Raw genomic sequence first — 72089 nt, forward strand, 5'->3', positions numbered from 1 at the left:
ATTAGTAACCTAAGCTCTTCAAATCAAATGGAGTAAGCCAAGTCTATCACCACTCTTAGGAGTGGAAAGAAAATTGACAAATCTATTCCGGTGAGGGCTGAAAAGTCTAAGGATCTGGAAGAAGATAAGAATTATAGGCCTAACATTACTCCACATGGATTAGAACCAAAATCTCAAAGTAAGCCGATTGCGCCATTCCCCCAACAGTTGATTGCACCAAAACCTCTATCTAACCCTCAGGATATTCTAGAGGTGTTTAAGCAAGTGAAGATTAATATCCCTCTACTGGATGTCGTTAAACAAATCCCTTTATATGCCAAATTTCTGAAAGATTTATGCACTACTAAAAGACGGCAAAGCATATAAAAGAAAATCTTTTTGGCAGAAAGAGTGTCATCCTCAAGCAAGATGTGCCACAAAAATACAAGGATCCTAGTACTCCAACCATCACTTGTGTAATAGGGAACTACCGGACTGAGCATGCACTTCTTAACTTGGGAGCTAATGTTAATCTGATTCCTTTCTCGATTTACGAAAAATTAGGTCTAGGTGAATTATAACCCACCCGGACCACATTATAACTTATTGATCGATTGGTTCGTGTACCAAGAGGGATGATTGAGGATGTATTAGTCCAAGTTGATAAATTCTACTATCCAGTAGATTTTATTGTCCTGGATACTCAGCCAATCATAAATGTGAGCATTCAAATTCCTGTCATTCTTGGTCGCCCATTCCTTGCTACATCAAATGCCATCATTAATTGTAGGAATGAAATTATAAATTTATCTTTCAAAAATATAACATTGGAGCTTAACTTTTTTTCAATATGAGCAAACAACGAGAGGATGATGACGATACCCATGACATTAACTTGATCGATTCTCTCATGGAAGATAGAGCACTTCTGACTCTATACTCTGACCCTCTAAAGACGTGCTTGGCCCACTCCCCTGATTTAAATGATGACATGATTAGGGAGATTGATGCCTCGTTTGATACTGTACTGGTACTTGAAGTTAACCTGTGGAGATCACAATTCAAAACTTTGCCCCAAACTGATGTAGTGCCTCTACTGTCTAGTAGCAAGGCACTGAAGCTTGACCTAAAACCTTTGCCTACTGATCTTAAATATGTCTACTTAGGTCAAGATAAGACATAGCCGGTGGTGATTTCTTCCCACCTTGAGAAAGAACAAGATAGTGATCTTATTTCTACTCTCATCGAGCATAAATGAGCCCTTGGATGGTCGATTACAGACTTCAAGGGAATTGATCCTTTAATTTGTACTCACTACATTCATCTTGAGGATAATGCGAAGACCTCCTAACAACCACAATGTCGGTTAAATCCAAATATGAATGAAGTGGTTAAAGGAGAGGTCCTTAAGTTATTGGATATGGGTATGATCTACCCTATATTCGACAATCAATGGGTGAGTCCCACTCAAATGGCTCCCAAGAAGTCCGAAATCACCATCGTAGCCAATGCCGACAGTGAACTTATGCCAGCTAGAGTCACTACTGGATGAAGAATGTGTATTGACTACAGGAAGTTGAATACCATCACAAGGAAGGACCACTTTCCTTTACCCTTCATTGATCAAATTTTAGAAAGGCTAGTTGGTCACTCTTACTACTGTTTCCTTGATGGGTATTCGGGCTACAATCAAATAGAGATAGCCCTTGAAGATCAAGAAAAGACAACATTCACATGTCCCTTTGGCACCTTTGCTTACTGAAAGATGTCATTCGGACCGTCCACTTTTCAGTGATGGATGTTGAGTATATTTTCTAGCATGGTAGGGCAATATTTAGAGGTCTTCATGGACGACTTCTCTGTTTTTGGTCCATCCTTCAGCAAGTGTTTGGAAAATCTTAAAAATGTGTTGAAGCAATATGAGGAAAATAATATGCTTTTGAATTGGAAGAAGTGCTATTTTACTGTTCCCAAGGGAATAGTGCTTGGATATATAATTTCATCCAAGGGAATTGAGGTAGACAAAGCTAAAATTGACCTTATCTCTAACCTACCTCCACTCAAGATCATACGTGACATGCAATCCTTCCCGAGACACACCAAATTTTATAGACGATTCATAAAGGAATTTAGTCATATCTCTTATCCTTTATGTAATTTCCTTCAAAAGGATGTACCATATGAGTGGACTAAACAATGCTAAGAAGCTTTTACTAAGCTCAAGGCTATGTTGACTACCACACATATCATGTAGCCACCCGACTGGAGCATACCTTTTGAGATTATCTACGATGCATCTAACTATGCTATTGGGGCGATATTAGGCCAGAGAAAAGAGAAGAAGCCCTATGTGATTCATTTGTGAGTAGAACTCTAAATTCTACCCAAGTGAACTACTCTACTATGAAGAAAGAATTCTTAGCTGTAGTGTTCGCTTTGGATAAATTTAGGTCCTACTTAATTGGATCTAAGATCATTGTTCACAACCCCAAGTGTAGGGTCGCGATGTAATAATAATCTTGGTGATACCAAGGTCGAATTCACGGAGACTAAACTTATACATATTCTGAAAATAATTAGAACTAGAACTAGAAGAAGATCTAAACTTAAATCTGGAATAAAGGAGAGTAATTGTGATTGGTGTTGATTAAAACTATCAATTGAAAGGTGGAAAATAGGGTGTCAATGATCCACTTGTAGCTATCAAGATGCTACCTTACTTGATTCAAGAAACACAATTAGAATTGGAATCTTATCCAATCCAATTTGAAGATAAAATAATTAAACGAAATCTCTAAACTTTTCATTGACCTAGCCACACATGAAGAAGTATTATAATGATTGGAATGGATTCCATCACCCTACCATGCCCAGGAGACGATGGTGAACAATAGGATTTACCAATTTTACAATCTTAAAATAGAAAAAGAAGATATTCAAAGCTATCATAACATCTATTGTAATTTGAGTCACAACAAATCATAAAAGACTGAAAATATTCCTTAAAATCAAACTAAAAATCAATGAGGTTTAAGAAAAACAAGAATCAAAGCAAGAAGATCATCCTAGCACACTACAAGCTTCACCTCTTAGCCCTAACTAAAAGGTTTAGCTAACCATAGACATGATTGGATCTAAAACCCTAACAGAAAGCATTAAAAATAAATAAAGAAGGAAGAAAAACTCTTGGGTGGCCGCTTCACCCCTTGGCTCTGCTTCTCAAAACCTAATTCATGTTTAAAACTCCTCAAAGAACCCATATTTATAGCCTTTGTCCAACCGTCTTTGAAAATTATCTCAAATTTACGCACTCTGCGCAACGCTTTCGATGTAATCGAACAGCCTTTGATGTCATCGAACGTAACTGGAATTCGGAAGTCGCGCCTTTTCGCATTGCATAACGCCTTTCGCACTTTGTAACTCTTCATGTCATCGAACTACATTCGATGTCATCGAAGGTTGTTCGATCAATCGAGAATGTGTCCAGAGTGTTCCAACGAGTTGCTCCAAAAATTCACAAAAATCATGATGTCATTGAGTAGGTCTTCGATGTCATCAAGAACTGCATCCAATTTTTCCAGCAACCAACATGATTTCCTGTAATTCTTCGATGTCATTAACCCGTGTTCGATGTCATCGATCGGCGGTTGATGACATAGATAGTGAAGTTCAGATTATGTGAATTTTTACACTTTGCACTTTTGACTTCCATCCTTCTCCACTTGGTTTCCTTGAATCTTATGGTCTTAAAATCTTTAATCTTGGTCTTCCAAGATCCATCCTTTGCCTTGGTGATTCTTGAGCATCAAATCCATGCTTTTAATATTCTTTTCAATCCAAACTCTCGGATTCACCTTGCAATACAACATACATAAAATATACCCATTAAGCGTTATTATGTTCATAAAACCAAAAAATAAACATGGGAAAATATGTAATATTTGATGCTCAAACCCCCCCCCCCAAAAAAAAAAATAATAATAAGCATTTTACTAGTCCTAAGCAAAACATGTGTGATATAATCTTTAATTCTCAATGTTCAAACCTCTATCAGAAAACAATATTTTGTGCAAACAAGTATGAATGAGTTTAATCCAAAGAAGCAAAAGTGAAAAGAGATTATAATAGGAAAAGAGAAAGAAAGAAGCAGAAAGGCAGCGATAAACATGATTTATGGCCAAGAGATTATATATGAGAAGAAGGACAGATTAAAAATGAAAGAAAACTGCAGTACAAGTACTGATGGCTCTTTAGAACGAACAAGTAAAGCTGTAGTGATTACATTACGTATAGGAAAAGGAGTGACAAGTCCTCTCCAAAAACAAAAACCTGAAATGATGCGAGAAAGAGCATCCGTGATACATATCAATAATGACAAGATGGAAGAAAAGAACAAAGCTAAAAAAGTAACTTATGATATAGTGAGTCATCTAAAAGGTATACCGGCTTGATTAAGCGTATATGACGCACTACGGCTGTCAGAAGAGTGTCGATACACTCTAATTCAAGCTCTATTTGATAACGATGTTAGAAAAGCATTGCTTGTAGAGATGGAAAACACAAAGCAATGAATACAGAATAGTTGCATGCCTATAATTTCCTTCTCTGATGATGATCTGACTTGCGATAGGGAGCATAATAGGCCATTGATGATTGTAGGTCATATTCGCGGTAAACAGGTTAAGCGAATAATGTTGGATAACATATCTGTGGTGAACCTATTGCCATTAACAGTTTTAAATGAACTTGGATATTGTCGCTCCCATCTATGCCCTAGTGGAATGATGATACAAGGCTTTAACCAAGACAACAACATGTACTGGGCAAGATTACATTAACCTTGGAAATAAAAGAGTTAACGACAAATGTTACTTGTCATGTTATTAATGCGGTGATGACATATAACCTCCTTTTGGGTAGGCCATGGATGCATCAATATGGCATTACACCATCCACCCTATAACAATGTTTCAAATATTACAAAGATAGAATTCAATACAAGGAAATGGCCGATGCAAGACTATATACAGAAGTAGGGTCTTTCTTCGCCAATGCCAGTTATTATGACGGATTTGCAGTAGAAGACAGGAAGAAGAATGATGAGAATAAAATTTCAGGAAATAGTCACTCGGAAACAATAGAGAATGAAATCGTAAAGATAGAGTTGTCTGGGAAAGTGAACACGAAAAGGAAGTTTTATTTCGTGCCAAAACACTTGAGATAACTAGGACAACCTCCATTAACGTTGTTATCGCCTGAGTAGCTAGAAATTCTGCAGTCAAATTATACGGTACCATTGCCATATGCTGAAAGGAATAAGCCGTTCCCGGCTATCCCAAAAAGATTTCATGTCAAATCTAACTTAAAGCATCCCAAGCCCATCGAATTTTATACACCTTCGGAAGTAAAAATGGAAGAAAGAGCCGATAATAAGATAAACTATGAAAGACTAAAATCTGAAGATTTGAAAAGATATAGTCCTGCCAGCAGAAAAATCATGAAGAACATGGGTTTTGACTAGGAAGAACTGACTAGCTTGAACTATGGAAAGGTAATCCAGATTCCAATCAGATTAAATGAGAAGAAACGAAAAAAATTCTGTGGATTCGGGGCAGAATCTTCAGTAAATATGGTCACAGTAGATCCGACAATCAAAGAAGAAACAGATTCTGAGATAATCAAGTATCCTGAAACAGTTTCAAAATAGATAGAAGACGGGGGGTAGCCGACAATCGACAGTTTGCGAAAAATAAATCTGGCACAGAAGAAGAGCCACAGAATATATTCATAAATGCCAATCTTCCCAAACAAGAAGCCGATTAATATATCAAGCTCTTAAGAGGAAAGAAAGATGTGTTTGCTTAGACATATGCAGAAATGTCAGGCCTAGAGCCGTTAGTAGCATTGCATTGACTGAATATTTCCAAAGACAAGAGACCAATCAAGAAAACACAGATGCGATTCCATCCAAACTTAATTCCTCTAATAGAAGAAGAAGTAAATAAGCTGATCAAGGTCAGTTTCATTAGAGAAGTCAAATATCCCAGATGGATATCAAATATAATCCCAATGAAAAAGAAAACTGGACAAATTAGAGTATGTGTCAATTTCAAAGACTTAAATGAGGCCTACCCAAAAGATGACTTTCCATTGCCAATAACAGAGCTACTAATTGACAACATGATGAAATACGCTGTTATGCCCTTCATGGATAGTTATACTGGACATAACCAGATAAGGATGGATCTAGAAGATGAAGAAGCCAGAGCATTCAGGACTTCTTTGAGAATTTATTATTACAAAGTTATGTCGTTCGGCCTCAAGAACGCCGGTGCAACATACTAGAGAGCAATGCAGAACATCTTCCAAGACATGATATATAAGCATGTAGAATATTATGCCGATAATTTGGTAGTCAGATCAAATGATCACGAAGAACATCGTGAATATCTGACTTCAGTCTTCCGTCGGTTTAGAAAGAAACAGTTGAAGAATCCGGCTAAATGTCCTTTTGGCGTCTTGTCAAGAAAATTTCTCAGTTTTGTTATCAGACACAAAGGAATTGAAATCGACCCAGGGAAAGTCAAAGGTATCTAGGATATGCTGCGGTGGACCTTAACTTGTCCCTGCCATGCATACGGTGGCTTCTCTGTTTCCTGACAAAATAGTCATTGGAGGGGGATAGGAGTTCATCGGTACGATAGAGCTTATTGAGAAAGGAGTTTTATTTGACTCTTCTGTACTTCCACAGAATTTAGCTGATTCCAATACAACCTGTAGAGGTGTATTTTGGGGTGATACGGAGACTGATGGACTTTTATAAGTGATTTTCCTTTCTCCTTCCTTGTCCATCAAGTGTTTGCCATAAGCAGAGCCGAAAAATCCTGCGATGTCAGAGAATGAAGGGGATTTTCCCAGGTATAACGCTGGAGGAGCAAGTTCAGGGTTCTTTCTAGCTGCATTCCGTGTTACCGGTCCTCTGATTTTCTGTGGCAATGGACTCATCCTGGCAGTCACGGTGTTTCGGACTCTTGGTCTTCGGCCTGACATGACAATCTAGTCATTACTGTTTTCTTGCGCCAGTGGCGAAGTAGTTATGACTTCGGCCATGGCTTGAGACTTGTCATTTCTAGTTAATGCAGGCTGCTTCCGATGAGTCGGAGATTGACCACGAGCATATTCTACCACAAATCCCGTTGGCATAAAATAAAAGATCATCTTGCTTGCAATGGTTGCCATTAATTGTAGCTTGAACGTATGTATCGTATTGTAATTTTGTTAGAGAACACAAAACGATATCAATTAGTATTTACTTGAAAGTACACTTTATCTTGGGGATGAAAGGGAGGATGTTCCCGTTGAGAGTCATCATTTTGGCGTCTACATGATGCCAAACTATGATGAAATTCTCTAAACTGTTTCTAAGTTAATATTGAGTAAGAGTCGCATTTTTGTTTCAACAAGAAACGAAAAGTATAACAAAGAAAGAATAAAGAGAATAATCATCACATTTTTATATATTCTGAATTCATTTACATCCCTCTTATCCTTTGATTTCAAGATAAAATATTTATGATTAAAGAATACAAGTATTAAATAAGCTCAATATTGATTTCGGTAGCATTTTGGCTTATATCATTCGGGTCTTCATGAGAGAAGAGTTGTGCGGATCTTCTTTCATACATATGCCTTCATTAATATTATAAAGGAATGTTGAAATGTCCTGGAAAAACTCCAAAAGAATAATATATATATGCTGCCCCTTAGGTCATCCGTGCAACTCCTTGCTGAGTTGCGTGGGCTTGTGCAAGTCGACATGAGCTGTGTGGTTCTACCTTGCTCTGTCCCTCTCTTCTTTCTTCAATATCTGTCAGGGGTATCGGTCTTCTGCCAAATCCAATCCCTCAAATGAAGGGAGAGGGAAGTATTTATATGCCTTTCACACATGTCAATCCTCGAATCTTATGCTGTGGGACCCACTTCGCATTCACTGCGCACTACTCTACGTATTCCTCATCTATTAGTTGCGCGGACCCGCGCAACTGTGATGAGTTGCACGGACCCGTGCTACTCCATGTTTCGGCGCAACTTATTATTCCCGTATAACTTGATTGTTCTTATTTCTTTCTTCACTTCTTTTGTTTCTTAATTCATCATTTTTATTTTCTCAATGCTCCAACCGTCTGGTCTGACCAAATCGAACCAGTCGAGTCCACCGAGTTAAGTCATCCCGGGCCTAGCTCTATCGAGCTGGGAGTCACATTACGTATGGTTGCGTGGCATGTAAACATCATGGTAGGTCCAAAGATGGGGTCGATGGTGGCAGTTTCCATCACCACTCTTACCTATGGTGCGGTCCAAATGAGAGGGTGAAATGGATGGATGGAGTCGATGGCCCCACAGATATTGGGGTTAAAGGCAACTCACGTCCTGTCAAACCCGTCCGATGTCCAAAATCCAAAGTGTACAAGGGACTCGGACTGCCTAGTGTAGAACACAGCACGGAGGTTGGTACTGTGTTGACTCAACAAAGTTATGTAGCTTGCCATGATGTATTTGTTATATCTAAACCGTCCATCAATTTTTCCAAATTATTTTAGCGAATTAACTCAAAAATGAGAAAATCTAAAGCTCAGGTGAACCACACCACAGATGTTAGTGAGGATAATGACAGTTACCGTTGAAACCCTCTTAATGACTACTGTAGATGTTTATCCAACCTGTTCCCAAGGTCTCAAAGTCCCAGATGAAGGGAAACCACGGATATCAACTTATCCAAAACTAAAACTTCTGTCATCTGTTGTGGTTCACCTGAGCTTTGAATCAACCTCGGCCAGAACCTAAAATGGTCCGTAAAAATTGATGGACAATATGGATATACCACATGCATCATTTTGGGCCACATAACTTGGCCACGTCAACTCAGCACCGATCTCGTCGGTGCTGTGTTCTACACCACGAAGTCGAGTCCTTGGGTTTATATACATACGGTACGAAGCTTCACCAAACCGTTGGTTGCCTCCAAAACGCCGTAGAAACGCCTCCTCAGCTCTCCATCTGCGTTTCCACCGTCATCGTAGAGCTCCTTCTCTTACATCTCCCCAAACGGGAACGGTAACGGAGATTACGTCAAATCCAACGGACTCCTTACTCGCTCCCGTTTCCCATCAGCTGCTAAAAAAAGGTTTCGATCATTTCATTTTTTCTCGAATTCTTCCGATTTCTTCATAACTGCCGGGCTTAGATTCGGACGCCGATTGCGTAATGAGTAACTCAGCATGCTGTGGTTCCCACCATGATGATGTATGTGTCTTATCCACACCGTCCATCGGTTTTTCCAGCTCATTTTAGGGCATGAGCCCAAAATTGAAGAATATACAAAGCTCAAGTGGATCACACCACGTGAAACAGTGGGAATTGAGGGCCTACCGTTGAAAACTTATCGAGGGCGACAGAAGTTTTGTATCAAGCTGATATTTGTGGTTTCCCTTCATCCAGGTCTGTGTGACCTTATTAACAGCTTCAATGACATAAACATCAATGTGGCCCTAGGAAGGTTATAACGGCGGACGTCATTATTCCTACTATTTTCCTGTGGTGTGGTCCACTTGAGCTTTGGATATGCTTCAATTTTCGGCTCATGCCTTAAAATGAGCTGGAAAAACAGATGGATGTCATCGATAAGATGCACAGAGTTTACTCAGAGTTAGTTACCCAGTGGCCAGTATGCAATCCCTTAGATACAAGTGCATACTCATGCATCCATCTACATGTAGAATTGACTGGCATTCACGAAATCTAGACCGTCCAAACTATGAATTGGTTGTAGTGCAAGGATCTCTCGGATTGTATGATCCTTAAGGTTTGTTCAGTAGTCATCAAATGGGTGGCTGTATAGAAAGTGTCGGCTGGAAAATGCCCATTGATACGGTGTGCATTGCCCAGATGGTGTAGTTGATGAGCTCTGCCCTCTCTACAATGGGACCCACAATTTGGTGGTCTGGATTGAGTGTGTACACATCATCAGTGCGGAAGGCGTGTGATGAGCGTAATCTACCACACTCTGCCAGCATACCATATGGTTCCTCTTAATTTAGTTCTATACTTTCCTTGAAGCAGTAAATGCTGCTCGGATGATTGATGCTGATTTTTGTTAATTTAGCAGTGAATGGCACACTTCAACACGTGGCATATTTTTTTTTCGGGATTTTTAGTGGTAGATTTCAAGTTTCTTCATTGATTGCTGTATTCGGGACATCGGCCGTCCCTTTTTCATAGATGCATGCATTTGTTAATGCATTCAAGGTTGTCCGTAGATACATGCATTTGTTAATGCATTCAACGTTGTCTATAGATACATGCATTTGTTAATGCATTCAAAGATACATATATTTTAGTAGAAATGCATGTCAGTCCAATTGCAATTTGTCAGATGAATGGTAGTCCGCCCCATTGTCGTTTAGAATCTCGGTTTGGGAGCATGGATCGGACAGCTTCTGAAATGGTACATTTTAACAGTGTTAGAGTTTTTATTTCTTTGATTATGTGGGCCCTTGTTCCAAGCTGATCATCTTGAGGGGGAGTGTTGAAAGATAGCAGTGCAATAAGTCGTTGTAACCCCCCCCCCCCCCCCAGAAAAAAAAGATGAAGAAGAAAGAAAGAAAGAAAAGAAAAGAAAAATGAGAGTTTTCTATAGTTTGGGCTAGGGGATGGTTCCATTTTTGCTTTGTTTGGAGATATGGAAGGAGAGGAATGACACTTCTTTATTTTTATTTGTTGGGGTAATGATAATTTTGTTAGAACAATGAAAGATATAAGATGAACGAGAAGACGAATAATCACAATTCTAATGACGATTATTCTCCGAAGCTGAAGTGAGTGGATAGAAAGTAACATTATCAAATGAACATGGAATTTTATGGTGTTTCCCTAATGGGCATCCTTAGGGAGTGGGCTGTGGTGATCAATAGGGATGAGAAATAAGAGAAGTTTGTTTGGAATTTGTTTGCACCCTCCAAAGCTGTGTGTAAGCTTCTTCTTCTTCTTTTTTGGAAGGTAGGCATGTGTAAGCTTAACTTTGATGGCTCGTCTAGCAGCAATAGGGGAAAATGTGGCATGCGTGGATATGATTCTGGCATCATTCACATGTGCATTTCAGCCCTGTGGTTGAGGCGGAGTTTGGGAAACCGAAGGTAAGGCCCTTAGATAACTTGCTCCAGGCCATGTTTGGTAAAGTCCAACTAAAATGAGATGAACTCATTGTGTATCAGAGATCAAGATCTCTGATACATAATTACTGTTAACTAAAATGAGCTTTTTTGGAGAGGTGATGGTGGAAGGACACTCATTGATGGTCATTCCCTTAATTAAAAGACTTAAAATTGGTTTTTGTAGTCAATGAAATCCGGTCCCTTTTTTCCTGGATAAACTTTCCCTTTAAGTGTAATCTGTGAGAATATTTGTATTGGGAATTTTTTCCTCTTTTATCCTTTAATGAAAGTTTGTTATCTTGAAAAATATAAAATATAAAGGATAATATGAAACTGTTCAATTGAAAGGCAGGTTTGAAAATGAAGGTCTAACTAGAATGGGCAGATTTGGTTGTGATTTGAAAGGGTCACATGGGAAAAGCGATTCCTCTATGGGTGATAGGCAGTTAGCCAAATCAGCTTCCTCCGAAATCCATATAACTTAGAAACCAAGCCACGTGTTTCTCACGTGTCAGAGATCCAAGGTGTCAGATAGGATTGTAACTTGATCCAAACACTGACTGACCCAACCCAACGCCGGGTAGGGTTGTCAGAGTCCTTGGGTTGGAAAATTCCAACCTGATTTGAAATCGGGTTGGGTTTGGTTTGAGGAAATTCATGTCAGGTTAGGTTGTGTTGGGAAAATCAGATGTATTTGGGCCAGGTTGGGTCAAGTTGGGTTCGTATTGGGTTGAGTATAGATGAATTCAGGTTGGGAACCTCGGGTTGACCCAACCCAACTTGCCCGAGTCACACCATAGTGTCAGATACGATGTCCTTGCAAAACCAGAACCCACTCAGTCAGATGGTAATGTGGAAAGATATGTTAGCATACAAATATAGTTACTAAAGGTGTAAGATAAAGTAGTATGTGTCTTGATAAATGAAAGCGCGCGAAGTGGTTTTCACATGTTTAATGTGTCTGTATATTACAAATCCATAACAATATCCTCTTCAGTTTTGTATTATTGGATCTCGATAGTGAACTGATACAGGAGGAATCATACACCAGTAGTTATTGGAAGGTGAATACCTTGGTGGAAGTACTACCTAGATAAGTTGCTTGTTGGTACATCTAATTGTTCTTGATGTCCATTTTGTCTTCCACACCTGATGTTTTAAAAACTATTAGTATGCTTTTGGTTCGATAGTATGCAATCCTTCGAGGTTTTTTATTTATTTATTTATAATTTTCTTTTTTCAATGCGTCTACTTTTTCCATTTATCACAAAATTTCTTTTGGTACCTCTAGGTGAAGGTGATCAGCCAGCTATCACAGATGGGCTGTTTTGGTGGGCCCTGCACACTGTAATCGACGGCTTCTTTCTAAGATCTATGGCCTGGATCTAATTGTTAATATAAAATTGAATAAAGAATTCCAATGCTCCAGCAATTTTGATGGAAATGTGCCGGTTTAAGTGATATGCATGTAACAGCTGGAGTTTCTGCAAATCATCTGCTTATTCAACAAGTAGACAAGAAGTAGATTCCAACATGCATGATAGAGGGAAGAGCACAGTTGGATCTTGCATCCGTCAACGACATCATGGACTGTTTCCGTTACTCGATCACGAAGTTTGTCATCTCACCAAGTCTAGATCTGCACCCAGTGAAATGATCCGTAAAGTAACCCCCTCTAAGCACAACAACATGCCTATTTCTACGGTGAAAATGTTGTCAGCAAGAGAAGCTAATTTTTCTGGAAAGGGAAGGTTCTCTTTAGCAGATCGCTGTCATGTTCTCAGCAGATACCTGCCTGTCAATGCTAGATGCCGCATAGACAGGATGGACACCAGAGCATATGTCTCCCAGTTTTCAGCTGATGGGACCCTCTTCTTTGCTGGGTTTCAGGTGGTGCCTTATCTGCTTCATACCAAACTTAAGAAAAGAGACCAAATATCCATTTAAAAGTATTTGTTCATACCTGATGCACCGTAACAGAAATAGTGTCCTGATCCACCAGTCGGAACAGGTTCACCCCATGGTTTATTGATCTAATGGACCCCACCATGGATGGCAGATGCCAACAAAATGCTGCAGACTGGAAGATTCTAGTCTTTAGACCAATTATCCACACTAAGAGAATTACATTACCAGTCCTGAGAAAAGGCTAGGATCTTCTAAACTCAAATTATTATTTTTTGGGTTGCCCTCACTTTGGGCCCATCTGATAAAAGGTCTGCACTATCTAATCATGGGACCCACTTGTACAGAGTCACTGCATCAGGACACTATTCAAGTGATGCTGCGTCCGAAACTGATAATTCCTATTTACATGGAGAGGCTAAATGACTATTCAACACTTTTCTCTCTGTTTTAAATAGGGTAGCCACATCAGAATATACAATGTTGACAATGTGTGGAAAGTTCAGAAGGACATTCTTGCCAAGAGCTTGCGATGGACAATTACCGATACTTCTCTTTCCCCAGACCAGCGCTATCTTGTAAGTTTCTTCCACTTTTTAGATGAATGCCTGTCCTATATGTACCCTTTTTATGGAAAAATGTGAAGTAAATCCAATCATTTGTTAACTTTCTCTGGTGAATTTTGTGCATTTGATTTTCTGTAGTATACAATATAAAGATAGGCACTGTGGTGTCCAGGTGAATACACATGGCATGACCTACACCCGTCAGTTCTGTCTGCTTTCTTCTCTAGCTCTCTTTCCTGCATATTTTCCATGAGCCAATAATGACGGACCCAACTTTTAAGGACCAGATTCTATAAGAGGTATATCACTATCCCTCAGAAACCAAAAACAAAATATAGGATTCAACCATAATTTCTAAGGTAGCTCTATATAAATTGGGGGAGAATGATTAGTGTGTGTGTGTGTGTGTGTGTGTGTGTGTGTGTAAGATGTAATCTAAGTATACTTTCCTCAGTAATACGATTGTTTACTTCCTAATTCCCAAGGCATGAGAGCAAACAAAAAATTCAGAGTGGATGGCACTTTAATTCATCGATAACCCCTCTAATGTAGGGGTGCAGCTTGGGCAGGCTGGGTCAGATTGAGGCTCAACCCAAGCCCGACCCAACCTGAAGAGGATGCAACCCACAAACTGACCTGACCAGAATTCCTATCCAAGGTTCCTAACCTGGTCCCAAACCGACCCATCCTGATGCGACCTAGCCCAAATACATGTGATGATTCCCAACCCAACCTAAATCAACCTGAATTTACTCAACTTGAACCCAACCCGGGTTGATGTTTTCCAACACGAGCCCGGCCTGAGGACCTTGACAACCCATCCCAATTTGACCCAAACTCGGGTTGACCTGAACCCAAGTTGCAGACCCACTCTAACCTCCACCGATCTAGATTCTTTTTAGACTTATTGATTGAGAATGACACTACTTTTCTTTCTTGAAGGAAAAATATGAGTAAATAGATTTTAAACATAATAGAGAGATCCATTCGAGGAAGTTCAAAACTCGAAAAAAAAAATCCGAAAAAGATGTACTTTAAAATCAATTATGTAGTAAAGTAAAACATCTATATATTATAACGCGAGCAAACAGGGGACAATTGTCCCCACAAGTAGTTTCCAACGGAGGATAACTTCTTCTTCTTCTTTTTTGGTTTTTTTTTTTTTTTTGGGGGGGGGAGAAGCAAGCGAGGAATACTCTCTTATTACTTACCCAAGGAAAATACTGAAAAGATACAACAAGCGGGGTGAACTCCTAAGAGAAAAAAGAAAAAAGAAGCAACCCACACCCCAGGCGCAAGGGAGAGAAGGGAAAAAGAAAAGAAAGAAAGAAAAAAGGAAAGCTACATGGGACAAGAGAACTCACAGTTTGGGCCAGGCATCAGAGTAAACTGGCAATCTCGATCTCAGTGATAATGCAGAGAGACGAGCTCATGGGGGGCAGCGACAAGCTTGTAAATAAACGTACGAAAGTGCCCCGAAGTAATACCGACGCGGCTAGTGGATGCAATGATAAAGGAGTGCACTCCTCTAGCGAAAAGACGCATCTCCCATGAGGATGAGTGAGGATCCATGATGGCGGTAAGGCTCTGACTATTATGCACGAGGACGCTATCACCTACAATATTAGGAAAGTTAAATTTAGATATGCCTTGAAATAGAGTTTGGAGGCATTTAAATTGGGTCCCTTGCATGCCCATATCTTGATAATCCCCCAAATTGGGCGAGCAGAGGGGGGACAACAAAGGAAACAACTTTAGTGCTAGAGATCTCAGCGCAGGCAAGAGTCCAACACAGGTTTACTCTAACTCGGACATTAGATTGACAAATAGGCAGCTGAACCATGGAGTAAGCTGCAGGGAGATCCCAAGCTATCGAAACTGCACTAGGAGCCTTGGTAGCAACATAAGGCCCAAAGAGGAAGACAATGTTTCTAAAAGTGGTTTCCTTTGGCGTATATTTGTTATTAAAGATACGATTGTTTCTCTCTCTCTAAATATGCCATGCAAGGGCAAGGAAAGAAAGCCTACAAAGAGAAACAGAGATTTGATCATTAGCATTTTCCACAACACAAATAATGGATTGGAGAATAGTTAGCTGAGGAACAATAGAGATAGCAAGCTTAGAGTGCAGATTATTCCAAATCCAACAGATGAACCTGCAAGAGAAAAATAGGTGATTAATGGACTCTGCACTTTGCTGACGCAAAACACATGCAATATAATCAATAATATTTCGTTTTTAGCCTCCCAAGAAATACCATCCAAGCCGTAATGGAGTGTCTGGGGATAAAGCCACTGAACCACAAGAATTCACTCCAAGGCTAGGTTGATTGGGTCATTCTACAGGCCCTTATAACAGAGGTAAAAGTAAGAGCACCGTTCTGGGAAAGAGTCCAGATGATCTCATCATCAACAGGAACAATGTGGCACAATATAACTTCTAGGAAGAGCTGGGTAAGAGTAGGAGACGAATGATAAGGGAATTGTCATTTAGTGTCCTGGATTAAGATACTAACGAAAACGTTAGTTCCTAATCCAAACTCTTGAATGGGCTGAGAACCAAGGCAATCAAAGAGAGAAGCTTCTCCTAGCTAGGGATCATACCAAAGATCAGTAGATTGCCCATTGCTCACAAGGAATCTGGTGTGGCATTTAGCAATATCTCAGACGCTAAGGATAGTACGCCAGGTCCATGATGCATTAGAGGCTATTTGAATGGTCCAAATTGATTTAGAGCCAATATGTTTTTCATGGACCCATTTCACCCAAAGGTTGTCATCTTTGCAAATAATTTTCTAGAATTGCTTGAGGAGACCGGCTTTGGTAGTAATGTCAAGTGGGACAATGCCTAAACCTCCCTCATCTTGAGTCTTGCAGATCTTATCCTAGTTGATGGAATGAAAAGCGGAGTATCCCTAAAGGAAGTTCTTGATGTGCCTTTCAATGATGGTGAAACAAGTTTTAGGGAGCATGAAGGCATGGGACCAAAATATATGCATATTTGAAAGGGTAGATTTATTTAACTCCAACCTTCATGGAAAAGAAAGGAGAGAGGCTTTCCATCCACCAAACTTCCTATTAAGACTGTCAATCAGCGGTTAATAATCCGAGATAAGGAGCTTGGAGGAGAAAAGAGGAACTCCCGGGTATCTAAAAGGGAGGTTTTTTTCACTCATGGCAAGGATACTTATAATTTCATCTTTGTAAGGATATGAGGCAGATATAATTAAAGCACTCTTATGATGGTTAACTTGAAGACTCGAGTTATCTACGAAGTTTTGGAGGAAGTTTCTTAGATTATAGGCAGAATGCAGGTCAACACTAGAGGAAATCATTAAGTCATCAACAAAGAGGAGATGGGAAACAAATAAACACCCAGCTCTGAAGGGGGTTACAATTAACCCATTTTCATAGCATTTTCCAAGAAGGGTTGAGAACATCTCCAAAACAATCGTGAAAAGGAAGGGAGAAAGAGGATTCCCTTGCCTGAGGCCTCTATTATTTTGAAAAAAAAGCTACAAGCTTCCCCATTAATAATAATCGAGAAAGAGGGGGTGGAGATAAAATCCAATTAATTCAAGTATCAGGAAAATTAAGGACATGGAGGGCCTCAATAAGGAAATCCCATCTGATGAAGTCAAAAGCCTTCTTAAGATCAATTTTAGCATGCATCCTGGGCGGATCTCTATTAAGATGAATTCCACAAATGAGATCATGGCAAAGAAAAATATTGTTAGAGATATTGCGCTCAGGGATGAAAGTCGATTAAGTGTGGTTGATAATGGAAGGCATAATCACTTTCATTCTATTAGCGATGATTTTAGATATGATTTTGTACATTTCATTTGTCAAAGAGATTGACCGAAAGTCATTAGGAGTTTTAGTGCTATCCGATTTAAGGATCAAAGTAATAAGAGTGTTGTTGAGCTGCTTAAGCATTCTAGTAGAATTAAAGAAACTGATCACCGCATTCCAAATATCTTTCCTAATAATTGACCAGCAGACCTTAAAAAATAGGCATTAAAACCATCAGGTGTAGGAGCCTTGTTTGGGCATGCCATCTTGATGGCAACCTCAATCTCAGGAATAGTAATAGGCTTAACGAGCTGGTTCCCCTAATCTTGGGACAACTTGGAGATATTGTTGATACATCCCAAGTCGACTTGTGGCTAATCCCTTTTATTGGAATTAAGAGAACATTTGAAATGGTCGATGATTATAGCCTTTATGTCATCTTGATTTTCTGTGTAAGCCCCATCCTTGTCTTTAATTTTCTATATCCTTGAGGAGGTTTGCTTGCTCTTTATGGAAGCATAGAAAAATTTAGAATTGGTATGATTGAGATTCATCTTAATTTCCCTAGCCTTTTGCCTAAGCACAGAGAGCTCCATAGATTGAAGATGATTAAGTCTCTCTCTTGCAATATGCTCCGCTTCCACATTGGTGGTAGAGGGGTCAGCTCGAATGAGACTTTGGATGGCTAGAAGATCATCCTTAGCTTTAATGAGGTGCTTGCTTAATTTAGGCTTGCTAGCAATCCTACTTCTCAAGGCTATTTTGAGCTTCTTGAGTTTAGTTGCAACCACGAACATCGGAGTACCCACAACATGGGCGTCCCATGTTTTTGCAACTGCATTGAAAAAACCCTCCATCTTACACCAATGGTTGAAGAAGTGGAGAGGGGAATTGCAATTGGCAGTGGGGAGTTTAAGATCTAAGAGCTAAAGGCATGGTCAGAGAGGCCAGGAGAAATAAGAAGCCTTATAGGACCCAAAGGACGTAATGAAGGTCGGATTAGCAAAAAGCTTGTCCAATTTGCATTCCATCCTTTAAGGAGTTGCACTTCTATTAGATCAAGAAAAGATATTACCCGATAGCGTAAGGTCCTCAAGACCAGTAGTAGCGATGCAATTATTAAAGTCTTCAATGTGCTTGAGATTAGGGTCCGTGCCCCCCTTCTCTTTTCATGAATGAATTTGATGCAATTGAAATATCCTGCGAGGATCCAAGGCCCAATCACCCCAGGGGCAAGCTGGGAAATGTCGTTCCATAGGTGTTCTCTTTGACCTTGGTAATTGGCAGAGTAGATCCTATAAAGCAAAGCATGATAGGCATGGTTTTGGATGTTATCTGACAATGGATAAGCTGATCCATCTTATGGGAAATAGTTGCTTGAACAGTGTTACTCCAAGCAAGGAGGATTCTATAGTTAGAGCTGAAATCAACATTAGATTCATAAGACCAATTGTGAGGGAGAAAAGATTGACAAGCAACATAGAGATTGTTTTTCCTAATACGAGTTTCCATGATACATATCATAGAGAGATTGAGGTTGTGAATCATATCTCTAATTTCGTTTTGCTTTGCAGGCTGATTGAGGCCTCTAACATTCCAAGTAAGTATCCTCATTTAAGATCATTGCTTCTTTTTTCTTTCTTTTGTTTGTTAGCATGTTAGTACACACACCCCACTTGGGAATCGATACCATTTAAGGGCATTGTTAGGTTGCAAGGACATGGAGGTTCCCCTAGCGGCCATAGCCACGTGGTTTGTAATGTTGGCTAAGTGTGCCTCATCAAAGTCCCATGTTCCCATCAAGGTCAGATAGAACACTAAAATTGTTAGTATGATTGAGGAGGGAAAATGGGCTAAAGGATCGTGTTCGTGGTCGGCCATGGGAAGAACTCATGCCTCTACATATTTCAACCGAGTTTAAGGCAGTAGGCAATGGGGGGTCCTCACTCGGATAACTATGGGTTTCCACATTGTCTTTGTTTTGGTTTTTCAAGGCAGTTAATGGGTTTAAGGGATACAGAATTCCCAAAGGATGAGGAGGCCCGTAGAGAGGATAAGGAATTCCCCAAAGATGAGGAGGCCCCAAGGGCGTATGGGGCTCCCAACAATGATGGGTTCCCAAGGTAAGACGATGTTCCCAAAGATGTAGAGATTCCAATAGAGGAGGTAGCTCCCAAGTTGGAGAAGGTTTAGTAGGGGGAGCTACCACCTTAGCATTATGAGTTTTTGGGCAAGCCTTTTTCTAAATGGTAAAAAGTTTCACATTCCTTGCATGCCAACAACTTCCACATGTATTCAACTGGCTGCTCAATAATTTTTCCTTTACATTTGATTTTGATAGAATCTGGAAGAATGGAGAGGACCCCAATCTCTACACATACCTGAGCAAATGAACGTGTACCCGAGGCCGTGGGCTTTTCCATGAATAAGGGGGTACCTATGGTGCTAGCAATTTTGCTTAGAATTCTTTATGTTCTATAAATGAAGTTGAGATTAGGAAGTTTTATCCACAACGGGATTGTATCTAGGGCTTCCTTTGGAGAGAGATTGTGGAAGGCCACCTTCCTAGCATCAAAGGGTGTCCACTAACAAACCAAGGGCCCCTTTCAAGGATTAATTGGCTGTCATCGAAATCTTAGAATTTGAACATATAAAGACCATTTTCTAGAGTTGTGATTTCAAGCCCATTTTTTATTTTCGAAGTGTGTTCAAGGGCTGATTTCACAACGGGAAAATAAGGCCTCTTACCAATAAAATAGCCTAGAAATGTGTTTTTCCACGATTTCTATTCGTCTGGGGCTTCTTCATCCTTCACTGGAATACTAAAATGCTCAATAGGGTCCGGGGTGATGAATTCGAGGTTTAACGATGGGTTTGGATCAGATTTGAAAAGATTGGGCCATCCCCTTATAGTTCCTCTTGTTTGAGGTTGAGTGGTGGGAGTGCTTTGCTGGGCAGGATTCGTCCTTCTTGGCTGGGATGGGTCCATAAGATTGGTCGGAGCAGCTGCCCGGTTACGAATCCCAGTTGGAATGGTAGGCAAGAGCAGACCAAGGTGTCTACGAAGCCCATCTAAAGCAGCGGATTGTAGATTTTGCATTTCCTGCTGGACAAATTGGGGTCTAGAGACACCAAGTTCAGGCACCCTTTGAAGCAAACCATCATGACCCATAGGTGAAATAGGTCGTGATCCAAGCTAGGATGGTCCAGTTGCTGGGCTAAGAAGCCTGTCAAGGTCTTACTGAGAGTGACTGTGACCACCAATCACAGCTCCACCTTGAGCCAATGATCCAACAACCATCAGTTTAGATCTAGATTTTAAGGTGGGGTCTGTGATCAGTGGCCTAGAGCTGTAGACAGATGGACGAGCAGCGATCAGCGGCCCAAGATTTTGGCCGAATGGGTGGGGATCATTGATCAACGGCCCAGGATGTCCGATTAGATTAGGGGCAGTTAACGGCCCAAGGGGATAAATAGCCCCCTGATCAGACGACCCAACACCGGCATGCCCAACTGATGCAAGACATGAAAATTAGATATGATGTGCAAGATTTCAGGCTTTAGATCATAATAATTTAGAAACAATCACAATAATTCCACATCCTACATAAAGTCAAGCATTCAACAAGGGGAATCTACAAGGGTCCAAGCCTACACATGTTAGGGCTGAATCAATTAAAATTTATAGACCAAACAATGCTCAAAGGATAGTAGATTTATCTACACATGCAGAGGATTATTTCTCAATCCAAGGGATTCTCACGTTTTAATTCGGGAAAACCTAGTGTTTCAAAAGTGGAATAAAACTTGGAGATTTGAAATGATCTAGGGTTAGGGTTATGGAAACAAGGCAAAAGAAGATTGAAATAGAGATGAGAGGGAACCTGTGATCAGCCCGCACGTGTGGACAACAAACTGGCCTGACGCAAGTGCCTGGATTGCGGCCCGCATGTGTGTGGGGCCCACGAATCTGGAATCGGCCAGCTAGGGCCTGGTCGGCCAGGGATGGGCCACCTTCCCTCCAAATTTCAGGCCAAACGGATGATCGGTTTGAACACGGTGCTCTGTCGAAGTTTCAACCCTCCTGCAGGGCCAGATTCTGAAAATCTGCTATAGGAGAAAGGTTAGCTACGAACATGGTGGATTTGATGAGGGGATGGCTGTAAGAGATGAGGAATATGGAGGGTAGGAGATGGGGGCGATTTGGGATGGGTGTGGCTTCGCACCACGGTAGTTAGCCCTTCGAAAAAGGGAGGGTTTCACACCCAATTAGGTTTCGACAACTCAAAAAATTAGAGAAGCAAAAAAATGCAGAATTTTATTAATCATCTTCAATGAAAAAAAATCCTACAAAGGGTTGCCTATTTATAAGAAAAACCTATACCCCAAAAGTCGCGCCATGTGCGTATCCTATGACTTAGAGACGAAGTAATCACAAATAACAACTAATCAAAGCAATCTAAACTATCCATGACGTTCCTAACAACAATAATAACTAAAACTCAAAGTACTAGATCATCTCAAATAGTGGGCCACGATAATGAGATCCAATGGTGGGATTCGCATGACGATCGGGTCCACTCCAAGGAACCAAAACACAGTCCTTTAGCTAGTAAACCCTCCCTGGACGTCGTCATCGATCCAGATCGATGGTGGGGCCCTCCTTGTGCTCATGCGTAAGGGGGGCGTGCGTGTGCGCGAGATGTCCCCATCACCAGCAGTTGGAGACCGTTCCAAATCTAGCCCAGCAACTGCCCAGAAATTGAAAGTAAATGACTCGTGGGAGAGACCTTGTTTCCAGCAACAGTCAAAAATTCAACCGTTGCTGCAACAGGGGTACGTGTTCAGGGAGCTGACAGGACTCCATCTGCTACAATAGCTAGTTTCTGGACAGGGCCTTTCCGATCGATCTCGCGCCAGCGAGGGAGACTCTTCCAATGGACATTGCTCTGGAGCGATTGAATTTGCGCCGCAAGGAAGCGCCAGAAAAGCTTTTGCGTCTACAGCTGAGGGCAGAGAAGGACATGCCTCTGATTGTGCGTTCGGTGGCCTTCCCCTGGCAGAGTGCCTGGTGGTTGGAGGAGCTGTCAGAAAATTTACCAGTATCCAGCGAGTTTGCCTACTGTTGTTTACATCAGTGGCAACAATTGAGGAGGGTGTGGCAGCCGAAGCAGGTTGGTGGCTGCCATTTTTCTCTGGCAGCTATGGAAACAACAGTTTCTTCCTCAGACGATCGGGAGTGCTGCTGGGAGTTGTCATTTGCAGACAGGGACTCAAACTCATCTTCTTCATAGATCGCATATATGCCCGCATTTAGTTTAGCTCTAGCCGCTCGCATCAAATCCGCAGGGACATCTCAAGGGAGGTAGTTCGCTTTCTGCTTGACAATAGCATCACAAAGAAGGCGAAGCTTTCCCTGCTGGTTCGAGCTGTTGAACAGCTCAGTGTTGAAGACAAAATCATCATCAATACATCCATCTATCGGTTGTTGTTGCTGATCATCCAACCACATAGAAGCTCTAGCTGCACCCATGATCGATTTTGGAATGAAAGATGCATCAGAGCTGTTCTGCAGTGCCAAGACGGCATAGTGGACCTTCTTGTCATCATTTGTGCAGTAGCAATACGAGCTATCTTCTGGCGAACGAACAGCCATGGAAGGGGTTGCCATGGAGTCATTTGGTATAGGGAGGTGAAAGCAGGGGGAAGAAAGAAATGGAGAGAGTAAGAAAGAAATGGAGGATAATTTTGCCCCAACATGAGAGTTGAATCAGCCTTATTTTTCGAATCAAGGCCAAACAAGGTGTGGTTCACCTAATGGATGGCATGGATTTACACATGTTGTCTACCCCACATTAGTGAAAGAAACCCCGGTAGGTACCTAAGGGACCCAAGTGTTTTCCGGCTTTCCTTCTTCCCGATCTCTCTCTTCCTTACTCTCTCCACATGCGTTGCATGTGCCATTCATCCTCATACATGTAATCAGACAAGAAATACATCAGAATAACATCACAAAAGAACATAACATCTAAATACCATATCACGTTAAAAGATGAGAAGAATAAAAAAGAATTCTTAAAGTGGAAAAGAAAGAAGATAGGACATATAATCTAGATTAGATGTTGGATTTGGATTGTGGGCTGGAGATCTCCTTAGCCATATATTTATTTCATTAAGCAAACTAGATAGACGCTTGTGCAAAATATCGCAATAAGTGTGTCTGAGCATTTAGTTGTCTGCGCATTTGACAGTTTTTAAAATATTGTCATGTGGAAACTGTAGGAAGTACTGCAGTATTGGCAGTAAGCAAACACACCTTTCCTCTAAAACTACTTATTCTAGCATCCTCAAATGCAATCTCTTTATATAACCAAGTGTCACAGAAATGGTTTGAGGTACCTTTGAAAACCTATCTACCATAATCATGGAGAAGGGAAGTATGAGCTACATGGTATTCGGTAATGGATGCTGTAATGGACGGCCATATGACCATTATGATACATGTCGTAACTGCCCCTATAATGGGCTTCACATCCCTGTAATGGTAAATATATATATATATATGTGTGTGTGTGTGTGTGTGTGTGTGTGTGTGTGTGTGTAATAATAAATAAATAAATAAAATTAAGGGAAAAAAAATATCGGCTCTATAGCAGCCTGCTATGGCTTCATATCGGCCCATTACGGGCCAATAATGGCCATTACAACCATTATAGGCCTATCACGGGCAATTTTTTCAGATAAGGCATTCCAACCCCATATGACTTCCACAGTTATCGTTACGTAATGACCATTACAGTTTTTACATAACCATTTTTTAATACCTTCATGAGCTTGGCTTTTGTGCGTCACCAACACCACCGTCATAGCATTGTCCCAGCTATTTGAAACAGGATTCTCATGTTTGATTGACCAAATTTGGTGAGCAACTTCCCATCCAACATCAAACCTCCTTTACCCAGAGCTGGGACCAGCAGGCACACTGTGCTTGCGCATCCACGCAATGACAGCCAACAAAAGTTCAATGATCTTCATGATAAGTTCTTCTCTCTGGTTGGCTATCCTGCCTGCGTAGCTTATCTTGTGGGACATTCCACATTCCATTGTACTTGGAATACTTACTTTCAATTCTTTATCTTATTCTTCAAAGCCGTTGTGTGCTAGCACGTGCATTTGTCAGCTGGCTGAAAAGCCGTTGCTTGCTGGGTCCTAGTCTTTATCCATAGTAAGTTGTGCTCGTGTTTTTTGGTTGTCTTACTTTGTGTCCTGAGTTAGGTACTTTCTCTTTTACTATTTGAATAATCTTTCCACTATTTTTATTGTTTCTGCTGTATTTGCTTGCTATTGGTCTAGACAAATGGGCTTTCAGTCGACTGCTATTAATGAAACCGTTCTTCTTCTTCTTCTTCTTCTTCTCTCTCTCTCTCTCTCTCTCTCTCTCTCTCTCTTTGTTAATTGCAGGTTTATGCCAGCATGTCACCTGTTGTCCATATTGTTAATGTGGGAAGTGCTGTAGCAGAGTCACATGCAAATATCACTGTATGGATGCTGCTCATCTTATTCAAATTTCAAACTTAATAGTCACTATGCATATATTCACATTCCTCCACCTTTCTTCAGGTCTCTAAATCAGAAGAATCTAGTGCTATACGATGTTAGTGTCTCACTACATTTCAAACATATGTTAAAATGATAGAGTTTTCTACAAATTTGCTTGTTGGTTGTCTCTGTTGTGGAGAGAGAGGATCCTTTGGACCTTTTTTCCCCCCTGCTGCTCTTTTACAAGGTTTTAGCTGTTGACATCCTTGTCTATAGTATGTGCAACCCCTGCCTTTGATCTCAATAAGACATCTTCACATTTTGAATGCGTAATATTTGCTGATTTTGATACCTTGGGATAGAAATACACTCTCGTGCTAAAAAATATGCCTTAGCTTGGAAAAGAAGAAGAAGACAGAATTAAGTTGCAAAGTGTATTAGCTTTGCATTTTTCACGTCGAGATGAGTAGTTTTGTGTTCTAACATGTGGATATGGGTCCAACGGATGCAAATGATGATGATGGAAATTGATGCAGGACATGAAATTTTAAACATGATATGCGACATTCCAGGCTTTAGATCATACTAGTTCAAAACAATCACACAAAATTCCACATCCCACATAAAGTCAAGCACTCAATCAAGGGGAATCTATGCGGGTCCAGGCCTACACATGCTAGGGCTGGATCAATTAAAGTTATAGACCAAACAATACTCAAAGGAGTGTAAATTCATCCACACATGCACAGAAATATTTTCCCAATCCAAGGAATTCACAGGTTTCAATTCGGGGAACCCTAGAGTTGAAGAAAAGGCATAAAAATTGGGGATTTAGGACAATCTAAGGTTAGGGTTAGGGAAATCAGGGAAGAGGGGTGAAAGAGAGGAGAGAGTGAACCTGAAGCCTGCCCGTGCGTGTGGACAGCAGGCCACACCTGATGCACGTGCGCTGAGGGTTGCCCGCACATGCATGGGGCCCACGAACTCAAAGTATGTGGTGCTCCGCAGAAGTTTCAACCCCCCTGCATGGCTAGATTCCAGAAATCTGCTGTAGAGAAGGAATGACTGCAAAATATCGATGGATTTGCCGGTGGAATGATTGCAGGATAAGAGGAATATGGATGGTAGAAGGTGGGGGCAAATCAGGATGGGTATGGCTTCGCACCACGGTAGTAGCCCTTCGGAGAAGGGAGGGTTTCGCTCCCAATTAGGTTTTCATAACTCAGAGAGGAGCAGAAAAACGCAGAAATTTTATTCAATCTCAATGAGAAAAAAGACTACAAGGGGTGCCTATTTATAATAAAAATCCTATACCCTAAAACTCGCGCCATGTGCACAACCTATTACTTAGAAACGAAATAACCACAAATAACAACTAATCAAAGTAGTCTAAACCATCCATGATGTTCCTAATAACAAAAATAACCAAAACTCAAAGTACTAGCTCGTTTCGAATAGTGGGTCATGATCATGAGAACCTATGGTGGGATTCACATAACGATTGGGTCCACTTCAAGTAACCAAAACGCAGTCCACTAGCTAGTAAGCCCTCCCTGGACGTCGTCATCAATCCAGATCGATGGTGGGGCCCTCTTCCTCCTTGCATACATGCATAGGAGGCGTACGTGTGCGCGTGATGTCTCCATCAACTCTCCTCGGCTGCAAAGATTTCGCCACTAGCAAAACAAACTCCTAAACCGCTCCAAGATGTCAGGATCAAGTCTCTAAAGCTCTTCCTCAGTGAACCACGTACTATCTGAAGCTGGGCGTGACTTCCATTTAACTAGGTACTTCTGAAACCCGCCATCCGACATGGATATTATTTGATGGTCCAAAATATCCCTTATCTCCTCTCTGGGTATGGGAAGGTTAGGTATGACCGGTAGAGGCTAGGAAGATTGCTCAGAACGGGTAGGTATGGGAGGTAGAGGCTGGAAAAATATGTCGGGATGGGTAGGTATGGGAGGTAGAGGCTGGGAAGATGGGTCAGAAAGGGTAGTTATGGGAGGTAGAGGCTGGGAAGATGGGTCGGGAAAGGGCCATAGATCAAGGGAAAAGTCTGGGGAATCAGGATGATTTGGTGCAAGGCTGGACAATGTATCAGTGGTCCCCTGAAATGCAACTAGATCCTCCACATTGAATGTAGAACTAATTCCCATGGAAGGTAGAAGATCTACACATACACATTGAGCCCGTTTCGTTTTATAATTTTGAATGGTCCAGCGCTACTCATGTGTAATTTACGAACGGCTTCCTAAGGGTACCGCTCGAACCTAATGCGGACCATCGCAGAGTCCCTTACATTGAATTCCTTGAAACGTTTATGTTGGTCTGCAGAAAGTGTGTAATGTTCATTATTAGTCGTGATTTTCTGCATGATTTCTTGATACAATGAATGAATGTGATGCGCAAATGACTCTGCAGACTCTGATGGCCTATGAGATAGTGACATAGGGACAAGATCGATAAGATTCCTATGAACAACATCACACCAAAGTGTCGCTTTATATGACCCAAACTAAATAGGAACAAAACAACGGTGCTAATCATCGGTATTATTTGCTTGTGTAAAGGCGTGACGCACAACTGCAAGGATCGCAGACTCTTGCGCTCCCTCTTCCTCATCACTAGGGGCTTCTACTGGTTCAAATTCGTCCTCCTCATCGTCACTTTCTGGGTGCACTACTTCTACTTGCCCATCAATAAGGAGCACCTTAGTGCCCTCTCTCGTACCGCACTGATGGGCAAAGTGACCAAACCCTTGACACTTTAAACACCTAATTGCTCCACTCTTATGCGAGCTAGACCCGATAACCTCTTTACCCTCATCCTCCTTGGGTCCAGATTGAACACTACTAGAAGGCTTATATTGATATCCAATGCTAGGCTTAGCCCCAGAAGGGTTGGCCTTAGTGCCAAAATCGCGAAGCTCAAACCGCCTTTCCACAGGTGTTTTGAGGGATTGCTCGACCTCCAACACTAATTGATACATCTGTTCAAGAATGTCTGTCCCTGGCGATCAACTCTCTCCTAATGACAGAACGGAGGCCCGTCTTAAATCGAGTAAAGGTGAGTACGGGGTCCTCATCAACTTCATAACAGGTCAAGTACTCTTTGAATTTCTCAATGTATTCAGCAACAATCATGGAACCCTATCGAAGAGACTGCCATTCCTCCACCAACGTGGAGGTAATTCTAAAGAGAGAAGCCGACGTTGAAGCTCTCCTCTCCGAACTTTAGCATATAGTTTGGATTCTGAAGCTATCCCAATGTCTAAAGAGGTCATGATCAGGTGCATTACAATCATTCAGGAACTTTCAGAGTTGAATGGATCGCAGAAGGGGACCAAAATACTAAGTTCTTTCATAATATGGCCAACATGCATTCTAGGTCTAAGGCCATCCTTAGTATATTCGACAAAGGCAACAGAATTGATGATCGAAAGAAGATTGAAGATCTTGCTATCTCGCATTTGCAGGACCTCCTATCGTCTGATAACTGGGCCCGACCGACTTTAGACAACATCTCGTTCAGAACGTTGCAGGCGAGTGATGTGGACCTGCTGGAATCTCCATTCACTAAAGAAGAGGTAAAGGCAGCGGTTGATGCTTTGGGTGGAGACAAATCTCCGGGTCCCGATGGTTTTCCGATTAGTTTTTACCAAACTTTTTGGGACTCTGTGCACTAAGATGTTCTTCTGTTCGTCTGGGAATTTCATGCCAGAGGTAGATTATCGAAGGGTCTTGGAGCCACTTTCATTTCTCTCATTCCTAAGGTGGCCGATGCTTCTTCCTTCTCTGAATTCAGGTCGATCAGTCTGATCAAGAGCCCTTACAAAATTCTCGCGAAAGTCTTATCAATTCGGCTGTCGAAAGTCATCGGGAGCCTCATCTCCCCCAATCAGAATGCTTTTATCAGTGGAAGGCAGATTACGGATGGTGCCCTGATCGCCAATGAGGTGTTTCACACTTGTCATAAGTCTAATCATAAAGTTGTTTTCTGTAAATTGGATGTTGCTAAGGCCTATGATCATGTGGATTGGAACTGTCTTCTGTATTTGCTTTCTCGGATGGGCTTCGGGGCTAAATGGAGAAGGTGGATCGCTGCTTGTATTGGACCGGCCCACTTCTCCATCATTCTTAACGGCACTCCTTTCGGATTCTTCAAAAGCTCGAGAGGTCTGCGGCAGGGGGATCCCCTCTCCCTTTTTCTATTTCTTATAGTTGGCAAGGCGTTGTCTCAAATGTTGAAGCATGGGCAGGAGCATGGTCTCCTTTGTGGCATCGTTATACCGGGCCTGTCATCCCCCCTCACCCATATTCAGTTTGCAGACGATACTATTATCTTTTCTGAAGCTTCAGATGAAAAAAATCGAGTATCTTCTTATAGCTCTTCGCTGTTTCGAAGCGGTGTCGGGTCTCAGAATCAATATGAGTAAATCGAAGCTGCTCAGAGTTAATGTTCCTAGTCCGTCTCTTCAGAACATGGTTGCCACGCTTGGGTGTAGGGTAGAGTCTTTCCCTACTTATTTCATTGGCCTGCCTCTTTCTATTGGTTCCCCTCCAAAAAGTATGTGGGATAGGGTTATCACCAAATTTCAAAAGTATCTAGCCTTATGGAAATGCAAATATTTATCTTTGGGGGGTCGGTTAACTCTCATCAAAGCAACCCTCTCGAATCTTCCCCTTTACTATATGACGCTGTTTAAATGCCCAGGTCCAGCCCTTAAGTTTATCAATAAAATTAGAAGAGATTTCCTATGGTTTGGCAAGGAGAACCAGAGCAAATTCCATCTGATCGAATGGAAAGAAGTGTGCAAAGTGTTCAGGGAGGGTGGTGCGAATGTTAAGAATTTGAATCTTATGAATGCGGCGTTGTTGGGAAAATGGGCTTGGAGATTTGCCACGTAAAAAGATGCTCTATGGGTTTCGATTGTTAAAGGAAAGTATGGATCAACTCAGGAAGGTTGGTGGCCTAAAGACTCTTTGTACTATAAGGCTTCACACATCTGGAGAGGGATTCTCAAAGCCAAAAATCCCGTCATTGCTAATTCTCGGTATGTTCTGGGTAATGGGTCTTCTATTCGGTTCTGGGAAGACTTATGGGTTGGGGAAAGGCCTCTCAAGATCCTCTTCCCTCAAATCTATCGGCTCTCTCCTGTGAAAGATATCCTTATTAGTCGATGTGGCTACTCAACTCATGTCCGCACTGTTTGGGACATTAGATGCATCAGAGACCTTAATGACAATGAAGCGTCCGAGTACACAGCCCTCCAGAATGGTGTCTCTAGATTTACGATTGACAGCTTTCAGCCGGATAGCATTGATTGGCCGTTGGATAAAACCGCTGCTTTCTCAGTCAAATCCCTCTATGATGTTATTTATCATGTGGAGGAAACCCTGTGTGAAGTTGCATCGTTCATTTGGAAGTATCAAGTCCCTCCTAAGTATAGATGTTTTGGGTGGTTGGTGGTCCGTAATAGAATTCTAACGATTGATAACCTGACCAAGAGAGGCATGCAGATCGTTAATATTTGCCTATGTTGTATGCATCACACGGAATCAGTGAATCACCTGCTGGTTCATTGTCCCTTCATTTTTGCTATTGTGGCAGATTTCTGTCAGCTTTTCTCGGTTACTTAGTGCGCTCCAGATTCTGCTGGGAAGATGCTGCTTGACTGGAATGGGCTTAAAATTGGTAAGATCAAATTGATTATCTGGCGTATGGTTATTCTTGCCATTTGGTGGGCTGTCTGGGAAGAAAAGAACAATGGATGCTTCAATGATACTTCTTCATCTGCTAAGGCAGTGGGCTCTAGGGCTAAGAAGATGGTGATAGAATGGGAGGGCAATGTTAGGGATCTGAAAGTTGTTGATTTTAGTTTTTTAGGTGGCTAGGTGTTTTCTGCTATCGCAGCAGATTCCCTCCTTTTCTGTTTCTATTTCTTTCTCTCTTGTAGCCCTTTTGTCTTTCCCCTCTTTTAGTTCAATGCAGTTCTCTTTTGTTGCCTCTAAAAAAAAAAGAAAAAAGGAGGGAAACAAAATTCTCAATCTAGCTATAGATGGGTGGCCTAAGCGGCAGTTCTACCGTGTCATGGACTCTCAATCCAGAGAAAGGGTGCTAGAAGCGGCAATGGGTGTATCATCGAGAAGATAAACACCTCCTCGCTCATGCCCTCTCACCAATCACTCTCTTCATTTGTAGGTCATGAAATAAACAATAAGAAGGGAAGAAGGCAATGGAACAATTAAATGATTTAGTAAAAGAGCTAATAGACAATAAGTTTAATGGAAAACGAGGCACATGCAGGACTAAGGGTAGAGACAAGGAAGGAGAAAGAGAGATGGAGCCAATCCTAGAGATGGGAGTTTGGGCTCCATCTGCGACTGTGACATACTGAGTATGGGGAGAAGGAGAATAAGAAGAAAAGAGTTGTGACTTACCAGTCATATAGGAGGAAGCTCCAAAGTCTATGACTCAGGAGGTAGGAGAGGATGATGCAAGAAGAGTAGTACGTGACTAGGCCAAAGCTGCGTGAGAAGGCTCAGGAATATCACGAACATGAAGCCACATCAGGGCATCATAGGCAACTCGAGAAATGATGAGAGACTCCCCTGAAAAGGATTGCTCAACTGTCGAGGTGGAATACTGTCCCTCAGGAGCAACTGTGGACGCGACAGAAGCAGCGGCACATGTAGGACGACTATGGAGCTGCCAATAATGATCAACAGTGTGATTGGTGCCACCGCAATGCGAACAAAAGCAGGAACCATCACGTCCCCGTCCATGTCCACCACGACTACGAAGACTATGACCGTCATGACTGCGATCTCCCTTATGGCCTCTACCACGACCTTCATAACCAGAAATGTACCCTGAACTCAAGGATAGTGCCCGAAGGCCAAGAGAGGACTGATCGCCAGTAAGATGTGCCGAACGCTCTGGTGACACAAATGAATGGGAAGGAAGAGCGGAGACAGTAGTGTGCTGGCACATGGCATAGATTGTCGTTAATAGGGGAAGAGGATCCTACATAACAACTTGATCTTGAACATGAAGATAATCAAAGTTCAACCCGGCTAGGAACTGCATGATACGAGTATCATCTCGCCGGGCATGTTCATGATCCTCTTTACATTTGGAAGGAAGAGGCTGATACAGGTCCACCTCATCCCACATGCCCCAAAGTGTCAAATAGTAGTCTTTTAATGATCTTTAGTTTTGTTGGAACCGACCAATTTCTTGAATAAGCTGGAATACCTGTAAAAAACTCTGAGACTCCGATAACATATCATAAAGCATATCCCAAATGCCTTTAGCCGGGGATAAAAACATCACTGAGTGGCTAATCGAAGAATTCATACTATTCAATAACCATGCAATAACTTGATAATTCTCATTTGTCCAAGACTTGTACATAGCATCTGTAAAGCTTGGAGGATCATCCAAAATATACGACAACTTCTCACAGGCTCCTAAGAACACTTTTACAAATTGCGCCCATTGAAGATAGTTGTCACCATTCAACTTAATAGAGGTAATCTGCAAGTGGTTTTGATTTAAGAGAGCCCATGCCAAGAGATGAGGGCCTTTCGTCGTCCATAGGAGACTCCAAGTAAGGAGGACTGATTCAAACAACTCTTTCTCACTTAACCCTTCAAGGGAATGAGAGATACAACAAATAGTAATCGTCCAAAATAACAAGAAATCTAGTCAGATCTAACGCAATCGAGTGCAAAACAGCCCAGCCGCACGTCCATTTGAGGTTAAAAACCACCCAAACATAAATCCCAGCTAAAAAATCCTCCATGAGTAGTTTGGGAGGAAGATTTTGGTCCATCTTGACTAAAGAAACCAAGGAAAAGCTTACCGATTTGAGGTAGATTGAAGAAAAATGGATGAGAGGCCCGATTTTCGAATTTCTCTATTTTGGCCAAAACACCATGAAAGGATGTCCAAAAAATTTTGAAAAAATCATGACAAATCTTATAAAATCAAGATCTATCAAACCCCTAAACTTTTAGCTCAAATGGGGTCCGTGCGTCTATACGACGCTGATGATACCAGTAGAAAATGATTTGATGATTATAGCGTGGAGAAAAGAAGAGAAAAGTGAGAGAGAAGAAGAAGAAAGAGGAGAGTTTGGGGAAAATGTTGTGTATTAGCCAACATGCCTTAACACACAATGTTTATTAGAATAGAGCATATAATACACTGCAGGAGGAGGAAAGTGTGCACATGCACTTGCATTAAAGGAGCCACTAATCACACACACTATACACTAACACCCTCTAGAGTTAGAAGTTGGGTCCATCATGCAATACAATTGATCACTATATTTTGGGACGTGGGGCATGTCATTGCTCTAGCTAGGGTGGGCTAGCTTAAACATGGGACTTAACAATGTTATGTAGCCATGATGGAGGGCCAAAATTGTGTAAAGAATGGGACCCAGAGCTGGATCGATACCGTATGACGATGACCCACTAATGGGCCATATATGTTATTAATTATTTTTCTTATTTGTTGCCTATTTATGTGTTTGATAAACATGGTAGGGTTAGAGTTCATTATGGCTTGCTTAGGGGTTAAGGGTCAAGCAAGCCTTCTTTTTAAATAAGTTTTGTACTAGTTTTTTTTCCCACATTGAACTATTGACAAAGAAACATGAAGAAAAGGCATAATTCTTTTCACTAAGAATAGAGAGACATGAGTTTTTCTTCCCTTCTCTTTCCTTCATATCAAAATGGTTGATCTATTCACATTTAGTATTAGAGCAATTCCCTTTCAAGAGCCTAGGGCCATATTTGCTTTTTGGTTGATCTTAAGATGCCCGTGTGAAAATCCAACGGTCAAATTTGATCCAAATCAATCCGGATTGTTTCTGCATTAATTGGCACCTGCCTATTCTTCATTGCTAAGTTGTTGCCGAGAGGAAGAAGCATGCGCGCTTTGTACCATAATTTGTATAGGAATTGTCCTTACATATCCTTGATGATGGTGGGAACATTATGAATACTGAAAATCATGCTTGAACAAGTGAAGAATTCAGTGAAAAGCTCCAAAACAGCATTGACTGTTAGTGACCCACCCATTGAGGCTGTAGATTCAAAAGAAGAATTGCTCGAGAGAGCTAATGAAGGTTGGACCCACTAGGGGGTCATATATGTTATTAATTGTTATTATTGTATTACTTGCTTATTGTGTTTGATAAACATGGGTTGATTAGAGTTTGTTAGGTTGTGCTTAGTGGTTACATTAGCTTCAGAATAATTTTTTATTTTGTGTGTGTGGACATTATTCTTTTCATTGAGAATAGAGATAGACATGAGATTTTTGCCCCTTCTCTTTCCTTTGTATCAAAATTGTAGATCCATCTACATTACAATGGCTTCTTGACATTTCATACTCTGTTTTAATGAGGTTGAAAGTTAGCAGTTGACCTTGGAATGAACTCCATATGGGTATATTTGGTTTTCTCTGGACTTGTTAACTGGCTATTTTCATTGCAGTAATTGTGGGTCAGTCACATGGGCAACATGCTACTAGTAGCCTGTCATCTAGCAAACTGCAATGAAATACTGTGTGCCCCTCAGCTGAATATTTTAATCACAATTTCTGGTGGGGAAACCTGCCACTCAGCAGGCTGCCACAGACCTATCATCTGCATAACCACCACTACTGGGACGAGAAATTATAGGGAATCTTATGAAGCTATGCCTAAATGATTCGAGTGCATTGGATAAATCACAAAACAACTCTTTAGCTTATAATAGATTGTTCAACATGTTGCGAAAGGTGTTAATGGAATTTTTGTCTTTGGTTGAGAATTGCTTCACATTTGAGTCCTTTCTATATGCAGGAGATTCATGATGGTCTGAACTTCTCTGACGATGATGGCGATGGCGATTTTGGAATCTTTTCTGTGAAATTCTCAACTGATGGACGAGAGCTTGTAGCTGGAACTGGTGATCATGCAATATATGTTTATGACCTAGAAGCAAATAAACCTAGCCTACAGATTTCAGCACACTTGGTATACTCACTTATACAATAGGAAGCTATTCAATTCTGTTCGCAGTTTGATTTCTAAAGTTGTTGGGGTAGATCTTATCATCATTTCCTTCAACTTTTATTATTTTTATTCAATGGTCATGTTTACTTTCTTCAATGTTTAATTGATTTGAGTATAATAAATAGTTCCTTGTTCACTAATGTTTTGCTTAATAGATTTTTTCCCCACCTTATCACTGTACTTCTGCTATTGGCATAATTATTAATTGTCAATCTGCATATATGGTGACCTTGAGGCATGGTATTTGGTAACGACAATGGCTGGCCATATGATTGTTACGATCAAAGTATTCCAAAATGGTAACGGTGGCCATAACAGCCACCACAGCTACCATTATGATACGGGCTGTGACAGCCCCGAAAAAAAAAAATGTTTCAGCCCTGTTTTGGGCCATCTTTTTCCGTAATGGCTGTTACAGCCATTTCCCGTAATGCATAACAGTTACCACCAATACTGTTATGTAACGGTCCTTACGCATAACAGTTCTGGCACATCATGGCTGTGATAATGGCCGTTACAGGCTTTAACGGTCAAAATAGAAAAAAAAAAATGTATCAGCCCTGTATCGCCATGTATCAGCCATTTACAGTCCCATATTGGTCCATTACAAGCCTGTGAAGGCTGTTATGGGCCTCTTTATTTTTCTTCCAGATTGGGTGTTACAGCCGTCTATCATGCAACAGGTCCCACAGTTACTGGTACATAATGGCTGTTATGGCCATTATTTAACCGTTTTTTAATACCTTGTTTCTAGAGGCTTACTTTGTAATGTTGTGGTTAGTTTTGCATCTCTATACATATTTCCTGTCTCTCCAGATCGTTCTGATTATGGTAATGATGATTATCATGATGATTATATGTTTTTTTTCTATTTACCTCAAGTCGGTAGTTCCTGCTTTAGTTTTTGTACTATCGGTTGCATTCTCTCTTTCTAGTTTGGCAGCCCTACATCTGACCTTTATTTCCATTGCATGTTTCATTATGAAAATTAGTTTCTAGGTTAGAGATATCCTAGTCTTATATAAAAATTAATTCTTTATTAGATTCATTTTAGAACTATATTGAATCATTAAGCTCTTATAATCTATCTTTGAAAAATAATCGGTGAATGCATGATGTGTAATTATTGCAGTTTCAATCAGACCTTAAACTGCCAAATAGAAATGCAATAGCTTTGAGCAGTTGTACAGAACTTGTACCTTGAACCTAGATGGTAGATTTAAGTGCACAAAAAGAATGTCTCCATCACATTATGAAACTTCTATGAACAGATCCTTTGTCAGCCTACTGTTGTGGAAGTAAGCATCCTTCACCTCTGAAGATTTGGAGTTATGATAGTCAACAAGTTACACGCTACAAAGCATGGCAGTGAATATCACAAATCAAAGTTCTGCTGAAATCCAGTGTGGTATCACAAATCTGACGAGAAGGAAGTTCAATGCTTGTGAGTTTCCCACTTGTAACCAAGTAAGCAGACTGGTTTGCCTATCGAAATCTATCCAAGGGAATCTTTAGGTTTCTTCTCCATGAGACTAGAACTGGGGGTAGAGGTGTAGTTTATTTAAATGGTAGTTCTAAACCTCGGTCACTTGACTCAACGAGATTTTGAGCCGAGTCTTTGGGAAACTCACTCATAAGTCTGACTTGGTTTAATGAAGTCACTTCTGAGACTCAAAACCAAGTCACTCTGTTTCATGAACACCTGGTCAATTGAAGGTTCAATGGTCTTGGATATAATAAAAAGTTCTGTGAGAGTTGAAAACCTGCAAGCTTCACAACAAAACCAAAAGCTTCTCCACCAAACCAAGCATCATATCCACAATGCAGTCAGTAGCTACAATTCTTTTTTCTTTATTTTAAATAGTTTAAACAGTCACAACTGTTTAAAATATTATGTATTTATTTATTTATTAAATCCTGAGGCAAGTCAAGTGAAGACTGATTTAAATCATTGGGACATTGAGTCAAGTTCATATTTTGGGCTTATGAACCATGTTTAAATAGGAGCCCTTTTACAGCTAGGGCTGTCAATAGGTAGCAGAATCTGTGGTGCCCAAGATACTGGATCTTATTTAAATGAGTCTCGATTCTAAACTCTGTGGCTACATTCATATGCAGAGAGAGTGAGGGTTTCAACAATGGGTGACCTGTCTCTACTTTTTCCGATAATGTGGCCCACTCAAATTTTAGATCTGCCTCTTGTTTGGGCTGATGTCCTAACACGAGGCAGTGAAACAGTTGTACGGATGGATGTTACACGGTCATCATGGTGGGCCCATATAGCATTTGTTTAATGGGCCCTTGCTAGTAACATTGTGTGGCTACATGCAAACCCAAAGAGAAGTGGGAGCGGAATACTCGCACTAAAAAGAGTGGGGATGAGCGGTAAAATCCAAGCTGTTGGTTTATAAGCACACAGTTTCAAAATTCCATAAATAGCCATTCTTTTTAGGTGGGAGAATTACCGCTCAAAATTTTACAATGTGGGGCAAGGTGATTGAACAGTGTGTGAGGAAGATGTCTAGATGGCAAACAAAATATCTTACTCTAGATGGGAGAATTACCCTGATTCAATGTCCATGTCGAATCTCCTGATCTACTTTGTCTCTCTTTAAATGTCCTAAATCAGTTCTCAATACTTTTGAGAAAGTAAGGTGGGACTTTTTGTGGGGAGACACAAAGGAGAAGCATAAATTTCACCCCTTGAAATGGGAGGAGGTATGTAAACCAGTCGATCAAGGAGGAGTGGGAATTAGGAATTTAGAGGAGGAATCTGGCGTTGTTAGGGAAATGGGTGGGGAGATTCGGGAGCTAGGTGGAGGGAGTTGCTGGGTAGAAAGTATGGGGTGGTAGACTAAATTCTCTTCACTATATCGTGCCTCTTATTTTTGGAGGTCGTTGGCGACGCTAAAACATCAGGTATGGGAAGGGATTGGGTTAAATTTGGGAGATGGAGAAAAATAAAAAATAAAAATTGGGAAGATACTTGGGTGGGGGATATTAAACTGTGCGATGAGTTCCCAAGTTTAGCGGGAATAGCAAGGGAGGAAGGTTTAGTAGTGACTTCATGCTTCTCCATGAGGGGTGCAGTGCCCCCCCCCAACACACACACACACACACACACAAAAAAAAAAAAGTGTAGAAGGAATCTCAATGATGAAAAGGTAGAAGAGTTTGTTCGCAACATGTCTCCGCTTCAAGCAAGTGTCGACTCGCTTAGATGGTTAAAAGACAAATTGGGTACTTTCTTGGTGAGGTCTTTTATCACTGGGTAAGTGGTGGGAGCGAAGGTGCCAGATTATGTTCGGCGAAGTTTGTATGGGGATATGATGCTCTGTTGAAGGTGGCGGACTTTCCAAATATTTGCTTGCTTCGCTTCAAAAATGCAGAATCTGTGAATCATCTTTTCATTCATTGCTCCTTTGCAAGAGCAGTTTAGAGTGATTTCTTTCAACTGTTTGGAGTAATGTGCGTGCTTCCAGCTTCTATAGATGCTTTTTTGCCATCATGGAACGGTGGAGGTAACGGGAAAAGGAGGGGGGGAATCTGGAGATTAGCTATGCTGGCAGGTTTATGGGGCCTATGGAGAGAGGAATGAGCGATGTTTTAGGAATCGTAAAGAGAAAGCCATAGAGGTGTTTAGCAGGGCTAAAGGTCAGGTTTTGGAATGGGCTTTGTCTAAAAATCTCTATAGCCAATTCCCAGTTCGTGGTAGTTTTTGTAAATTGCTGTGTATTTGTATTTGTAATGATATCACCATTGTTCAAAAAAAAAAAAAAAAAAAACTCATTTGATGTACCATAAAATCTCAAAGTCTTTGACTCTCCTAAAACTTTGCATGGAATAAAATGTCCGTATGCTCTCTCTCTCTCTCTCTCTCTCTCTCTCTCTCTCTCTCTCTCTCTCTCTCTCTCTCTCTCTCTCTCTCTCTCTCTCTCTCTCTCTCTCTCTCTCTCTCTCTCTCTCTCTCTCTCTCTCTCTCTCTCTCTCTCTCTCTCTCTCTCTCTCTCTCTCTCTCTCTCTCTCTCTCTCTCTCTCTCTCTCTCTCTCTCTCTCTCTCTCAGGACATGGCTTAGGTGGCTTGTACTGGTGCTGTCAAGTACCATGAGTTCTCTATGAAGCAAAAAGGGAAAAATAAAAATAAAAAGAAAGAAAAAGAGAGAAATAAACAAAGAAACAGGAGAGCAGAAATAAAAAAAGAAGTCCTTGTTCTCTGCTGATATTAGTTTACAGATTGAATAAAACAGTAGTGTTTTTTTGTGTGGGGGTTAGAATGGAGCATACTATGTTGTTCCCTCAAAAGTTTTTGATCTGGTTTACATGGGAGGGATAAGGTGATGTGAAGGTTAAGATTTTGCTGCCATACCATGCAAATGTATCTTTAGTAGCTTACATGTTGTCAAGCTTGTCACTCTAGCGTTTAACATAAGCATAGGGTGATTTGAAATTGAATTAAGTCTTTCTCATTTATATTACTTTCCCTTTCATTTTTATCTTCTTGCCCCTTCTTCCTTGTAATGATGGTAGTGGTATTTATTTCTGTTGATGGTCTCGCCTGTGAATTGTTGTGTTAGTGCTGGGAGGCTGAAACCTGCATTTTTTGCTTCTTTTTCCAGTGTGATGTTAACACAGTGGCCTTTGCTGATGAAACTGGCCATCTTATATATTCTGGAAGTGATGATAATCTGTGTAAGGTAAGCTTGAGTCTTCTTTATGTTGCAGCAACAACATAGGTTTTCTATATTGAACTTTTCTAGTCTATGTTTGATATTATATTGTAATACGCCATATATTTGAAAGTATTTTCGTTTATGGAAGCTATCGCTTATATTATTATGATCAACCTCTGCTAAAGGATATCTATGTTTCCCCCATGATGAATTAATTGAAGTTAACTAGGGCCCCCACACACCTCTCCACCTGAACCTATATTTACATGCGGGGCACAAGTCAACCTGGCAAATTTGTGGGACATCTGAGAGGTGCATAAGGTGGCCCCCATCATGAGGATGACAATACGCAAAATTCTAGCTGGTCTGCTCACCAGGTGGACCATGTTTATTGAATGGGGATTGTTGTCAAGTTTTAACTGTCGGTTCTTTTCACATAGGGTAAACCTTTGAGGATCGAATCATACCGTAACATCACAAGTGTTTTTTTAAGTTAAATCTAAAAATCCATGAGCTAAAACCAACCCATATCTGTCCAATTCCATTGAGTTAACTATTATCCTCTTAATGATAGATTCTATACTTTCTTTTGATGTGCATTCATATATTCTGGGAAATTCTCTGAGAAGATTGTTACATTCTGAAATTAGAGATTTATTGGAATATCAACCAACCCATTCTCCCAAACAGAAACTCAACCTTGAATTGCATAAATTTCAGATACATAAGCTGGTCTAAATGCATGCCACATGGTCTTCTTGTAGGTTCAGTTACAAGGCTATGAGACTCTACAGAGAAGTTTCTAGAATCTTCCTTGGTTTCTACCCGGCCCTTAATGGACCTTGCCCTAAATCGACTCACTTGCAAAAGGATCCACTTCAATTGGAAAACTAACTATAAAGATTGCAAATCTTTCTAAAACACTATATAGCATGAAACTTGCAGAATACAATCTGTACAAATCCTCAAAAAGGGACCTTATGATTTGTATATAGGCCTTATATAGGCGCATAGTTGGACTAGAGGGCCCCACAGTTCAACTGGCTGGTATGTAGGCCCATCTTATTAGATTCATGGGCCCCAAAAGTTGTCTGATGTTTCAAGTGGGTTCCAGCCTGGACCTTCTTTGCTACGTGCTTATGGACGGGCTAGATTTGCCATTTATAGTGCCCGATGAACTTGTCAACCTTGGTTCTTTTGTATCTTTACTCAAGATTTATAACTCCTCCCCCACAAGGACACAAGGCATGTCAGTATGAAAAACCCAACGGGAGGGGTACTAAGGTGAAGCAATATCAATACAATGGCATCTAGAACCAATATCTATAATATGCACCTCTATTGAGTTGTTTATATCATGATTTGATTGTGGTCTTCTGGCTGACAATTTGTCACTCAGTTATTAACTATCATCCAATATATGATCCAAGAATAGCATAGGAGATGAAAAGCACAGTGATTACCATGACCAGTATGGTCAATTGGATCTTCATTGGTGTTTATTGAGAAATGACATTAGAAGAGCTTTCTTGTAATGCTACTACTAGAGGTGTACACGAGTCGAACTGAGTCGAGCTTGGCATAGCTCGAACACGGCTCGGCTCGGCTCGTTCCTCGAGCCTGACTGGCCAGCTCGGCTCGGTTCGGTCAGCCGCTCAGGCCAATTCGAGCTAAGTTCGAGCCAAGATCGAGCCGAGTTCGCCTATGCAGCATTTTCACAAACACATGGACTGCACCTTCAAATTCTCACTGTATGTAAAACACCAGCAATGGTTTCACAGGTATTTCATCAAACACCTTGTAGGCAACATCAAAACCAAGAAAAAAGAGTATTTGTTTGATGAAACATACCTTCCTTGCCCGTTGCCACCACCCGACACTTCGTTGAGTCATTTCATCAAACATTTGGTGAGCACCATCAATATCAAAGTAACTGAGTCACCGAACTGGATCGATCCGAGTTCGATTTGAGTTGGGTTCAATCCAAGTCGAGTCGAGCTCGGGCAAGCTCGAACTCGATTCAAAATTTTTTCGAGCTCAAAAAATCAGCTCGACTCGGCTCAAACTCAGTTTCGAACCGAGTCAAATCGAGCTTTTTCGAGTCAAGTCGAGCGAGCTAACCAAGCTAACTCGGTTCGTGTACAGCCCTAGCTACTACTAATAAAGTCTTACGAGTACTAGTGAGGTGTTATTTGTAATTCTTCCAAAGTTGCTTATATAAATAATAAAGGGGCTGACATACCTGGGGTCAAGCTCTCCAAAACTTCTCTTTTTCTGCTTCTTCTTTCCTTCTCTCCTCTTTGATCTCTCTTGCTAGTTCTCTTCTTTCTATTTTTTCTTGGTATCAAAGTGCCAGGAAAGCACCTACTTCTTTCTACATTGATTGGGGGTTTCTTGGGTGGGACCCGCTGTTGATGTCATCATGCGGTACAGGTGACTCCAGCGGTACACTCTCAGATGCCCCATGAAGTAGACAAGTAGGGGATTTAGAAGAGAATGATTTTATAAGAATTATTGTGATTTTTTTTCGACAATTTTTCAGTAAGTATTTGATGGTGTTTTGCTTAAAATAGAGAAGTCTTGAAAAGTGGGGCTGATTCGGTTTTCGTGTGTGCCTTTTTCCTGAAAGCTTTTTGTCGAACTTTTCCACATTGATTTGATATGTTGGACCAATTGCCACCTCTAGAAACAAAAATCATCTCATTCCGTTGAGATTTGAGAGATTTATGATGACATTTGTAAAGGAATGGTGCGTACAACCCCATTTTTTAAAAATCTGATTTATTGGTTGAACCTCTTTGAAATCATAGGTGTTTTTTATGACAATCCTCTTGTGTAGATCACAACTACGAAGTTGGATGACACTAATTTCCTTGAATGGTCTTAATCCACCAAGATGTATATCGGCAAGTGAGGAAAACCAGGGTATGTGAATGGCTGGGTGAAGGAACTAACTACTGAAGATTCTTTGTGTGATAAGCAGTGTTTTAAATATCGATGATATCAGCCGATATATCCCACGATATATCTCGTATCCCACCTGTGCGATACGAAACGAACAGGTAGTGCCGATATATCCCACGTTTTCAATCCAGTGAGCATTTTCAATTTTCGGTCTATGTTTTTGTTGTAAATCACATTAAAGTAGTGTCAAATGGTTACAAATTTATGATTCTTCATGTTTTCCATGAAAAATTATGGATTTGGAACTTCGATTTCAAGATTTTGGGGAGAAGGGTCAAGTTGCGGAAAATTGAGAAAAAATAAAATTTCTCAACTTCTCACAAATCAATTGCAATCTTTGTATCCAAACACAAAATCAAACATTTATGTAACCTGATCTAGTGATTCTTTTTTTGCTTTTGAATGTATTGCTTGCGTTTCCATACATGTCTTCTTACGTTTATAAATTATATGAATAGAATTTGAATATACTTCCATCAGTTCAGCTGGAAAGCACATATATTAGGACCCCATATAAATGAAACCCCTATTATGTGCATTTTTTTTGTAATGTTTTGATTTTTAAGTGTGTATTGATGTCTTTTTCAACTATCCCTGAAGTTTCATTGAAACATTCGACCAATTTCCCATTGTTCCCAGGTTTCCCAACAACATCGATACATTACGTGATACAACTGATATATCCCATGCGATAACCGATATTTATCCGTATCCCAAGGGTGCGATACATTACGTGATAACAATATTTAAAACATTGATGATCAATGAGAGCAAGAGAACTTGAAGGTGATGTCTTAGCTACTTAACTCGATGCAACCTTATATCAGTAGAGGACTCTTGTTTCTATGGACATCCAAAGAAGTCTAGGATAAAGTTACCAGTACTTATTCCCATCAGCGAAATTTTGCTCGTGTCTATCAACTACGCTAGGAGATTGCTACTGTTCGTCAAGGAGAGAAGAGTTTGGCCACTTATTATTCCACTTTTCAGGTCCATGAGAAGACTTGGATCATTATTAGTTATTACAATGGCATAAAAATGCTAACAGGGGGAGACATTAAAAACAAGTCGAACAAAATAGAATACTCGATTTTATAGCTGTTTTGAACTCCGAGTATGAGTTGACCCATGTGCAGATTTTGGGGAAAGATGATCTTCTGTCATTGGACTAACTTTATTCCCTGATTTAGAGTGAGGAAAGCTGGAAGAAAGCCATGCAGTCAATTTCTTCCAACACCAATCATTCAACTCTTGTAGTCTCTTCTGGTTTCTCTAAAGGTGAAAAGGATCCAACTGGAAGAATGGAGCGCCTGATGAGAAGGATAAGTTGAGATGCGAGTGCAACCATTGTGGGAAAAACTCGCCATGCACGAGAGACTTGTTGTGATCTCCATGGTAGACCAGCGAATTCAACGGTTCTAAACACCCTCCCTCCAATGACCTTGCTGTTGCCTCTACTCCTTTCTTGTGTACTACCTCTTCCTCCACATGTTGCCTCTTTCTCTGGGCAATCTCTCTTGCTAGTTCTCTTCCTTTTATTTCTTCTATGGCCATTAAACTTAGAAGTGCATTCTGAATCAGAGGCACATAAGTAAAACCCCATGATAACCGGGCGATGATGATGATGAGTTAAATGTAGGCTGATGGGGTCATTGGATGATTGGGATCCAATGTGCTTGACTTTTTCTGTTATAGGTTTGGGTTCTTTCCATGTTGTTGGTCTTGGTATGGAGGCCATGCTTCTTCTTACCATTTCTGGTATGCTCGTATGTGGTTCTTTTGATTTGTTTTTTCGTTTTCTTTTCCCCCACAATTGGGGTTTAGAAAGGCTCAGGCAAGTTCCCCAGCTTACAGGTGTCCTTCTCCTCTTTCTCATCATCCCTATGTGTTTCCAATATGCTACTTCAAGATTCCATGATGAAAATTTTAATTATATGTATAATGTGTATGACTGATTAGCTGAACCCAAGTTGGGATAAGTTAAGATGATGATGATGAATGTCTGTGAGTGGTTGTAGACAAATTTTGGTGATTGATTCCTGATGATTAAGCTTTGACCACAGTTTCTTGATGTTCATTTCTGCATAAGCGGAGCATGTGGATTGGTAATCCAGGCTGTCTTTCTGATGGGCTCCACCATGGATATGGATGCCTTGAAATTCCCAGATTGTAAGATCCTAACCTTTGATCAGTAGCCTACAAATAAACTGTTAAGAGAAAAGGTAGAGCAACAATATGTACAAATGGACAAAGCTGGATGGATATGATGTACCAATCTGGAGTTTCTGTGGCACCTCCACATCCATGGTGAGGCTCATCAGATCACTTGTATGGTCTGCAAACTATGGACCCACCTGTACTTGGCACATTAGGACACTCAAAACATCTTGATGCATCAAGGCCCTGTAATTCAATTAGTTCACCTTTTTCATATATTGCTGGCTCTTTCCTTTTACTGCTGAATATGGGGAATATACCATTTAGCTCCTTCAGGTGTGGGACAGGCGCTGCCTTAATGACTCACGACGAGCGGCAGGAGTCCTGACAGGGCATTTAGAAGGCATTACATTTCTTGATAGCCGTGGGGATGGCCGCTATTTTATTTCAAATGGTAAAGATCAGACCACCAAACTTTGGGACATCCGGAGAATGTCCTGTAACGAATATATGAGGTATGCATGAGGTCCCATTATTCAGCAGTTCACATTTAGGTTTGCTAATTCCATGTGTGGTACGATGGCCTGTTTTTTGGGCCCAAGCATCTCACACAGTGGGCCAGCCTGATGGATGGTTTGGATGTTCAGCACATGCTAGCTTGGCAGATGTGTTGGTGTGTAGAGGGACTGGGATATACACGGATGTGGAATTGGCAAATCTCTGTTTCTATATATTGTGTTTAACAATTTTTGTTTAGTCAATAACAATACATATTATGGGTTAGGACCTCGGCCGAACCCCCCCTCGTGGGCCCCAAATCACATGGGTACCGCCTCACACGAGCCGCCCACCTCGAGTGTGCCCCTGCATCCCACAGGCAACCCCACTCAAGCCCAGTGTGAAAATGCCCCTGCATTAATCACTCCCAGTGAGGAGTCTCGAACACGAGACCTCCCGCTCTGATACAAATTTGATGCAGGACAATTAACCACTTGCTCTAAAAGCTCGAACTGTTAGAGCATGGCGAATCAATCCCTTTATCTCATAACCCAGGCCCCACATCTAATGGGTTAGGACCTCGGCCGAACCCCCCTTGTGCCCCTGCATCCCACAGGCAACCCCACTCGAGCCCGGTGTGAAAATGCCCCTGCATTAATAATAATACTGTAAACAACATTAAAACTGCATCATGCATTGACCGAGTTAAATAGAAGCACAAGTTCCTTATCCCAAACTTCATTTTTTCTCAATGATTTTGAGATTTGTACATTTATTACTCGAATAACATTGATCTTTTACATTTCAGTTGACATCATTGGAGAGCAATAACTTAAGGGTGTGTTTGGATGCACTGTCAAATTAAATTGTAATTATTTGTTTGATAAAGTGGAAACAACCAACTTCTTGTTTCCATTCCTAGCATTCATATTAAGGGTTTTGGCTCCAAATGTTAAGTTCGACTGAAGAGGAATGTAACCACAATTTGTGGGGCTACTCATTATGAATAGTAGTAAACATTGATTATCTTTTACTCTTGATTGAACAAAATGTTCGCAATTCAATTCACTTGTCCATCCAAATGCAGCCTAAAATATTTGTACTCGTGTATATCCAAGAGATGCTGAGAATTAGAGTGAGATAATGATGAAACTGAAACTGAGCCAAAAAATGCATTGATGTAACATGAACTTGCACTTCTGCACATTGACGTGCACATGGCAATGCATGAACGCATGTGTGGTTGGGATGTCTGCAAATAGGCAGGTAAGTTCAAATGCAGGTATGGATGTTTGAATGCAATAATACATGGGTGGAACCTATGCATGCATTTAATAAGTTTGCTTATGTGCACTTTCTTTTAATTTATGCATGATAATACACTTAATCATCATCAAGGCTGGTTTTTCCTGTCTGCCATGGTCCACTAATTTATACAGATTGATAATATGGCTATTGACTTTCTTATCTGCATGGCTGATATGGTTATCTTCAGTTACTCCTACAGTGTGAAACAAAGAACTTCCAATTGGGACTATCAATGGATGGATTACCCGGCGAGTGAAAGACATCGTAAACATCCCTCTGATCAATCTTTGGCTACATATAGAGGTCATTCGGTACTGCGTACTCTCATCCGCTGTTACTTCTCTCCCGAATATAGGTATCCGCTACTCATGACATCTATGACATCTATTATAGTCAAAACATGCCATGTGCCAAGGTGTCACTCTTTCTCGAGAACTGGACCGTTCAGCTGGTGGGGCCTACGGTTAATGTATCATAGTGTAAAATCAGGCTGGTCCATTGGTCAGGTGGGCCAAATGTGTATGAAAGAAATGGACAGTTAGAAAACGATGACCAATAGCCCACACTCAATTTTCATGTACAACCCATTGGAAAAGGGGACTGGCCTGAGTATTGAGATAGGGTACATCCTCTGTGGGGCCCACCTCTTGAAGGGCCCAAATCACCTCCGCGTGCTATTTAGGCATGTGTGGGCTTGCAGATACAAACCTGCAAGTAACCTTCCTCTTTTTAGTGACTGAGTTGAGGTTGGCTGTTTTATACCCATTCAACTGTGTTGAGATTGGTTCAAGAATATGTTTATTAACTTCAGCACTTTTTGCAGCACTGGTCAGAAATACATCTATACAGGATCTAACAATGGAAACATTTATATTTATGATGTGGTATGTACTGCACTTATCAACTGTCTTTTGCTTCTTGAGGTATCATATAATGCTCAGTTGAAACAAATGGCAATTGTTTGTCAACCCAAGTTATTCATTTGTGGGACCCCGTCCTGGAATGGCCCACTCCCTAATGTCTCCCTTGCTAGACGATCCTGTCCATCTGAATAGACAATTACAACCGATAGCTCAAATTCAATGGGGATTCCATCAGGCAGGCAGCTGTCAAACAACCAGGGACTTTATCACTTCAACAGCAGCATCACCCAATGGGGGTGGGGGGGGGGGGGGGATGGGATTTTGCAGTACATGCCATCCACAATGGGTCCACCATATAAATAAATGACTTGGGTCACCAAAAAGGAAGTTCACCTGTGTTTTGATAACCCACTACTATGTCCTAGCTTATGCATGCATGGAACTTGGCCAAACATTTCAGGTAACCGGAGCCCAAGTTGCAAAACTCGATTACCATGACTTGACAGTAAGAGATTGTAGCTGGCACCCCACCTATCCCATGCTTGTTAGCTCTTCTTGGGACGGCATGATTGTTCAATGGGAATTCCTGGGTAATGGTAAAGCATCTGCTATGGTCCGGAAGAAAAAGCGAAGGAGACTTGGATACTAAAGACATAAAAAGAACGGTCTGGATGGAATTCTCTGAGAAAAATAATGCAACCTTGGCTACTGATATTTTGTTTTGTAGGATTCTTTTTGGAAAAAAATAAAAAAGGGACAACTGATAATGTCTATGAAATTACACAAGTCGTGTAATTTTCCCCCTTACGACGAATCCTGTAAAACAACAGTCACTACCTTAGCTGCTGTGGGTCTCCCATGACATTTGGGAATTATTTTTCTCGAGAGTTTCCAACCAAATGGGCAATAGATGTCTAGTTTTATTTATTTATTCTTGTGAGATGTATGTAATGTAATGGTAAATAGTAGGTGATGTTAATAGGACTTGCTAGGGGATTGGAAATATCTGTGCAATCAGGACTGAGAATCAGCTCTGCTGTCTTCAGTTGTTTCTCGTGACCAAGAGTCTGCATCTCTGTAAGTAGTCCAGCTTTCTGGGCGCTGTAAAAAGCTCTTGAAGAACAACTGATCATTGTAAAACATTATCAAGAAACTAATCTCTGCAGATTTGGAAATCCACGGAAGATTGCACCATAGAGCAGACAATGAGTCCTCTCCACAGGTAAAAAGATGGGGACAAGTTGCCCAAATTTTGTATGGATCAGATAATCCTAACCGTTTGTATAAACCGACAAATGGACTGTTGGAAGAAATGTAAGTAGCCCTGCTCCAAGGGTCGAAATCCCTGATGAGATGATCAAAGGCCGATCGAATATGTAGAGGCATAGAGGCCATTGTCGGGTTAACATGGATAGGCAATGGGTGAGTTAACTAGATATTCAAACCAGGAGTTTTCAATAACTAAGGGCTTGACTTGGCTTTGCTTTCAGATGACTCGCTGAGTTCATCCGACCTGCACAGGAAATGAGCAATGATGTTGGTTTTTGAGATGGTCCATCCAACGGTGGGCCAATGCCTCCACAAGGGCCATTCATCAAGTGAGAACCATTGCCAATAGCCATGCAAGACCCAAGGGAGCCATTGTTTTGGGACCATCAGTTGAACATGCAGAGCTGTGGTTCAGTAGTCCGGACTATCGATCTAATGGTCCCAACGTGGATGTGGGATGAACAAAGTACTTCATAGCCATCTAAATTGATGGCTCACCTTGCATGGTTCTCTCTTGAAAATTCAGCATTTTCATGTCAAATTTCATCATGCCCTAATTTTAGCAAACAACACCTTTTTCTTTTATTTTCCTTTCCTCATTCAGTACTTCTCTAACAATGGTGGAGTGGACCGTTTTCAGGCTCCCCAGTGCGTGTATGACATCCAAACTGTCCAATAGGTGCACCCAACCATGATGATCAGAAGTACTAAAAAAATCAGGCCAATCCAGTTATCAGTTGGGCCATGCCATGCGTAACAATATTTACAGACTCTGGAGCCTCCAAATTCACTTGTGGTTCACACAAAGAGTGTATTGGTCTTTCTTTTTCTTTTTTTTTGTACGTCGAGGTTGGGTGCACCAATGGAATTGTTTGGATGTAATACACATACCATGAGATGCCACTGGTCATCCCACATGAGTGGGCAACACTGTTTCGTTTGTTGAATAGGCTTGATATATGATTGATTCAAACTCGACCCATTGATAGGGGTCGACCCAACTTCCCTAACTGAACTGAATATGGACCCAGAACGAATTTAATGGTCTGGGTCCAGGGCATAAAGTCAAGCTCAAATGAGTTAGTGAGTACAGAGTACTCTGGACAAGTGAGGGTAGTGCTGACATTGTGACTCCCAACACGGATCATGCACCAACGTGGCCCACATCATCTGGGCCCCATCAGGAGGTCCCTGCGCACTTCCTTTCTGAAAATCATGGCTGCCACTCATTAGGAGAATCACACTCACAGGTGCATCAGCTCATGCTGCCGCCGGTATGGCATGTGTGGGTTTGTCTTTTTAACTCCACTTCTTCAGGTACCCGGCTTGAAAAGGGTTACAGATTACCTGATAGATTACCTGATTAACTGTGACCTGACTTGGTGGGATTTGATTGGACACCTGCTGCTGCGGAGGATATCTAATATGTCTAAAAGAAGCATTAGTCTTGGCAAGCCATGTGGCAATGTGGCAAGATTTGATTAGCCCACGTATGGTTTACGATGGCCAAGTTACCATGCGATCTTTGACAGTAGCACCATATGGGTCAGGGAGGAATATCCTAAAAGCCAATTGCTTGGTGACCTGCTACGAAGATTTCCGTAGTGTCAGGCACTGTGTTGGCCACTGTCAGCTGGGTGTTTTATCCATGCCATCCATTTGTTGCCAGCTACTGGACCACACCACATGAAATAATTGTGATTAAACGCTTACCATTAAAAACTTCTCAAAGGCTACAAACATTTTGGATCAAGTTGATATTTGTCTTCTTCCCTCATCCATGTATATGTGACCTTATGAACAGTTTAGATGACAAATAAACATGTTCCTGAACCTTAGGAAGGTTTCAACGGTGGGTGTCATTCAATGTTCAAGTTGTTGGTATCACTGTGAGTTTTGCTAGGTGGAGATAAATATATAATATCATTGTCGCTGATAATCAGAAATGCAAAGAAATGTGAGAAGACGGTGGAATTTTTCTTTATGGAACTTTAGGAGATGCCTAAGTACATGTATTTGCATATTTAGAAATTAAAAATAATAATAATAATAACAAAGAGAATCATATATAATAAATTTCTATTTAATAGGGGCTTAGCCTAATATTAACCAAAATGATTTTATATAATACAAATACATTTATCATACAATAAGTAGCGCATATAAAAGTAAATGAACCATCCAATCTCTCCTCCCCCCATTCAATCTGTCCAATCTATCCACCCATCCGTTCAAATGCCCCACCATCCATCCATCCAACCATCTGTCCATCTATCCAATCCATCCATCCCATCTATCCATCCATCCACCCAACCATCCATCCAACCATCCAATACATCAACCATCCGTCCATCCATCCAATCCATCCACCCAACCATCCACCCAACCATCCATCCACGCAACCATCCAATCCATCCATCCATCCATCCAACCATCCCATCCATCTATCCCATTGATCCATGCAACCATCCAATCTATCCATCCACCCAACCATCCATTCAACCATCACATCCATCCATCCATCCATCCATCAATTTCATATGTCATTTCATCCATCCAACCATATAACCATCCATCCATACATCCATCCATCCAACTATCCACCTAATCATCCATCCATCCATCCAACCAACCATCTATCCGACCATTACATCCATCCATCCATCCATCAACCCAAACAACCCATCCATCCAATCCATCTAACCATCCATCCATTCGTCCATCCAAACAACCATCCATTCTTCCAACCATACATACATGATGTTGGGGGACAAAATTAAAGAAAAAGAAGCGAAAAACTTAAAGCTGAAAAGAAGAAAGGAGAAGGGAATTTCCTAAGAGAAAAAGGAAGATTCATTGCACGCGCAATGGAGATGTTGCGTAGGCCATTGTGCAGTGTAATGAGCCCTTACATATGGACAGCGCAATGGAGGTGAGCGGCACATGAATCGAGGTTACACGTGTGAAATGCCTATAAATACCCCTTCACCCCCCTTATTTGATTCATTCGCAAGTGACGAGCTCTAGAAGACTTCTGAAGACTTCTAAGATTTCACCTGAAAATGTTTCAGGTATCCAACAGGAGGAGATGAAGGAGAAGTACAAGAGGAATCCCCTATTGTGCAAGGGGCGTGCAATGGGGAGCCAATGTGCGGTGCGCAAGGGCTCTGTTGCATGAGCAGCTAATCCTTAAGAAGCACATATATTTTATCGTTCTTGTATCATTGCAACAATCCGTTGTAAGAATCCAATATGCCCCTCACAATTATTATTTCAAACGAATTGAAGAAGAGATAAAAGAATTTCTAAAGGATCCCTAAATCCACACAACACTTCCTTCGTTAAGGAGAGTGGATTGCAAGCCAAGATGTCGTCGAAATCATTATTCGGATTATTTTACATTTAGCATTGTTACATTTATTAAACGCATTTTGTATTAGAATCAGAGGAAATACGAGGATGTAAACGAACCCTAGAATAAATAAAATATTTTATAATGATTAGTTCTCTTATATTCTTTTGTTATTATTGAATAAGATATCCTCGATCGAAATACATTCGTTTCTTGTCAAAACAAAATGACAACTCCGCTGGGGATTTCTTTATTCAATAATAATTTAGGAATTATCTAGAGAACTTTCATCATCACCTACAGTCATCATGACGCCAAAATGACGACTCTCAATGGGAACATCCTCCCCTTCATCTCCAATATAAAGCATATCATATTCAATTCATATTACTAATGCACTTTTATTTCTTTTAGGATCTTTGTTATTCTTAACTGCAATGACTTCTTCATCAACCAACCAAACGATCTTCTATTTCACACCTACTGGGTTTATCATCAACTATATTCGCAACGAACAAACACCATCTAAATCTCTGAATCAAAAGAAGTTAGTTTCGACCTCAAACAGTAAACTATGGGTCATGGCAGAAGTAGTCTCCACATCACCAACATTTAGTAATAGGCTGCAGTTTGCGACCGAAGTAATTTCTACATCACTGATATCACAAGATGACGAAGAAGGATGGACTGTAGTGTTGCCAAAAAGATCAAAAAATGCCCAATCTCCCTCAAGCCCAGCTCTGTTACAAACAATCTAAAATCCAGTTTCACAAAATGCAGCTAAGCAAAACCTAGCACTAACTCCATCTTTATTGTACCCAGAGTAGAGTAAGATTGTTTCTTTTACTCCACAAGATTTCCCAGCTCTTTCGACTATGACTACCTTATGGACTCAGAAAGATAAAGAAAACACATTCTGTGTATATGCGCATGTGAATATAACTAATACTGTACCAACTGATTAAGAAACAAGTTTATAGGCAATAAAAGGCATAATGAAGAAGTCAAGCATACAGAGATAGCCCCTAAACAGATAGAAGACAGGGGGCAGCTGACAGTTGATGCATTATGAGAAGTGAACCTAGGAACAAAAGAAGAGCCCTAAATACTTACATAAGCACCAGCCTATCGAAACAAGAAACTAACCAGTGCGTTGAATTGTTAAAAACAAACAGAGATGTATTTGTTTAGATAGAGATGCCCGGTCTAGAACCAACAGTAGCAATGCATTAACTTAATATCTCTAAAGATAAGAGACTGGTTAAACAAGCACAAAGACGATTCCACCATGATTTAATACCCCTAATAGAAAAGGAGGTGAATAAACTAATTAAGGTTGGTTTTATAAGGGAAGTCAAATACTCCAAATGGATCTCCAACATCGTCCATGTGAAAAAGAAGAGCGGACAAATCAAAGTATGTGTCGATTTTAGAGATTTGAATGAAGCTTGTCCAAAAGATGACTTTCCATTTCCCATAATTGAGTTGTTGATTGAAAGCACAACAAAATATGCGGTTATGTCCTTCATAGATGGATATGCTAGTTACAATCAGATATGTATGGCTCCTAAAGATGAAGAGTCTACAACATTTAGGACATCTTTAGAAATTTATTGCTACAAAGTCATGTCATTCGGACTCAACAATGCTAGAGCCACATACTAGAAAGCGATGCAAAATATTTTTCAAGAGATGATGCATAAACATGTTGAATGTTATGTTGATGATTTAGTAGTTCAATCAACTGATCATGAAGAACATCGAGAACAATTATCATTTGTTTTTCGCCGACTTAGAAAGAAACAGTTAAAAATGAATCCGACAATATATGCATTCGGTTTATCGTCAGGTAAGTTTCTCGGGTTCATCATCAGGCACCAAGGAATCGAAGTTGATTCGGAAAAAATCAAGCCTATTCAGAAAATGCCACCTTCGAAAATGTTAAAAGAACTCAAAAGCTTATAAGAAAAGCTGGCGTGTATTCAATGTTTTGTTTCAAACTTAGCTAGAAGGTGCCAACCATTTTCTCATCTCATGAAAAAAGGGGCAGAATTCATATGGATCAAGCATGTCAGAATGCATTCGATTCCATCAAAGAATTGTTGAAACAACCTCTAGTGCTGACAACACCTGTGAAGGGAAAACCTCTGATATATCACCACATGCGAAAATTCTTTAGGAGCTCTGCTGGCTCAGTACAATGTACAAGGAAAAGAAAGTGCCCTCTATTACCTGAGCAAGACTCTAATAGGAGCAGAGTATAACTATTCGCCTATTGAGAAAATATGTTTAGCTCTAGTGTTCATTGTATAAAAATTGTGGCATTATTGTCTCTCTCATGAAATAACTTTGATCTCTCAAGCGGATCCAATAAAGTATCTGATGACAAGACGAATGTTCTCTAAAAGATTAGCTAAATGGTTGTTACTCATCTCTGAATATACGATTACTTACGAATCGTCTAAAGTAGTGAAAGGACAAGTAGTTGAGGACTTTTTGGCAACACAACCAATTCCAAATAACGAAGAAATTTCTGATGAATTACCAAATGAACAAGTATTGTTAGTTGAATCGCCTAGCTCATGGCAAATGTATTTTAACGGCGCTTCTCGAACGTCAGGAGCATGAGCTGGAATAATATTCATCAGTCCTTAGGGCAATTTATTGCCATATTCTTTTACATTAGGACCGACGTGTACTAACAATGAAGATGAATACAATACCCTCATCATATGAGTGGAAATAGCTCATGAGATGAAAATACAAGTCCTACGAATCTATGGGGATTCTAAGTTAACAATAAATCAATTAACAACAGAATTTGAAATAAGAAAACGAAGACTAATACCTTATTGTCGATGGGCACAACAATTATTAGAGGGTTTTCATGGTGTTGAAATCAAGCATATACCAAGATATGAAAATGCGAGAGCAGATGCGTTAACCAGTTTAACCACAGCTCTTTCTTATCATGACAGGAGTACTCTCTAGATAACAATTGAAGAACGGAGATTTCTGCCTTCAGCAAAACTCTTAAATGAAGTTGCTGAAACACTACCAGTATGGTGTCTAGAAGTTACTGTCAAATATTGGCGTGAACCTTTCATCGATTATCTTAAGTATGGGATTCTACTAGAGAATCAGGTTCTGATATCACAAATTAAATAGAGATCGAAAAGGTTCGTTATGCACAATGAGATCCTATACACAAAATCTTATAATGAAATGTTGTTACCTTGTCTGGATACAGAAGAAGTAAATCATGTATTATGAGAAGCATACTCAGGATAATGTGGAGCTCATCAAGCAGGTCGAAATTTATTTCATCATGTGCACCATATCGGATATTATTGACCCTCTATGTTCAAAGATGCAATAATCTATGTGAAACAATGTCATGATTGTGAGGTGCACGGTAATATTATACACGTGCCTCCCGAAGATTTACACCAGTTGGTAACTTCATGGCCATTTGTGGCCCGGGGACTAGACATTATCAGTCATATTAATCCGTCATCATCAAGAGGATATCAGTATATTCTGGTAACGACAAATTATTTCTCAAAATGGATGGAAGCAATCGCCTTACGCAGCGTCAAAGAAAAAGACGTCACTGATTTTATTCATCATGCAATTATATATCGTCATGGAATTCCAAAGAAAATCATCACCGATAATGGCACTCCTTAAAAAAACAAAAATATGGAGAAACTATGCCAAAAGTTTGGCATTTAACATTCATTCTCAATACCTTATTATCCGCCAGCCAACGAATTGGTAGAAGCTTTCAATAAGACAATAGTCAAAATCTTAAAGAAACTTGTCACGGGAAACAAATCAGATTGTGACGAAAGATTGCAAGAAGCCTTGTGGGCCTATCGAACAACGACAAAAGCTATGCCCTATTCGTTAGTCTGAGGGGTCGAAGTTGTTATCTCAATTGAGATACAAGTTGCATCACTCAGAGTGGTAGTACATGAATCAATGACAGACGATGAAAATGCCAAGATAAGGTTAATGGAATTGGTTGGCCTGGATGAAAAACAACTAGCAGCGTAACAACGGTTAAAATTATATCAAGCACGGATATCTATTGCTTTTGACAAGAAGGTCAAATATCAATCGTTTAAGAAAGGTGACATAGTACTAATGTTGAAAAGAGCCATTGTGGTTACTCACTAAACTGGGGGCAAATTCGATTCTAAATGGGACATGCCATATATTATTTGTTGAGTGTCAAATATTGCATATTTTTCCCCATTTATATCTTGGTTTTATGAACATGATAATGTTTAATGGTATATTTTATATATGTTTGTGTTGCAATGTAAGTTTAAGAGCTTTGATTGAAAAGAATGCTAAAAGCATGGATTTAATGCTCAAGAATTACCAAGGCAAAGAACGAATCTTTGGAAACCAAGATTGAAGATTTCAAGCCCCAAGATCCAAGGAAACCAGGTAGAGAAGGAAGAAAGTTTGCAGCGCAAAGCGCAGAAATTAACAACATTGGAACTGATCTTGCCATCGACCACTATTTGATGACATCGAAGCCAGAGTTCGATGATATCAAATACAGCTCAATTACATCGAATTTTTACATGAAAATCAAGTTGGTTGCTGGACACATTGGATGCAATTCTCAAGTACTCGAAACCTTACTCGATGACATCGACGAATTGCTTGATGAAATCAAAGTATGTTCGATGGCATCGAATTTATTGAAGAATTTTGAAGCCACTCGCTGGACTATTTTGGACACTTTTTCGATTACTCGAAGATCATTCAATGATATCGAAGGCAGTTCGATGACATTGAAGGAAGGTTCGATGACATAAAAACTTACGCAGTGTGTAAAGGCGTGACTTCCAGAATTCAACTTACGTTCAATGACATTAAAGGCTGTTCGATGTCATCGAATGCATTACGCAAAGTTACGCGGATTGCGTAAATTGATGTGGTTTTGCAAAATCGACCGGACAAGGATATAAATATGGGTTTCTTAGGCACTTTTTAGGATATCTAGGGTTTCAAGGAGCAGAGACCAAGGGTGGAGGAGCCTCTCAAGAGTTTTTCTTCTTTCCTAATTTATTTTTAATGCTTTCTTTTAGGGTTTTAATTCCAATCATGTTTGGCTAAATCTCTTAGTTAGGGCTAAGAGGTGAAGCTTGTAGCATGTTAGGATATTTTTCTTATTTTGATTCTTGTTCTTGTTGAACTTCTTTGATTCTAATTTGATATTTAAGGAATACTTTCAGTTTTTAATAGTTTGTTGTAACTCAAATTACAATAGATCTGTAATAGTTTTGAGTATCTTCTTTTCTTATTTGAGATTGTAGGATAGGCAAATCCTATTGTTCACCATCATCTCCTAGGCATGGTAGGGTGAGGGAATCCCTTCCAACTCTCACAATTCTCCTTCATTAAGAATTAGGTCAATGAAAGTTCAGATTTGATTTTATTAATAAATCTTCCAATTGGATAGGATAGGACTCCAATTCTAATTGTGTTCCTTGAATCAAACAAGGAAACATCCCGATAGCTGCAAGTAGATCCTTGGCACCCTGGTTCCCACCTTTAATTGATAGTTTAATCACTTTATTCACAATTACTCCTTTATTTTCAGATTTCTAATTTAGATCTTTTTGTAGTTTTAGTTCTAGTTCTAGTTACTTTTAGAAGACACATAAGATTAGTCCTTATGGATTCAACCTCGGTCTCACCAAGATCATTACTACATCGCGACCCTACACTTGGGGTTATGAACAAGTTTTTGGCACCGTTTTCGAGGACTAGCTGTTGTGTTTTTCTAAATTTAATTAGTTTTAGAATTAGGTTAAGATTAGGGTTAACTTTTTATTTTATTTTTAGGTTAAGAATTTACCTGCTTTGTTTTTAGAAACTAACTTTGTTTTCTGTTTTATAGGATTCTGACTTAGCAACTCTTATTTGGTAACTTCATTCTAACTCTCTTTCTTACTTCTTAATTGCTGTAGTTTTCAATTCCTCGATCTTAGGTTAAAAATTCTAAAATTGAGGGTTGAGAGTGTTTCATGCCCAAGTGGGTCCATGATAACACTCGATGTCTCATGAGTGAAGGAGGATTAGTTGAGGGGTTATCTATCCATTATAGGATTACACACCACTTGAGATCCTCAGAGTCAATTAAAGTGATGGTTGTCAATCAACCTGAAAATCAACTGGTAAGGCAACCTCAACCTCCGGTTGCGGAAGTCCGAGATGAGAATGAGGTGTATCATGCACCCCCGCCTCGTACTTTACGAGATTATTAACAACCGGCGAGGGTGAGCACACCGTCATACATATTTTTTTCAGAAAATACAGGAAATATGGATATCAAGCCAGGGGTAATCCAACTCCTTCCAAAGTTCCATGGACTTGAATCTGAAAGTCTATATCTACACCTGAAAGAGTTTGATGAAATCATATCCATGTTATACTTTCCCAATGTGTCTGAGGATACAATCAGGCTAAAACTCTTTCCTTTCTCCTTAAAAGAAAAGGCTAAGACGTGGTTGCACTCACTACGTCCACGATCTATTGGTAGATGGAATGACATGACAAAAGAGTTCATAAAGAAATTCTTCCCATATCATAAGACAAACACCATCAAGAAGTCAATCATGAACTTCACCCAAAAGGAAGACGAAACATTCTTCCAATGTTGGAAGCGGTTCAAGGACCTTGTCAGTTCATGCCCACGACATGGATTTGAAATGTGGCGCATAACAAATTTCTTCTATGATAGACTGTCATCTTCCATGCACCAATTGGTCGAAATAATGTGCAATGGGGAATTCATGAACAAAGATGTCAATGATATGTGGGACTATTTTGACAAACTTGCTGAAAATGCACAATCATGGGATGTCTCCCCAAAACCCCACACCACTTCTAAGCTCATTCAAACAAAGAAGAAGTGTGAAATGTGTGTTCTAAAAGAAGAAGATATAAGTGCGAAAGTGGCCAATCTCACAAGGAAACTCGAGCCCATTGAACTCAAGAAGGATAAGGCTAAGGAAGTAGTTTGCGGTATTTATGCTTGCAACGTTCATACGACTGAAAATTGTCTAACAAGACCTATCTTTCAAGAAAAATTGAACGAGCAATCGAATGCTGTAAACAACTACCAGCAGCCTTTCAAAGGAACCACCTCTAACACATACAACTCTGGCTGGAAGAACCATCCAAATTTCAGTTGGAGGAATGGACAAACTGCTACTCCTCAAGGGATCCTTAACCAGTTTTTGGATCAAAAGAAGCCTTAGGAGGATCCGGTTTTGAAACACATCCAAAATTAAGAGATTTTTAATCAAGGGACACTACAAGCCTTTCAAGATCTTACCAAGGCTGTGCAAGGAATTGAGTCGCACTTAACGATTGGAGAAAAATGGACACTTCCAGCCCAACCTCTCCATAATCCAAAACCACAATATGAAGTTAGTGACCCAAGCTCTTCAAATCAAATAGAACAAGTGTAACACCTCGTGTTTTTGGGACCTGAGTATATGACTCGTTTCCCAAAAACCCGAGTGTTAACCTATAGAGAGCTAAATTCAACATATATATATATATATTCTTTTTTTCTTTTTTTTTCTTACCAGAATTAGCATTTAGGCGGAAGATGGACAAATCAAACATAATGGAAGATTTTATTTACATTTAGAATATTCAAGCGACTGCCCATAATGACTTATACAAACCAATGTCTCAGATAATAGCAATTACAAAAATTACATAATTTACACAAGGGAAATAATAAATGCATGTAATCCTGAGCCACGAGATCGCGTAACTTCTCTTGACAAATACAGCCATGCATCCCTGGCAATTGTACACTGCTCCGCATCAAGTCTAAACATGCATATCATCTAGGCCACCTACTCTACCTGTACGGTTATATATTTGATGGATGAGTGGCCAGCTCAGTGTGAATACCCCTCAAGATTACGCACCGCAGCCTTAGACAAGTATAACATGAAAGTAACCAGGCAAACAAAATAAGCAAAATGCTGTCTTATTATATGCATGGATACGTGAATGCATCATCGACTTGGGGATGCTCATCCAATCCACAATTGGGCTTGTCACTCATGCAAAGGCTGGCCATTAGTGAAGCACATCACGTGCCTACATCACGTACCGTATAATGACTGCACATCGTACATCACATACATAAATCGATAGTCGATGGTTAGGCAACTAGCGAAACGATACCCCCAATAACCCGGAGGGCACGTGCTACAGCATCCAGAAATATCTACTCGTCATCGTCAATATGTCATGTATGCATGATTAGCCAAGTCATTATTAGTCCAATTATAATCAGCTGGTTTAATAAAGCTAACGGTTACCATGGGGGGCTCGTCACCCAGAATAGGTTGATGGATCGGGCATAGTGTCCCATTTTCACCATCCCTGACCCATGAGTCTACCGCCTTAGGGTGTGGATAGAACACATCAACACGTGGCCAATCAATTCTCAATATATGAGAAACTACCATCGTATACTGAATTGAAATGTTGAAGATATTAAATATAGTGATTAAAATGAGTCAGTATGTATGATTCAAATGCGAATAAACAACGGTGATAAAAATATTGAATGGTTCATTTCATAATCAGGTAGGTGGAATCACCTCATAGATGGTAAAACCCATGAATTAAATTACCACTAACATAACCTCCATGTTGAGGGTCTATTTCTAGCATAATCGATCTTGTTACACCCTAAGTACGAACTCTCTTTCTTAAATAGAGGTTTCCCTTCTTGACTAGAGAGATATTGATTCATATGTGTCTTGCAAACAATACAATAATATGTGAGAGTAACATACATAGAGATCAAGTAACGATTTAGGATACCATTCTAATAAGGTAAAACTCGGGTGTAAATGTATATACAATTCAAAAACTACTAAATGATTACAGGTCTAGCATGTGCATTTGATATTCGTGATTAATTCTCAAATATACATCAAATTAAGCTAATCATATGATTAATCAAGCTCTAAGGCATTATTTACGATCAATATAAAAGCTATTCTTAATCTAATTTAAAGATGGAAAGCCCAAGAGGAAAAATCGTCACCTTATGTTTTGAACCGCCTACGTCATCGCTAAGAGGTGCATGCGCCCTTAGGGTCGAACCCTACCATAAATCATGAATCTTGTACAATTAGATCCAAGTTCTACACACTACCTAGGGTTTAAGATCATAGCCTAGGGTTTGAATTATTTATCTTAGGGTTTTAATGTAGAATTAGGGTTTTCATCCTAGGATTTAGTTCTAAGCTTAGATCTTAGGATTTAAATGCAAATTGATTTACAGTCGATCATACTGCTAATAATACTAATGATTTCAAAACAACCATTAATATTAATAATATACTCAATATTAGCTAACGTGACACTAATAATCATTGTGATGAAAATACATAGTATGCTCTTAACATCAATGATAATATTTAATAATAATAAAATGAAACACTAATATTTAACAATTGTAATTTGTCTGTAATAACCAATATTAGTATAGGTAATTTATTAATGGTTAATCATGCTTAATATTAATAATCCTATTAATGATAATAATGATAACATCGTTAACTATAATCGAATAATTTCAATATGGAAGGAGAAGGTGGACTCACCTTGGTCGACTCAGTAGTTCAACTTGGCCTCAATCCGAACCAACGACCTGCTTCGCGATTCAACCCGACTCGACTCAACTCAACTGAGTTGACCCAACTCCACGCAACTCGACCAGGTCAACTCGGCAGAAAACCTACAAGGGAAGAAAAGCCCATCGCTCCTCCGTTCTTCTTCTCCCTTTTTTCTTTTCTCTTCTTATCTTGCTGGACTCTTAGACCAGCTCTGCATATCCCAGAGCATGGTCAAGCGAGTTGACGAACTCGAACAGGCCCGAACCGAGTCCGAACTCGCCAGCAACTCGGTGGGTTGCACAGTTAACATGGTGCAGCTGCATCACCCCCAACTCTCTTTCTTTCTTCTTCACTCAAAATTATACACCAACAAGTTGTTGGACTAAACCAGATCGGACTTGACTTGCACAACTCAAACCAATGACTCAGACAATCGCACCAGCGACTCGGTTGCCTTGGGTTGATGCCACACACGCTCACACTCTCTCACTGTTCCTTCCTCTTTCTTATTTCTACTTATATCCCTTTCCTCCTCCTTTTTCTCAGACCCATCCAGTAAGGTCGCTGGACTAGATCTCGACCCGACTCATGCTTCAACAGGTTGAGTTCGCTCAACTCAGCAGTGAGTGTAGCACAAGTAGTACCTGCACTCACTCCTTCTCCTTCCGTCCTCTTCCTCATCATCCTCCTTTCCTTCTCTTTTCCTTCCATTTTTCCCTGTTGTAGAGTCCAACCATCTCTGGACTCAAACATCTTAGCCGAATGTGTCGAGAAACGCATCAGCAGCAATGGAGAAGAAGACCACTGTTAATGGCAGATTACAAACGGGGGCTTATTTCTTCGAAACGCTGATGCTGGTCAGTCGAGACCTATTCAAGGAATCTCGTGGATGCTTGGAATCGAAGCTCTAGAGGGGTTTCTTCGGTGGGTTCGAAAGGAGAAGCTTGCGGTGGGTTTTCTCCCGCAGCCGTAAGAACAACAAATGGCTGTTGGAAATTATACAGATTAAAGTATTTCTGTATAATGTGGAAACCGAAAAGTGCAAAATAATCAAAAATTAGGACAGGCTGAAGCACGTCTGAAACGCTGTCCTTAAAGCGTTATTTGCCCCTACTCAAGTGAATTGAGTATGCTGGTAGGTTACAGGCAAATAGCTTCTAGGATACGACGAGCCTGGTGTGGGTCTGCGTTCAGCAAACACAAAGGCCCACCAAATGGAACTCAATTACACACTTTCTGGCAGTATTACAGTATAAAAGAAAAAAATCTCAAAAGAAGAAGAAAGAAGAGAAAAACTTCTACACAAATCAGTTCTAATCTTCAGCTACTGGTTCAGTTGAACCGTTCTAAACCACACCGCTAGTCTGTTCTTCAAGCTAAGGTTTAAGCCTTGCTTTGTTGCTGGAAACACTAGAAAATATGAGTGGAGAGGGGCTGGCTGTCTCAGTTCGTATGGGTTTGCTGGAGTGAGTTGAGATGGTTTGGAAACCCATCCAGGTCCTCCTTTTATAGGCTATGGTGGCTAGGGGGTTATGGTCCAGAGACTTAAATTCCATTAAGCCATTTCTGGCTGTTGGAAAACTAGCCATTTTATGGTCGTTTTCTGACTGTTGTGCATGGACCATTAAGCTGCTGCATGCTGACTGTTGTGAGACAACAACTAGCTGTTTTCTAGCTGTTGGGCAACCATGCAGCAGTTACAGCTGGACCCTACACTAATGGCTCAGCTGTTATAGTTTCTGCTGTAACAGCTCTTTTCAGTCTCTCTATTTATACTGAGAGATCTCTCTCTTAGTCCTTTAGTCTCTCTACTAACCAGCCACCCGCCATAGCCACTTAGTCGCACCGCGACTCACACACGTCTCGCTCCGGTTCGCTCAAGGTCGCGAAGGAGCGACCCTCTGCAACACGATGCGGACGTGCGACGTGCAAAGTGCGCCACTAGCGCCTCTACAGCCACACTGCCTCACATGCCCATGCCCTCGCACCGAGCCCGAGCCCGTGATCGAGACCGAGTCCGAGTCCGAGTCCGAGTCCGAGTCCGAGCCCGAGCCTATGCCCATGCCCGAGCCTGAGCGCGAGCGCGAGCGCAGGTGTTCCAGTGCTACGCACTGGAACACGCAAGGTCCATAGTCCACGGACTAGGTAGGTAAATATTATAATACTCCACATCTTTCATATAAACCATAGGTTTTTCTCTTCTCTTTTTCATATGGGACTATTCCTAAAAAACCCGTAAAAATATGTTTTTCAAACAACTTTTTATATATTATATTATATTTTATTATTAAAATCAATATTTTTGCAACAATCCCCCACTTGATTTTTATAAAAATATTTTCTCGGTTAAACAATACTGCCAGAATAATTTGCTTATATGCATAAAGAAAGATATCTTTCGATTTTAATCTTTCCTTAGTGTAAGTATTTCAAAACTCTATCGAAATGACTGGTAGTCGCAGCTTTGAACCAGTTATTCTTAGATAACAGAATTGAAAATACCACACACATATTTGCTATGTGTTTGTTAGAGTTCCCACAATCTTGCTCAGCACAATTAATGGCCATGTGCTTATCCTAATTCATGAACGATCCAGAGAGAAAAACTCCTAACTCTCATGAGAGACGGCACCATCTCTATGTTCATATAGGTTAAATCCTTCCAGTATCTCCTTTACTATAAGATACTTGTCCTTATAGACTGGATTTCATTAAGAGTTCTAAGACTCAACCCTCTATCGTAACGCTCAGCACTTATCTATTATGGATGGAATTTTATAATTTTAGTGCTGAAAAAATTTCCACATATCAGTGACTTGTTCTTACCCATTAAATCCAAAATTAGAGATTTTCTGACTTTAGGTTGGGTTACCATCACTGGTGGAACTTTAGTTGAAGAGTTTCAACCCCATTCCTCTAAATGTAGCCTTTATTACCTCTCTCGGTAGAGGTTTAGTAAAAGGATCTGCCAGGTTATTGCTTGATTTCACATAAGAAATAGCAATGATTCCATCTCGAATCAATTGTCTGACATAATCATGTCGAAGACTAATATGTCTAGACTTACCATTATAAGTCCCGCTATAGGCTCTAGCTAATGTGGCTTCACTATCACAATGTAGTGACACAGCCGATATAGGCTTTACACAGAAAGGAATTTCTAATAGAAGATCCCTTAGCCACTCAGCCTCTTTGCCTGTTGCAGCTAGGGCTATAAATTCAGACTCCATAGTCGAATGCGTTATGCAAGTCTGTTTCTTGGATCCCCAAGATACAGCTGCACCTCCTAAGGTGAATACCCACCCTGTAGTAGACTTGTTGTCCCCTGCACTCGATATCCAGCTCGCATCGGTATATCCTTCCAATACAGCAAGAAACTCTAAATAGAATAGTCCTAAGTCTTTGGTTGCTTTTAAGTAACCAAAGACTCTACTTATTGCATTCCAGTGTTCAGTACTGGGGTTACTAGTAAACCTACTAAGTTTACTCACAGCATATGCGATATCAGGTCTAGTGCATTGCATAGCATACATAAGACTCCCTATAGCACTCGCATATTCTAATTGTGCAACTATTCTTCCAGTATTTTCTTTTAGCTTGATACTTGGATCAAATGGGGTCTTTGCTTCTTTTATATTTAGATGGTTAAACTTGTTTAGTATCTTCTCAATATAATGAGATTGACACAAAGCATAACCCCCACAATGTTTTTTAACTTTGATACCAAGAATGGTATCAACTTGTCCAAGATCCTTCATTTTAAATACGGAAGATAGAAATCTTTTTGTTTCAGTTACACCTTCCATTTTATTACTTATTATTAACATGTCATCAACATACAGACAAATAATAATGATGTAACTACCATCTACTTTAGAATATATGCATTTGTCAGCTACATTATGCATGAAACCATGAGAAAGTATTTTGGAATCAAACTTCTTATGCCACTGTTTTGGTGCTTGTTTTAATCCATACAATGATTTGACTAATCTACATACTTTGTTTTCATTTCTTGGTAGAACGAATCCTTCAGGTTGTTCCATATATACCTCCTCGTTGAGGTCACCATTTAGGAATGCAGTCTTTACATCCATTTGGTGGATGTGAAGATGATGTATGGAAGCTAGCGCAAATAATATCCTAATGGATGTTATCCTAGCTACAGGAGAGTATGTGTCAAAGTAATCTATCCCTTCTTTTTGTTTAAAACCCTTAGCTACTAGTCGAGCTTTAAAGGTTTGGATAGTCCCATCAGTGTGATATTTCTTCCTAAATACCCACTTACAACCTATGGGTTTAGAACCTGGAGGTAAGTTAATTAGTTCCCATGTTTGATTTGATAGTATAGATTCTATTTCATCGCTTATAGCTTCTTTCTAGAAAGCTGAGTCTTTAGAGGATATGACCTCTTTATATGTTTTAGGATCATCTTCTATAGTCATTACTATAGTTATTTTTCTTATAACATTTTCTCTATCTCCTTCTGCAAGATGGAAAATGACACGTTGTGAGTCTATATAGTCATCTCCTAGACTCTTCTCTATTCTTGTCCTTTGACTTCTACGAGGCGCAATAGGAGCTTCCACCATCTGTGGAGCTGTGCTATCTGGTTCTCTATTAGGAGTTTGGATTTCATTATCCTTTGACTCCAAGGATAGTGAGTTTTCAAAGAACTTAACATCTCTTGATTTTATTATTGTATTAGACTTTATGTCTAGAAATCTATAAGCTTTACTATTTTGTGTATATCCTATGAAGGCGCACTTAATAGCTCTTGGTCCTAACTTAGTTCTTTTTAGATCAGGGGTTCTGCAATATACAAGACACCCCCACACTTTTAGATATCCTAGGTTAGGTTTTCTACCTCTCCATGTTTCATATGGAGATATTTTATATTTTTTAGATGGAATTCTGTTTATTATATGGCATGCTGCAAGCAGTGCCTCTCCCCATAAACTTAGTGGTAACTTTACTCTTATCATTATTAAGTTGACCATTTCTACTAATGTTCTATTCTTCCTTTCAGCTATACCATTTTGTTGAGGTGTGTATCGCGCTGTACATTGATGTATCAGTCCATGTTCTTCACAGAAGTTATCGAATTCATTGGAGAAGTATTCTCCTCCTCTATCGCTACGGAGAATTTTTATTTTCTTATTCAGTTGATTCTATACTTCTGCTTTATATATTTTAAACATGTTTAATGCTTCATCTTTACTTTTTAATAGGTATACATACACATACCTAGAGCAATCATCTATAAAGGTTATGAAGTACCATTTACCTCCACGAGTAAGAATGTCGTTTAACTCACAGATATCACTGTGCACAAGATCCAATATTTGAGACGATCTTTCAACACTTGGAAAGGATTTCATTGTCATTTTGGATCTTATGCACACTTCATATTTTTTGGTTTCATTATTTGTGTATGAGATTAAACCATTCTTAGCCATGAACTTCAACGTACTATACCCTATATGAGCTAGTCTATCATGACACAGTCCAGCGGATTCAATCATATACGCAGAAGTGTTACTTTCATTCAGAGAAAACTTAACCATTCCGTTACAAGCATATCCATTTCCGACAAAATTCTCATTTTTGGACAGAATCAGTTTACCTGACTCATACACCACCCGTATGCCTGGTTTTCCCAGAAGATCCCTAGAAACTAAGTTTCGCCTTATGTCTGGGACGTGCAGTACATTAGTTAGAATCACTTTCTTTCCAGAGGTGAATATCAGTTCGACAGTTCCTTTGCCGACGACCTTCGATCGGACTTCATTATCTATTTGGACTTCTTGACCATCGGTCAATTCCTCATAGGTTTTGAAGGCTGATTTGTCGTAGCACATGTGTACAATAGCAGCAGTATCATACCACCAACCTGAAACTTTACCTTGGATGGTATTCACCTCAGTGATCATAGCCACGATATCGCCTTCTTCTACTGCACTTGCCTCTTTCTTAGATTTGTGATAGCGGCATACTCGAGCATAGTGCCCAGTTTTTCCACAGACATGGCATGGGCCCTTGAACTTTCCGTTCTTCTTTTGGGTGTTCTTCTTGAATTTCCCTTTATTAAGTTTCAAGGAATTGTCCTTCTCGGGATGTTTGTTATTAGTGTTTTCTACAGCATGTACCTTGGACGAGGTATTCCCGTTATCATTTTTCCTATAGCGGTTACGGGATTCTTCCTCAATCCTGAGGTTTTTCTGGATTTGTTCCAGTGTATAGTCCTCGGTTTTATGCAGCAACTTCTTTCTATAGTCTTTCCACATCGGTGGCAATTTGGCGATTATAGCCCTGACTTGGAAGGATTCAGGAAGATCCATTTTTATCGCTTTAATTTTATTTACTATTAGCTGCAGTTCTTGGATTTGGGGCAGCAGCGGTTTATTATCTACCATGCTGAAGTCAAAATACCTGGCGATGAGAAACTTATTGGTACCTTCTTCTTCAGCCTTGTATTTGAATTCCAGAGCGGCCCAGATCTCCTTTGCTGATGACGTCTGTTGGTACAGATCGTACAGGCGGTCGGAGAGAGCGTTCAGAATGTGTCCTCGACACAAGAGTTCGTCTTCGGCTCTTTTGAGGCGGGCAGCTACTTGTTCAAGTGTGTCGTTGTTAAATGCTTCAGGTAGTGCTTGCAAATTTGGATCTAATATGTAATAGATCTTCAGTGCCGTCAGGAGAAATTTCAGCTTGTCTTGCCATCTTGTAAAATTGGTTCCATCGAACCGATTAAGACGTATCAAGTCCTCATTCATCAATTTGATGGATGAAACACTGTCGGCTTCCATTAGAAAAATAATGCTTTAAGATTGTTGGAAATTATACAGATTAATGTATTTCTGTATAATGTGGAAATCGAAAAGTGCAAAATAATCAGAAATCAGGACAGGCTGAAGCACGTCTGAAACGTTGTCCTTAAAGCGTTATTTGCCCCTACTCAAGTGAATTGAGTATGCTGGTAGGTTACAGGTAAATAGCTTCTAGGATACGATGAGCCTGGTGTGGGTCTGCGTTCAGCAAACACGAAGGCCCACCAAATGGAACTCAATTACACACTTTCTGGCAGTATTACAGTATAAAAGAAAAAAATCTCAAAAGAAGAAGAAAGAAGAGAAAAACTTCTGCACAGATCAGTTCTAATCTTCAGCTACTAGTTCAGTTGAACCGTTCCAAACCACACCGCTGGTCTGTTCTTCAAGCTAAGGTTTAAGCCTTGCTTTGTTGCTGGAAACACTAGAAAATATGAGTGGAGAGGGGCTAGCTATCTCAGTTTGTATGGGTTTGCTGGAGTGAGTTGAGTTGGTTTGGAAACCCATCCAGGTCCTCCTTTTATAGGCTATGGTGGCTAGGGGATTATGGTCCAGAGACTTAAATTCCATTAAGCCATTTCTGGCTATTGAAAAACTAGCCGTTTTATGGCCGTTTTCTGACTGTTGTGCATGGACCATCAAGCTGCTGCATGCTGACTATTGTGAGACAACAGCTAGCCGTTTTCTAGCTGTTGGGCTAACTATGCAGCACTAATGGCTCAGCTGTTACAGTTTCTGCTGCAACAACTCTTTTCAGTCCCTCTATTTATACTGAGAGATTTCTCTCTCAGTCCTTTAGTCTCTCTACTAACCAGCCACCTGCCATAGCCACTTAGTCGCACCACGACTCGCTCCGGTTCGCTCAAGGTCGCGAAGGAGCGACCCTCTGCGACACGATGCGGACATGCGAAGTGCAAAGTGTGCCACTAGCGCCTCTACAGCCACACTGCCTCACATGCCCACGCCCTCGCACCGAGCCCGTGACCGAGACCGAGACCGAGTCCGAGTCCGAGTCCGAATCCGAGTCCGAGCCCGTGCCCGTGCCCGTGCCCATGCCCTAGCGCGAGCGCGCGCGTGGGTGTTCCAGTGCTACGCACTGGAACACGTAAGGTCCATAGTCCATGGACTAGGTAGGTAAATATTATAATACTCCACATCCTTCATATAAACCACAGGTTTTTCTCTTCTCTTTTCCATGTGGGACTATTCCCAAAAAACCCGTAGAAACGTGTTTTTCAAACAACTTTTTATATATTATATTATATTTTATTATTAAAATATTATTTTATTAAAATCAATATTTTTGCAACAATGGCAACGTTTTTAACGTGCCTTTTAGGGTTTCCTGCACATAAGGGTGTTGGAATGGATGGTCTAGATATATCTGGAGGAGTTTTTAGCAGTGGATGGGCAGCTGAGATCGTGTCAGCGCACCAACAAGTCCACCCGCATCTGTTCTCTCTCTCCATCCCTTTCCTTTATAAAAACCTAGCTTTAAAGGGCTAGGATCGCATGATACGGACGGCTAGGATTGAGAGAGGACGGCTCACGCAGATTGCCAGCTTGGCAAACCGAAGGACAAAGAGTTTCCATTTCTGAAAATGCCGCACGTAGCTCTGTTTAGCTCGGTTTGAGTGCATGCACGTGTGCATGAGTGTGTACAAACAACGTGGATTTGGTCAGACAGGGATGCTCTACCAGATGAACGGTTCAGATCATCCGTCTGGGCAGTGGAGGTGGGCCCCAAACGAAAGCAGCCCGTTTTAAACGGCTATGGGCGGGAAACGAAAAGGGAAGGAAGGAGTTTCCTCCTTTGGAATTTTAGGGTCAAGCTGGTTTGACCGTGCTGTGCCGTTCAGTGCACCTTGGGGTGCTTTACCACCGGTGTTTATGCATGCCAATGTGGGGCTCATGGTGATGCCCTGAGAAACCCACTCCGTCCATAATGCTCTATAGGCTTAACTGGGCCATCCTGACCGGAGGCATGGCAATTCAAATGCTTAGGTGGGCCATAATAATCGAAACACGGACTTTAGGTGCCAATTACATCGATCCGACAGTTGAATCGATTCCAATCTAACCATCAGTAGTCAGAAGGTCCTACTGGACCACTCGTATGCTCCAAACTTGTTACTACCCAAATAATAATATTAATTTTAATTTTATTATTATTATTATGATATATATATATGTTGTGGGCCACTCTGTAGGTTATTAGGACTATCCACCTCATGATTTATATTATTAAATATTTAATTATTATTATTATTATTACGTGTACATTGTTGTCTATTTTTCTTTTTATTATACCTATATGTAAGACGTGGGACTGCTCATTATGCATCATTTAGATACTTATCCTAATGTTAGGGTTACTTTGCATCAATCTCTGTGAGTCACGCCACATGAATCTCTAGTTACCAAATGATGGTTTAGTGCGCATCCAAACAATCCAGTGATCGGATTGACCAACATTTAATTCTTAATCACCCATGGGATCTTAAAGAATGTTTAGGTGTGATCTGGGAATTATATATAAAACCAGGTAATTCGATCTATGTTTTCAAATGATGGATTGTCCCACGAGACATTGTAAACCTGGTGAATGGTGAATTTCATGATTCAGGATTGTAAATTCATAACGGTCGGCTAGATTTGTCCATCAATGAAGTTGGGATCCTAAGAAAATAGGTCTCTTTAAAGGTATGATGATCCATCTTGGAAATCGACGGATAGATAGCTTGATATATGGGTTGGGACTGCTTTTAACGATTAGATTTAGACTAGAATAATCGTAGATGTTTGAATAAGTTATGTTTGTATTTATACTAAATTAGATTACACGGTAACACTTGAGTACTGAAAAGTACAGGGTGTTACAGCAAGCCAAGTCTATCACCACTCTTAGGAGTGGGAAGATCATTAACAAATCTATTCCGGTAAGGGCTGAAAAGCTTAAGGACCCGAAAGAAGACACGGATGATAGACCTAGCTCTGCTCTACATGGGTTAAAACCGGAATCTCAAGGCAAGCCGATGACTCCATTCCCCCAACGTTTGATCGCACCAAAACCTCTCTCTAACTCCCAGAACATTCTTGAGGTGCTTAAGCAAGTGAAGGTCAACATCTCTCTTCTTGATGTTGTGAAACAAATTCCTTCATATGCTAAATTTTTGAAAGATTTATGTACCACCAAAAGACGGCAAAATATACAAAAGAAGATTTTTCTGACAAAAAAAGTGAGTGTCATCCTCAAGCAAGATGTGCTACAAAAGTACAAAGATCTCGGTAGCCCAACCATCGCTTGCGTAATTAGGAACTACAGGATTGAGCACGCACTTCTCGACTTGGGAGGGAGCGTGTAACGCCTTGAAAATCGAGGGTCAAGCAGAAGCTCAACTCCCGAGTTCCGACGCATCACTTATG

The 72089-nt window shown here is 40.4% G+C and overlaps 1 protein-coding gene across 5 annotated transcripts; it reads left to right on the forward strand.

Annotated features, from left to right (window-relative positions):
- Positions 1–8955: 8955 nt before the first annotated feature.
- Positions 8956–48723, forward strand: LOC131225115 (LEC14B homolog). 5 transcript variants are annotated; one of them, XM_058220545.1, is made up of 11 exons: positions 8956–9163; positions 12481–12536; positions 12665–13079; positions 13553–13672; positions 24917–24994; positions 34857–35030; positions 39686–39763; positions 45197–45375; positions 46866–47021; positions 47490–47550; positions 47990–48723. In XM_058220545.1, the coding sequence occupies exons 2-11, from the start codon at positions 12508–12510 to the stop codon at positions 48176–48178; spliced, it is 1479 nt and encodes a 492-aa protein (XP_058076528.1). In that variant the 5' UTR covers positions 8956–9163; positions 12481–12507; the 3' UTR covers positions 48179–48723. The 5 variants fall into 5 exon arrangements, with proteins under 5 accessions (XP_058076528.1, XP_058076529.1, XP_058076527.1 ...); XM_058220544.1 differs by having other exon boundaries at positions 8960–9163; positions 46854–47021; XM_058220546.1 differs by lacking the exon at positions 24917–24994 and having other exon boundaries at positions 8958–9163; positions 46854–47021.
- Positions 48724–72089: the final 23366 nt, after the last annotated feature.

Source organism: Magnolia sinica, chromosome 14 (assembly GCF_029962835.1).
Source record: "Magnolia sinica isolate HGM2019 chromosome 14, MsV1, whole genome shotgun sequence".
In the NCBI taxonomy this organism is placed as follows: domain Eukaryota; kingdom Viridiplantae; phylum Streptophyta; class Magnoliopsida; order Magnoliales; family Magnoliaceae; genus Magnolia; species Magnolia sinica.

What these genes read in the sequence shown, in the direction of transcription:
- LOC131225115 (XM_058220544.1), top strand. Translation starts at nt 12,508, where the DNA reads ATGGGCTGTTTTGGTGGGCCCTGCACACT. An exon ending in TCTTCTTTGCTGGGTTTCAG is followed by an intron (nt 13,080 to 13,552) that starts GTGGTGCCTTAT and finishes TGTTTTAAATAG; the next exon opens with GGTAGCCACATCAGAATATA. An exon ending in ACATTTATATTTATGATGTG is followed by an intron (nt 47,551 to 47,989) that starts GTATGTACTGCA and finishes CAAACATTTCAG; the next exon opens with GTAACCGGAGCCCAAGTTGC.